Source organism: Euphorbia lathyris, chromosome 5, assembly GCF_963576675.1.
Source record: "Euphorbia lathyris chromosome 5, ddEupLath1.1, whole genome shotgun sequence".
Taxonomy (NCBI): domain Eukaryota; kingdom Viridiplantae; phylum Streptophyta; class Magnoliopsida; order Malpighiales; family Euphorbiaceae; genus Euphorbia; species Euphorbia lathyris.
The window spans coordinates 11,109,226-11,181,314 of NC_088914.1; the positions used below are offsets into that span (position 1 = coordinate 11,109,226).

General features: G+C 37.9%; 2 protein-coding genes across 2 annotated transcripts; both read left to right on the forward strand.

The window, feature by feature from the left end:
- Nucleotides 1-24,732: 24,732 nt before the first annotated feature.
- Nucleotides 24,733-30,584, forward strand: LOC136229667 (stemmadenine O-acetyltransferase-like; the record flags this gene model as incomplete). The annotated part of the gene is made up of 2 exons (XM_066018586.1): nt 24,733-24,855; nt 29,400-30,584. Coding segments are annotated over 2 exons (1,308 nt in total), but the record flags the coding sequence as incomplete, so codon positions are not given.
- Nucleotides 30,585-46,030: 15,446 nt separating this feature from the next.
- Nucleotides 46,031-47,532, forward strand: LOC136229668 (tabersonine-19-hydroxy-O-acetyltransferase-like). Its single transcript, XM_066018587.1, has one exon. It carries the CDS (start codon nt 46,031-46,033, stop codon nt 47,465-47,467), a length of 1,437 nt encoding a protein of 478 aa, XP_065874659.1. The 3' UTR covers nt 47,468-47,532.
- The last annotated feature ends 24,557 nt before the right edge of the window (nt 47,533-72,089 follow it).

Here is a 72,089-nt window from a genome sequence, read left to right on the forward strand (position 1 = left end):
AACGAGGACCCAAAAAGAATTGGGTACCTAAAGATGAATAGTTTAAAATGCAGGTAAGCCTGAGATGCATGGAGAAATCAAAACTATGGTATATTGATAGCGCATGCTCGAGGCACATGACTGGTGATGAAACTCAGTTCATCACACTTGAGCTTAAACGAGGTGGAAACGTAAGCTTTGGAGACAATAAAAAGGGAAAGATAGTAGGATCAGGTACTATCGGAGGTAATCCCACTATTGAGTTAGTCTCCTTAGTTAAGGGTCTCAAATACAATCTATTGAGCGTAGCTCATCTGTGTGACAGCGGTAGACAGGTTGTATTTGATGCTACTCAGTGTCGGATACTCGAGGGAAAAACAAACAATTTGATTTTAACTGCCCCTCGTGTTGACAACGTATATATGTTGAGTTTAGAAAAACAATTTTCAAAAAATATATGCTTAGTATCTAAAGAGGATAACTCCTGGCTATGGCATAGAAGACTTGGTCATGTAAGCATGGACCTCCTTGCCAAATTAGCTAGAAAGCAATTAGTTGAGGGATTGCCCAAACTGAAATTTGAGAAAGATCAATTATGTAATGCTTGTCAGCAAGGTAAACAAACGAAAAAGTCTTTTCAAAGTAAAAATACCGTCTCAACCAAGAGACCATTGGAATTACTACACTTGGATATTTTCGGACCTATCCAGCCACTCAGCATGGGAGGTAAGAAATTTTCCTTAGTCATTGTAGACGATTTTTCTCGGTACACTTGGATCATCTTGTTGAGTAGCAAGGATGAAACTTTTGAGATGTTCACAACATTGATTAAAAAGCTTGAAAATGACAAAGACCTAAGAGTGGCTCATATTAGAAGTGACAATGGCGGAGAATTCAAAAATCAACAGTTTGATGAATTTTGTGAAGTCAGTGGCATTGACCATAACTTCTCTGCTCCTAGGACACCTCAACAAAATGGGGTTGTTGAAAGGAAGAACAGAACAATAGTTGAAATTGCTAGGACAATGCTGAGCGAAAATAGGCTTCCAAAGTATTTCTGGGGTGAAGCTGTCCACACAGCATGCTATATACTCAATAGGGCTTTAGTTAGACCTATTCTTAAGAAAACCCCATATGAACTTTGGAAATGACGAAAGCCCAACATTGGCTACTTTCGTGCCTTTGGGTGTAAATGTTTTATACTCAATACAAAAGATAACTTGAAAATTTTGATGCTAAAGCTGACGTAGCGATCTTTTTAGGGTACTCAACTAACAGTAAAGCATATAGGGTGTATAATAAACGAACTCAAGTTGTAGAAGAGTCTCTCCATATAGAGTTCGATGAAACTGACCCTGCAGGAAAGACAACTCAGTCCGCCGAAGATGAACTGATCTCAGCTTCCGCTCACCAAACAGGAGCCGCTGAGTCATCAGTACAAGGGCTGACCAAAGGTAAAAACGAAACCGAAATTACCTTGCTGACCAATCTACTCCTGCAGACATTGTAGAAACACATATTCCAGACAACTCAACATTACCCAAAGAAATAAAAATTCCAAGAGGACATTCGGAGAAGTCCATTCTTGATGCCGCCGACAACAAGCTGATGACAAGAGATCAGCTTAGAAAGTATCTCAGCAATGTTGCATTCGTCTCAGTGCAGGAGCCAAAGAACTTCTCAGAAGCTGAGCATGACGAACATTGGATAAATGCTATGCAAGAGGAGCTTGATCAATTCAAAAGAAATGAGGTATGGGATCTAGTACCAAAACCTAGGAATCAAAAGACCATAGGAACTAAGTGGGTCTTTAGAAATAAACTAGATGAGCAAGGCAATTTGGTCAGAAACAAAGCCCGACTTGTAGCCCAAGGCTATAGTCAACAAGAAGGCATTGACTACGGTGAGACCTTTGCTCCTGTTGCTAGATTAGAGGCTATACAAATATTGTGTGCATATGCTAGCTATATGAACTTTAAACTATATCAAATGGATGTCAAAAGTGCTTTTCTTAATGGATTTATAAACGAAGAGGTCTATGTTAGTCAGCCTCCAGGGTTTGAAGATCCAAAACTTCCAAACCACGTCTATAAACTCAAGAAGGCCCTATACGGCCTGAAACAAGCACCACGTGCTTGGTATGAGAGGTTGACCAATTTCCTGCTGACCATGAACTATGTCAGAGGCAAATCTGACACAACCTTATTCATTAAGAAAAAGGGTAAAAATACCCTGTTGGCACAAATTTACGTAGATGACATAATCTTTGGTGCTACTGATGAATCTATGTGCAAAGAATTTAGTAAACAGATGCAAACTGAGTTCGAGATGTGTATGATGGGCGAACTCAACTTCTTCCTTGGTTTACAAATCAAGCAAGGGAAGAACGGCATCTTCATTAGTCAGTCCAAGTACGCCAAAGAAATGTTAAAGAAATTTGATATGGAAGAATGTAAGCCCATATCAACCCCAATGGTTACTGACACTGTCCTTTGCGTTGACGAGAAAGGTAAGTCAGTAGATAGCAAGTTATATCGAGGTATGATAGGCTCTCTACTTTATCTTACTGCTAGTAGACCTGACATTCAGTACTCAGTATGTTATTGCACAAGATATCAAGCTGACCCCAGAGAATCTCATCTTATAGCTGTAAAAAGAATTTTCAGATATTTGCAGAGCTCAGTTAATGCAGGTTTATGGTATCCAAATACAAGTGACTTCACACTCATTGGATACACTGACACTGACTATGGACGAGATAAGCTAGAACGTAAAAGCACTTCAGGAGGATGTCACTTCCTAGGAAGCTGTCTAGTATCTTGGTTCAGTAAGAAGCAATCGTCAGTGGCCCTGTCTACAACTGAAGCTAAGTACATTGCTGCTGGAAGCTGTGTGGCTCAGATCCTATGGATTAAGCAACAGCTAGAGGATTTTGGAGTTAAAATAGAAACAATAGAGGTCAAATGTGACAACAAGAGTGCCATTGACCTATCTAAAAATCCAATCCAACACAACAGGATGAAGCACGTTAGCATAAGGCATCACTTCATCAGAGATCATGTACTCAAGGGTGAGATCAAGCTGACCTACATACCAACAGATGAACAGCTTGTGGATATCTTCACTAAGCCTTTGGCTCGTGAGCAATTCAACATACTAAGGGAAGCAATCAGTATTTCTAATCCTCTTCAATAAAATTCTATGTTTAAATTGAATGATGAGTGATTACCATGCTGAGTGAGTTGTGCCAAATTAGTAACTATTGCATGCTAAGTCAAACATAATATAAAATCACTTGATGTTGAGTAGACTTAGATATTGAGTGATTATCTTAAGCTGAGTTACTAAGCACACGAATAATTCTTCAACGTAAAACTGACTACTCAAAATCTCAAACGTTTAAAATTCTTAACGCTGAGTAAAAGATCTGTTGCACAATTAATGCTGGCACGCGTATTAAATAGCTACATAGGATGACGTAATCACGATAATTAGAAGACACATGCGCCGATTGTGTCATAAATGCCAGAATCATTGTCGGTTGATTATCTCGAGGTCAAAACCGCCACCTCAACGTTTCAGATCAATTCGACACCCCTATAAATAGTGGATGAATTCCCACTTCTACCTCTTTACACTTGAAATTTCTGGCAATCAATCTCTCTCTATCTAAAATTCCCAAACCTCTCAAAAATCTCTGAAAATCATGTCGGATTCTCAGAATATCTCCGGAGCCGATTACGACTACAATCACTCCGATGAAAACCCTCCATCTCCTGCTTAGCAAGAATATAGCGAGACTCCCACCAAGTCTCAAGAACACGGTCAACATGACCAAACTCCGAGCAAGAACCCCCAGGCTTACCTTGCAACTTCGTCGAAAAAGAAACAGAAAAAGGATAAGGGGAAGAAATCAATGGAACGTACCTACTCTCTAATCTACAACAGTGTCAGAGGATACAAGGTTGATCATTCCCGATGGTTTTCTAAGAGGTTTGTAGACGCTGAGAAACCTTTCTGCGAATGGATCTCCAAAAAAATGGCTGGGCTATTTTCTATTCGAGAAGCCACCTACCCAGAACTGGTAAAGGAATTCTATGCAAATTTGCGAGCTGCTGATGATGATAGGGACTATATGGTCACCAAGGTCAAGGGAAAGGAAATCTTCGTCAATCCTCCCTATCTCGCTAAATTGCTCAAGCTGACTAATAGTGGAACCAAACTCAGAACAACAAATGACCACACTAAAATTGAATATCCCACTGAGTTTTGCAAACCCGCCGGTCATGTAGGGGAAATCGCTAGCACTTCCATGGGTCAGAATAAGAAGATGGCCCACTACATCCTGACGAACTTTCTTTTCCCCAAAGTCAACTCCACATCCTCAGCGTCAAATTTTGAGCAATGCTTTATCTGGCATATGCTGACCTATAAGCCACTCAACATGCCGGTTTTTCTCATCGGTGCTTTCCAACGAAGCACTGGCACTCTTAGGTTAGGTTCCCTCATCACCAAAATACTCCAAGACTACCGAGTGAGTTTAGTTGAGGAAATCAACGTCTGGGGAACGGAGATCACAGCTGGCATACTGTTCGGTCTGGCCTACGACCAACCCATCGTACCCAAGAAAGGTAAGGGGGCCACAACTAAGGAAACACAGGGCATGCTGACCAGAGAGGGGAAGAAAGTAAAGCAAGCTCGTGCTGATAAGCAAGACATAAAGAGGAAAGCTATTCAAACCTCTTCCAAAGACATTGATGTTGCCCCGAAAAAGATTCGGTTTGTGTCTAAAGGAAAGAAAACTGAAGATGAGCAAGGTCAGGATGGACCCAAGTCAGTAGAAAAACTGACAAGGCAAGTTGAGCCTGAAGAGGAAAAAGAGGACACTCCCGAGTAGCCTTTGAGAAAGAAGAAGAAGATCTCCTCTGGGTTGAACCCTATTGATGCACCGCCTCTAGCCTCTGTAATATCTGAAGACTCACACTTTGTGAGAAGCCAAGAGATTGATCTCAAGAAAACCCCTACTAACCAAGATGGAGAAGAGTTGGGTGATCTCGGAGGTCAGTTTGATATTGAGGAGACAATGGCTGCTGAGCATGTACAGACAGTTAATGCTCAGAAGGTTGAAGAACAAACTGAGCCAACAGCGAAGGATCACGCTGACCTAGGGGTAAACTCATCTTCTGAATCTCTTGACTCTATTCCAGCTGACCCCTCTCCTCCAAAGGCTAAGAAATTCAAACGGCTCAAGAAAATGCCTCATAAATCTCCAGTCATTGACCTTCTAGATGATTCTCCTCCACGGGATCCCATCACTGACCTCACTACAATGCAATTCAAATTCTTCTCCAATGCCACTGAGCCTTCTCCAAGGAAACTCCAGAAAAAGCAAGCCTCTGTTTCTCAAGCTGAGGAACAAGCCGATCCAGAAAATCCAATCTCTACTAAGCAAGTGCTTGAAGTTCCTGCTGGTCAAACCACTGAGTCAGCGCAGGAAAAGTCTGCTCGAGTCAGCTTTGAAATTCCTCAATCTTCAACTCAAATTCCAGTTGACACTGAGCCAGTCAATAACTCTGCCGATCAACCTCCTCCAAATCCTTCAACGCAGACCGCTAACCAGTCAGTTCTTACCGGTAATCTGAATAAAAGTCCAGCCGCTGACCTCGCTGGCACATCTGCTTCTGGACAGCACCAAACACCTCCCCCATCCGGTGCTAATCATATTCCGGCATCTGGGCCACAAAATGATAAATCCTACGCGTACTTGCATGCTACTGAGTCTGGATGCCGAATCATCGACTCAGCTCAAGCCCTACTTCAGGATATTCATCAATCCAATGCCGAAGCCGCTGGGTCTGTTCACGCTGAGCCAACTCAACTTTCTTCTGTCACTCAGCTTTTGACTAAAATCAAGGGTCTTAAGGATCTACTGAGTGTCATGAAATCACTTCAGTCTCAACAACCCAAGCAGGAATCTATAGTAAAGCTGGCTGAACTCCAGCTGACAATGGTAAACCATATGAACTCTCTCCAGGGTCAACTCAACAACTTTTCAGCTGTGAACTCAATGTATGGAACCTCTACTGAGGTTCATCAACTTTTTGCCCGACTACATACTGAGCAGACAAGAACTCGTGAGTCAATCTCCTCTTCTTCCTAGTGTTCCATTGAGCAAATAAGTGAGGCAGTCCGCCTACTCAACTTGAGTAAGGAAGAAATGGAAACTGACCAAGTCAAGACGAATGAACTTTTGCAATACTCCCAAGCCACCTTCAAACATGTGCGCCACACGAATGCTCAACGTCAGTTCTACGATTCAGCTTTGCTCAAGATGTATCATCAAGCTTATGCCATGCTGACTGACACTATCACCTGGGTAGGCAAATCCCAAGAATATATTTTGAGTATGCTCAGTGCCTCTATCAGGAATCCCGGTTCTGTCTTGGACGATGGTGTTCCTGTTTTCGATGGTCTAAGTGAAAGCATGAAAAAGCTTAAGTCGTATTCCGTGAGATTAACTCGTGCTGCTCTCAACGACACTTTCATTCCTCCTCCGCTCGATGCTGGAAAAACGGGGGAGAAAGAACAAGCTGATGGAACTCAGCACAAATCAAGGGAAACAGGAGGAGAAGCATATGGCAGTCAGCAACAAAGAAACGCCAAGGGAAAAGGCAAAGTTAATTCTGCCCAAGTCAACAAGAAGAAATAGTTTGGCTAGATTTGCTAAGTTTAGATCTTGACTTGTAATTTTTTGTTATCTGGCGTATTTTGTCTTGCTGACCATCTATGTATTTATGCATTCCTTATTTAACTTGACTAATCTTATGTGATGCTTACTTACGTAATGTGCTTAATGCTGATCTGCCTTAATTAAACAAACAAACAAAAACAAAAACACAGGAAAATACTCAGTACACATTAGCTTTGATACATTTTTTTTCTCTCCATAACTCTGATACCTAAACTGAGTAAAACATGTACTGAACTCTTCTGAAAGCTGACCTAGGCGCATATAAATTAGATCTTGGAAGGTCTAAGAATTGAACTAAGTCAGTATAGGCATGTCTTAATTTTACTCGATTAAATCTTAGAAGGTTTAGAGTTAAGTTAAGTCAATATATGCACCCCTTACGGGGGAGTAATTTTAGAATCATAAAAAGATTTTCAATCATGGAGAATCTCAACACTGAGTCCCATCAATTAAATATTTTGTCAACATCAAAATGGGGGAGTTTGTTGAAACACCTTTCCACATGATTTTGATTTGACAAAATTATTTAAGTTAATCCATGATTAAGGGACAATTAAATTTAAGTCCTTTGATTTAATTGTACTAATATGTTTGTTCAATATTGAGCATAAATATAAATGAAAATATAAATAAAAAGTAAGACAGGAGGAAGTCAGCATGAGAACACAACATAAGCTGAGTGAAGTGCAACTCAGCGTAATAGAAGATAAGTCATCCTCTGAACAGAAGCTCGAAGATCAAGCTAATCAATGAAGCTGAGTGGAACGCAACTCAATATCAAACGTAGAGAAGTCTTCTTGGGAACTATATCTTGTAGAACGAAGCTGACCATGGAAGCTGAGTAAAAGAGAATTCAGTATTAGAATTGGCAACAATCATAGACAATGACTATCAAAGTCAAGCTGAGTGATCTTCAAGACAGCGCGAATGATCTGTTTGCTAAAAGACAAGATCTGACAACTATCTGTACCAATTCAGAAGCATTGGAATTATGCATGGATACAGTTTCGAGATGCATGGGTCAACTGTTCGTTAGCTAAAAGACGAACTGGCGCAAGAAGATGAAACCTGCGAGAAAAAGACAAACCTGACGACTGTGGAATTCAGACGACAGGATTGGCCTGCAAATCTGAAGCTGACCAGAACATGTCGCCGGAAGGAGCCGTTTGAATCCAACGGATAATTCCGGATTCAAATGATTGAGCTTTCAAGTTTCAACTATAAAAGGACAAGTATACTTCTTGGATCCTTTGCCGATTACCGAAATACAAGAGAACAAAAAGCATACATACAAAGCACACCAAAACAAGAAAAAGATCTTACACCAAACTTCCATATCTGTGTAAATGCTAGAGTGATTTTTGTAATCATCTAAAGTGTTCTTTGTCCGAAAAAGAACAATTTTGTATCAATTGTAGAATTGAGAGAGTTGTGTTGAGTAGTCGATTTTAGGTACTCAGTGGTAGAAAAATCTAAGTGTTCGGTTATAGCACTTAGTAGGAGTTGAGTAGATGAATAGAGGACGGTACTCTTGCATATTCAAATGCCTTGTAAACGGTTTGTGCTCTACCTTTAAAGAGCTCAGTATTGGATTTAAAAAGTCCGGAGGGACTCTGGGGACTGGACGTAGGCGGAGAGGCCGAACCAGGATAAGTCGTGCTGAGTAAATCTCTAACTCTCTTTCAATATATATCTGTATGTGTTGCATGCTATATTTACTCAGTATATAAATTGTTTGAACTGACACCGAGTAAATCAGAGTGCTGAGTTGGAAGCTGACCACAAAAGTGTCATTTCCCAACTCACAAGTAAAACAGTTCTAGTCAGTACCTGACTAAAGCCGTCTTACGCCTCACTCGGCCGCGCTGACCAAAGCTGAGTTGTGAAACTCGAGGAATTAAATTAAGTCAGCGTAATTAAAGTGAAAAAGTTATATTAGTTCCTAACCCCCCCCCCCCCCCTTGGAACTAATCACACGGGACCAACAACAAGGCCAGGAGCTGCGAGGAAGCCTGCCAACTGAACCTCAGGTTGCCGAGCTATGGGCCTAGAAAATTCCAAATGGGCCCGGAGCATGCCAGAATGGGCCAGATTCTGCCGGGACGTGCTAGGACGGGCCAGAATCGTGCGGAAGGTGCCGAAATGTGCCGAAATAATCCGGAATGCACGGGAAGGAGCTAGATGGACCGAGAAACTTCTAGGGACAACTTAGAAATGTCCCAACTCTTCTTATTCTTTCTACCTTATTCTTTTTCTAGATTTTTCTAGGATTTTATTTGTGTAAAGTTTCTAGAACCTTTCTAGGTTGCCTATAAATAGGAGGAAGGGGTTCATTTGTAAACAATCCACACAATCCACACAAATACACAAAAGTGTAAGCAAGTTGAGTGCCTTAGAGAGATTCCTTTATAATTTAAACAATCCACACAATCCTCACTTGACGTTGTGCAAGATCCACACAATCCTCACTTGAAGTTGAGGGGTTCATTTGTAAATAATCCACACAATCCTCACTTGACGTTGTGCAAGATCCTTACTTTCCGCAACAATACTTTGCCTAGCGTTCGAGCTAAGCAAACAACGCTAAGGCTGAACTAGTAATCGGGGAGAAATTACTAGTGTCGCACGGTCGACAGATAGTAAGGAGGCTGTGTCCGGGACACTAATCATAGGAGTATGTGAATTTCATAGTATTAAAGGAAGTTGTTGGTGAAACAGTGTGGATCTTAGGGATAAAATATTTAAGTACAATTGTCTCCTTTGTTTGGGGATGATAATTGTCCTTTTCTTTGTAGATGAAAAATAGTCCCCTAAGAATATGGATAAAACTCGTGTCTTTTGTATGGAGATGACAATTGTCCCTTTTTTTGAAGACAAAAAACCATCCTTTAAAAATAAGGACAAAAGTCATCTTCTTTTTATGGAGACAATAACCGTTCCTATAAATAAAGGCCTAACTTACCCCAAAAGGTAACTCAAAAGGTAAGGATTACCTCACATATTTAAGGAGCCATATAGCTTCTTCATTTAGCAATGTGGGATGTCTAACACGCCCTCTCACGCCCAATTCATTTGGTGCGTGACGCTAATATTAGCGGGAGCCCCAACATTGAACCATGGCTCCATGTGAACAAAAGCTTAACTCACTCCAAAAGGTAACTCAAAGGGTAAGGATTGACTCACATATTTAAGGAGCCATATAGCTTCCTCATTTAGCAATGTGGAATGTCTAACAAAATGAGGAAGCTATATGGCTACTTAAATATGTGAGGCAATTCTTACCATTTGAGGTACCTTTTGGGGTGAGTTAGGCCTTTGTTTACATGGTATCAGAGTCATGGTTCAATGTTGGGGCTCCCGCTGATATTGGCATCACGCACCAAATGAATTGGGCATGAGGGGGGCGTGTTAGACATCCCACATTGCTAAATGAGGAAGCTATATGACTCATTAAATATGTGAGTCAATCCTTACCATTTGAGGTACCTTTTGGGGTGAGTTATGCCTTTGTTTATAGTCCCTCAAACTGAGGACGACATTGTCACTATTCTCAGGGACGACATCATATTTCCATCCCCGCTATACAATTAAAATTGTCCCTAAAAGCATAGGGGAATTTTTTTTCATATTTTTTGGGACAATTTTAACCGTCCCCACTAATCTTTTTTTTTATAGTGCACCTAAATTATCACACCACAAAACTAGTGATTGTGTAAAACAGTAGCTGAGTTCGTGCATAAACATTCGTAACCATAGAACTTCATAAGCAAGGGAAGTAAGAGCACCATATTCCATCGGAGATTAATATAAGATATTTGATTGAGCCTTAACTATCAGCTCAAACTTTTAGTTCAATCGGTTCCATAACATGTATCAGAGCTTCTAGGACCAAACGGTTGAGGGTTCGAGTCAAACAGTTTGTTGCTTTCTTGAGCGCCAAACCTGAATGCACCTTATTGGAAAGCAGTCAAACAGATTCTTTGCTACATTACATCATTGGACTAAACAATAGATGTTCTCAATAAATCTTTGTCCAAAGATCATTTTTTTCAGTCTTCGCCACAAGTTAAAGGTTGATCCACCGTTAACTTGAAAGGACATGTTACCACTACAAGAAAATATGCATTTTGTGGGGAAATTTTTCCCCACAAACATCATATTTTCGCCGCTGAAGGTTTTTATGGCGAAATACCAATTCGCCACAGGTTCGACACAAAAGTTTTTTGTGGCGAATTTTCGTTTCACCACAGAAATATAATCTTTTTGTGGCAAAATATCAATCCCACAGAAATATAATATTTCCCCATAATTATCACTTTCTAACGACTTTAGAATTTATTTTGTGGGGCTTAATATCGCCACAAATGAGCTATATTTTATGGGGATATAATTATCGCCACAAAATAGTTATATTCTATGGGGAATTAATTCGCCAGAAATAAAGATATTTCTGTGGGGATTTTGTATTTTGCCACTAATAGTATTAATTTTGTGGGGGAAAATTTCCCCACAAATGAACTATATTTTGTGGCAATATTAGATTCGCCACAAAAGTTTATATTCTGTGGGGAATTATTTCGCCAGAAATAAAAGTATTTCTATGGGGGATTCTATATTTTTCCACTAATAGTATTAATTTTGTGGGGGGAAATTTCCCCACAAATAAACTATATTCTATGAGAATACTATATTCACCACAAAAAAAGTTTATATTATGTGGTAAAATATTTCGCCACTAAAGATATAATATGTATTTTATTAAATAATTTAATTAGATATTTAAAATAAAATAGTATATTAACAAATATAACACTTTTAAATATAAATGTACAAAAATAAATAATATATTGTAATTATATCATAATTTTGAAATTGTATTAGTAACATAATTAATAGCTTTACATTTTAAAAGATAGAATTGTGTCAAAAAAAAAATACACTATTCTACCAAATTAGCTTCACATTGTACTAGATAGAATCGTGTTAAAAAAATTACATCAACTTCAATCATGTTAACCAAGCTTGGACAGCTACCAAAACATCGCTGTGAACTTGAAACCTATGAGAAAATTAACAATGAACAACTTTAGTAATATCAGGCTAACTATCGATAATGAAGAATGACTATAAAACATTAACTATACCTGTATTCGCAAAAAAAAAGCCCATTCAATTCCTATTGTTAACTTTGATTCATTTCTCTTTCTTGATTTTCCTATTAGATGAGTATACTCAAAGTGTTGCTTTGCAAAATAAGTTACTCAAATTTAAACAAACAATATCTTCACAGTTATATTTCATGTAGAATGTCCAATGAAAACTCATTTTGTTTTGCAATTAGAATTGGGATCTGACAAAATTGAAAAATTATGGCCCAATAATAACAGGCAAGACTGATCATTTTAACATTTACTTAGAAAATGAAGAACTTATATGAATTACGTGAATTAGTTATCAATACAAGCTAGATGATGGAGTTCTCTTCATACTTCACAATGAGAAACTATATTCATACTCACAACTGTATTTATTTATTTATCTATGATAGTCAGAAAGAAATTCTGAAAACATGAATTCAACAACAACTTGAATATACTGGACAGAATCAGAGTAGACCAATATCAATTTATACTTGTCAATACTAGAAAATTTATTTAACATGTCAATAGAATTAATACATAACCTCATTATCCAGTTTAAAAATATAACTAGGCAATATGCACTAAAACTGCACTGAAAACCATATAAGACCACACACATAGTAGTCTTCCATGTATGTCAAACATCTAGGCATAAAAACATTAAAAAAAACAGCAGCAAAGCAAGGAAAGAAAAACCAAAGAACACTCATTCAACTCTAATTGATTGAGAAATCCAAACCTCTTTGTTGATGGAATATTGATTGTAGAAGGAACTCCAGAATTTTTTTTCATATTTGCAGCCCTTCTTTGGTCTGAAACATAAAATTATCAAAAAAAATATTCAAAACAAAAGTAAAAATTAGAACTTACATAATCCAACATAAATTAGATAAACATATAGGAGAAAAAAAAATACTTACGATCATTTGAGCGAAGGTGAACCATATAGGCTTGCGTATCCTTAAATTTAGTTTCAATTCCACATGAGCAATAATAGTCCATCTAAAATCAATATTATAAACATAATGAGCATGTGTATATATCAACAAGCAAAGAAGAAAAAGGGATCATATGTACCCCATCTTGTTATTTTTTATCAGAATTTGCATTCTTTGATTCTATAGGAGGATTGGGAGATTGATTTGTTGGCTGTAAAAATGAAATAGATCAGGTGACATATTGAAGAATTATGGTACTCATAAAATTATATCAAAAGGCTAAACCAAGCATACTAACAGTAGTTTGAGATTCATGAGACGAAGTTAACTTTTCATTCAATAATAATTACATCTCAGCTCTTAATTCATTGCGCAATTTATCTTTTAATTCATCTTGTAGTTGTTTTCGCATTTCTTCTTCTCTTTTTTTAGAAAATTCAGCAAACCGTTGGTTCATCTCCTCTTCTTTTTTCTTAGAGAATTCTGCAAGTTGCAGCTCCACCTCTATTTGAATTCGAGCATTTATACTAGCTTCATTCACAAAATTCTGTGATGAATGTTGTCCAAAGTGGTTGGCCCTTTTTAGTGGAGGAGGCCCCTCCCCCATTCCTCTTACATACCCTGATCTATGGCCAAAAATTTCAGTATAAGCTTCAACAGTTGTGAGATTATCAGCCCCAGACTTTTCAACTTGAGCAATATGTAGTTCCTCCATCTTTTTGTATGCTGCCTCTGCCTCTTTATCAACCCAATTTCCATTTTTTCGTTTCCTTTGCTTAATGAAAAGTTTCATATATTCTGGAAGTTCATCTTCTTCATCATGATCATTAGTATTTCTCTACATAGTTTATTCAAAATTTAGTTTTGAACTTGAAGGATAAAGAACATTGTATAAACTAATGAAGTAAATAAAATTTTACATTATACTTACTAAATCATGCAGCATTCTCACCACAGATTTTGTTCCACAGCATGCCAACATTTTTTGCTTGCTTCGATTCTCCCTGTTTGTTTCATTCAGATGCTAAATATATGCAAAATGATCAGTTATGGATAGATTTATAATAGAGTTTATCACATATGTGTAAAAAAAATAAAAATTAGCATGAACAAATAAAAAAACCTAGTCATGGAGTTTATACTTAATTATATATATATAAGAAAACAAAATTGTGACTCTCTGTTCTATAAATAACATAGCAATAGAAGTTCTAAGTTAGCTTGATATTTCATAACAAAGGTTGGTTATCACTTCACATATAGAAAATATATGGACTTTAATTTAGACCTGCTAATTGAACTTATGACTTATCAATAATATGCACCTGCTAATTCACATAATTTTGGCAATTAATACCACAGAGAGTATGACTGTATATCTCATAACAAATGGCAGCAAATCTCCAAGATAAGTAAAACAAATTTAGGTAAGGTCATTAAAATAATTAGTAGAAGATTTTCTTGAAAATGGCTTTACTTACCCTGAATTTTTGTGTACCCCAATATTGTTCTATTAACCATTTCCAATCATCAGGGTCGACATCAGGAGGACAATTACAAAGACGTTCTTTGTCAGTTTTGAACAATTTATAATGAATCCTCAGCTTATATCGTCAATCTCTGTATCGTTTCATTAGCATGTTCCGCATAACATAATTGACGTAAGCCTCGTCTGGGAGCACATACATTTCCTAACAATAATTGGCAACCAAATTCAAGAGTAATTTTATAATGGGTTTTTATATATCATAGACTTATAAATGATTTTGGAATTCAAAACAAGAAAATAAATTAACCTTGACTTTGTTCATTAACTTTACTTTCACATCTTGATCAATGGCAGCCCATTTTTGAACGTTAAGTGGGCAATATTGTTTGACCAAATAGCTTGTCTCTGTTATAAATTGTTGAGCATTATCTCCAACAACACGGCGTAAACATGATGGTATCTCAACCACCAATCGTCCCCCTTTTTGGTCTCTCAATTTTTTCCATTTAGCACCAACTGTATTACCACGTTTACGTTTTCTCACTGTAAATCACCATAGAAATAAAAACATGCTGAGTAAATATCAACTGAAAATTGAATTAAGAGAATGATTTTGGACATCTATTAATAGTGAGTTTAACATTTGTACCTTGATTTGTCTCTATCGAATCTGGATTAGCACCCTCCATCTGAAATAGTTACTATCAAATGCTAAAGGCACCTGCTATATTGAAGAAATTTCGAATGAGAAATAATAAAACATCCAAAATTATTTTATAAAACCTTAAGCTATCACCAACACATAGCATGACATAATAGCATTTTCAGTATTCTAATTCACATGGAATGAATAAATAAAGCTTTTGAAGGCAGACAACTTAACATATCAATGATAATTATCTCATTTTCTAATCAGAGTAATTGTCTGGCAGCAAAAAATAGTAAATTAAAGTTAGAAAATTACAATGATAATAATGACTATTAAATTAAGGCTAGTAAAAGTTCCAGCTTTCATTGATTCTCCAACTTGAAGCACATCCAAGATATTCTTCAAAAACATCTAGGAATTTGAGAGAAGTCTATGTCAAATTAAAGAAAAAAGCTAGAATTACAATGATAACAACGTCTATTAAAAAAATTCATCATGATTCACTATCAGGGTCATCTTTCATAAATTCTTCATCAATTTCATCTTCAGTTGACTTGATTGATGTCTCATCCTCATCACTCATGTTCTTAATGTTGATATCAGCATCCTCCTCATCAACAAATTCTTCAAAATCATGAGACCTTCTATTTCTTTTGTTATGAACACAAGATTGAGCGATTATTTCTGGAGGCAAGTCATCTCTAACCAAGGATGTTGTGGAATCATCATCCTCAACAATGGAGTATTCCAATTTTTCACCATAATGATGTCTAGTATCCTCATATAATTCAATGGCATCATCTTCATCATCACAATTTGGCACAACATACAAACTTCTTGGTGTTGTTTTCACCACAAGTTGCCAATCCGGGTTCAATTGATCACTTACATAATACACTTGCTCAACTTGGCTTGATAAGACAAATGGCTCGTAGATTTGCAAATATTTTGAGACATTTATGCTGATAATTCCATTTTGATCCCGCTTTATACCCCTTTGAGCATCATAGACATCATACCAATCACAATAAAATAGCACTATTCTATGATCACCATTATATTCTAACTCAATAATTTCTTAGCAACCCAAAGTACTCTTTCTCTCCACTAAGGACATCTCCTTTAACAAATACACCACTATTTTGTGTTTTTCTATTTTCACTTTGTTTCTTTGTGTGAAATCTAAACCCATTCACAATAAATCCATTATAAGAAGTAACTCTTTTGATAGGGCCTTGTGCTAGAATCAAGAGATCTTTGCTTATACTTTCATCACCTCCATTCATTAAGCATGTTACCTATTAACAAACAATATAAAAAAAATCAAAAATTATTTCCAAAATTATGTATTTGTATATAGATGGAGAACCCTTGTTGATTTACTTACAGTTTTTTCGAACCACTTTATGAAATCCACATCTTGATTAGCATTCCCACTTTCATATAATCTATCATTTATTAAGAATATTTGTTAACATATTATTATGTTTATATGTGATGGATAATTGAAATAGACTAAGAGAACTTCTTACTCTACAAATGGTTGTACTTTGTCACAATTCCTCAAAACATACAAATGAGCTCGCTTCCAATCTCCATTACTTAATTCCTTCGTCGTTCCTTTGCTCAATGGTTTTCCATTGCGTGCAAAAACAAATAAGCCTGTGTGCTTCACCTTTACACCATCAGAATTTCATTCTTTCCTATTGAATCTTGTTTCCGCTCGTTCTAAATAACGAGAACAAAAGGTAAGACACTCATCTGCTATGTAACCTTCAGCTATTGATCCTTCAGGGCGTGCCTTATTACAAACATAACGCTTGTACTTCTGAATTTCACTATAAAAATGAACAAAAATAAAATTCACTACATATCATCACTACAAAGATTGATTGAAAAACCTATAATAATTGTAAATCATACCGCTTAGAGGAGAACATCCAACGATAATGAATTGGACCAGCTAGCTTTGCTTCATTAGCTAAATGGATTGTTAAGTGACCATCACATCAAAGAAAGATGGAGGAAAGAGTTTTTCCAGCTTACAAAGAGATTTGCTATGTTGCACTCTAATCTCTCCAAAGTATCCAATCTTAACGCTTTAGAGCATAATTGTTTAAAGAACATCCCCATTTCTACTAACGGCTCATAAACATGCTTTGGTAATATTCCACGAAATGTTGGAGCAATTAAATCTTGAAGGAATACATGAGAATCGTGACTTTTCATACCAGAGATTTTACCATCATTGACATTAACCCATCGTTTAATATTAGAAGAATATCCATCTGGAACTTTCACACTAGCTAGAAACTTGCAAACATTTCTTCTTTCTTTTAATGTCAAAGCATATGTAGCACGTGGCATCTCATACTGCCCACCAAGTTTGGAGACCAAATGCAAGTCTTTACGAATACCAAGCTCCTCGAGGTCTAACCGAGCATTCCTGCTATCTTTATTTTTTCCAACAATAACCATCACTGTTCCTAAGATGCTGTCACAAATATTTTTTTCGATATGCATAACATCTAAGTTATGCCGGATCAACAACTTGCTCCAATAAGGCAATTGAAAAAAAATGCTTTTCTTTTTCCAATTATATTTCAATGCGGATTCAGATCTCTTTCTTTTCTTGTCATATTTTCCAAACACAATATTTGAGCAGCCGCTAAATTGGTCAAGAATATCATCACCTGAAAGATGTTTAGGAGCTGGACGATGTTCTATAGTACCATCAAAAGATTTTTTTGTCTACCCTCCATTTATGATCAGGTTCCAAGAATCTTTGATGCCCCATATAGCAAAATTTATGCCCATGTTTCAATCTACGTGAACATGTTTCAGCGTTACAGGAAGGACAAGTAAGAGCCCCTTTAGTACTCCAACCCGACAAATTTGCATAGGCTGGAAAATCATTAATGGTCCATAGTAATGTTGCATGCAATTTGAAATTAGATAAACTGAAAGCATCATATGTTTCAACTCCATTTTCCCACAGCTCTTTTAGTTCTTCTATTAAAGGCTCTAAGAAAACATCCATGTCATTTCCGGAGGTCTTAGGACCTGGTATCAATAAAGACAACATAAAAAATTCCTTTTTTCATACACATCGTGGGTGGCAACTTATATGGAATTAATATCACAGGCCATATGCTATATGTTGAGCTTAAGTTTCCATATGGATTAAATCCATCAGAAGATAAACCAAGTCTTACATTACGTGACTCTTTTGCAAAGTCCGGATACAACTCATCTAAAGATTTCCAAGCCGTTGAATCAGCTGGATGCCTAAAAACTCCATCATCTAAACGTTCTTCCTTATGCCACCGCATATGAGATGCTATTTTTGAAGACATGTATAACCTTTGAAGTCCTGGAATTAAGGGAAAATGTCTTAAGATTTTATGAGGAACTTTTTTCCTTTTACCCAAACACGAAGTATTATTTGATGTATCACCTTCCTCACTAGTATTTTTCCACCGCGAACAATTACAAACCGGACAACATTGATAATTAGAGTACTCTTTCCCATACAAGATACAATCATTCTTACAAGCATGAATCTTAACATAATTAAGACCCAAGTCTTGTGAGTACTTCTTTGCCTCATAAGCGTTACTTGGAAAATTCTCATCATGTAAGAATACTTGCTTCAACAGTTTCAGTAACATGGTGAAAGAAGCATTGCTCCAATTGTTGATGCATTTTAAATGCAAAAGATGCAGAATGAATTCCAACTTTGAATAATTTTTACAACCAGGAAACAGTTCTTTATTAGCATCATTCATCAACGTGACAAATTTCTCACGTACACCATCACTTTCCAAAGTTTCAAAACCTTTTTCATCTCGATTTTCAGTGGATTCAACATTTCTAATATTTGTAACATCACGAATCAAAGAGATTGTCTCATCAACACCAATTACATCTTCAATATCTTCTATCTCCTCACTTTCTTCGCCATCACTATCTTCTCCATGGAATTCCCACTTCTTATAACTTTTTAACATTCCATGCAGTATCAAATGGTTGAAAACATCTTCTCTTTTACGAAAAATACAATTATTACAATTGTTGCATGACACCTTATTTTACCATAACCCCCCGACCCTAGTAAATGCAAAATCCAAAAAGTTGACAGCTCCACTACGATATTCTTCTTTAGTTCTGTCTCCGACAGTCTTGTAATGCATCCATTGTTTATCCATCTTGCAAGTTTTCAATAATTTAATCTAAATTTAAAATGTAAACATCTATCATTAAATAAGAAAATTATTTAAAGACATGCACGAACACAAAATGAAAAACTTTTATCACTCAACTAGTGTAGTTGTTACTAGTTTGTATAAACCAGTATCACTGTTATTGGTATAAACCATTATCACTACTACTGGTTTGTAGAAACCAGTAACGTTTATTGTAACTTAATACCTTAAGCAAACATGGGTAGAAATTTGATAAAACGATAAAGAAAAAAATGATATAGATGAAAGTGCATGTCCATTTTGTATCATATGTAATTTTGAATTTGTAATTACTAATTCTAGCATTTAAAATAAAATAAACTTTTAGTGTTTTTATTGAGTGGTAAAAAGGACCCAGAAAATAAAACAAATGAATTTTAATAAGAGTTTAAGAAAAAGATAAAAATTGAAAAAGCAAATATTTGGTTACAATTTATCATCTTATAGAGATAAGGTACCAAAATAGGTGTACGGATTTTGGAAAAGTATCAATTTAAGATGCACGTACAAAATAGAACCAATATAGGCTCAAGGTTTAGAAAAAAGTAACAATTTAGGCCTCGATAACGGAACCGGACACGCCATTCATATTAAATAATATGAATGGCGTGTCCCGTTCCGTTATCGATGCCTAAATTGGTACTCTTTTCTAAACCTTGAGCCTATATTGGTGCTATTTTGTAAGTGGAATCTAAATTGATACTTTTCTGAAACCATAGGCCTATTTTGATACCTTATCCTATATATATATATATTGAGATATCATTTTCTTAAATTTTCTTCAACATATTTTAAATTTATTTTTATATGATTTTAATTTTATAATGCAAAGCAAACAACATGTAACTTGCACAGTTCATGGAAAATGAAAAGTTTGGAAATGGGAATGTAAATTCAAGAGTTATTTATGTGACATTCAGGGAGCATAAATGCAATTAAGTCTATATTTGAACCATTTGAAAAAATATCTCATAACGTTAAAAGGGTATTGAAAGACCTTTGCTAATTTATGTAGTCAAATTGCCATGTAATTAGCAGTATGTGCTGCCATTTATAATACATGTCTTCAAAGTACAGGATAACTCTAATCATAGGAACTATGAATTTCAGCAAGCAATGAACATTTTAGAAATTCAGCGGATGTAATCTTAAGTGAATATTTTTGAAAGCTTGGTGAGAAGAAATATGCACCAACTTTAATTAGTATTTAACATATCAGCTTATCTTCCATTCACCCCCCAAATGTTTGTTCTTGCTTCACCATTCTCTTAATCAATTTGCTATTTGATGTTATTTTCTTTTGTATTTGTATTCAGTGTGATGACTTTGATTCAAATATCTCTATTCTAATTTGCAGATCCAAGCCATCTAACAAATGGATATCTAGAAACAACTAGAGATTAGATTCCAATAATGAAAAACATTAAATTAAAGGATCTCCCAACCTTCTACAGGACAATAGACCAAGACATCATGTTCAACTTCCTTATTATAAGAGAAATCCCCAGACCTACAAAAACTTTTGCTATTATTTTCAACACATTCAACTCATTAAAACAACAAGTTCTAAATGCTCTATCTCTCACATTTACTCCAATTTACACTATCGGTCCTCTTCAATCACAAACTTACAAAATCTGGGATCAAATCTATGGGAAGAACAACCAGAATACATCAAATGGCTCGATTCAAAACAAGAAAGCTCAGTAGTTTATGTAAATTTCAGAAGTATAACAGTAATAACACCACAATGCATCAACAGACATTATCTAACTGAAAATATGTAAATTTTGTCGCTTTCTGGAAATAGGTTTTCAGGCCATATTCCACAGACATTATCCAAGCTCTCTCTTCTTCAGGGACTTGCTTTGTTAAGCAATGAGCTAGAAGGTTCAATACCTAAAAATATTTTTGATTTGAAATATCTAACTGTTCTCTCTTTGGGGCTCAATAGGCTCACGGGTTTAATTCCAGCTGCTTTCTCAAAACTTGAAATGCTTTCAGAATTAGACTTGAATAGCAACATGCTAAAGGGTCTATTCCTACAAGTATGGGCAGTCTCCGATGACTCATGTCTCTCGATCTCTCCCACAATCAACTTTCAGGATCAATTCCTGGATCTGTAATTGAAGGCCTGAGAGATATGCAAATATTTCTCAACTTGTCACATAACTCGTTAAGGGGAAATATTCCAGTTCAAATGGGAATGTTGCAAGCAGTACAAGGCATTGATCTCTCATACAACAACCTTTCATGAATCATTCCTGAAACATTAGGAGGCTGCACAAATTTGTTCTCTCTTGATCTGTCAAGAAACAATCTCTCAGTTCCGATTCCATTAGAAGCTTTCAGTAAGATGGCTGAGCTTACTAGCATGAACCTTTCTAGGAATGGTTTAGGTGGTCATATTCCAGAAAACTTGGCAAAACTGAAGCGTCTCACTCACCACCCTCGATTTTTCTCAGAACCAGCTGATTAGCACCATACCTGAGAGCTATGCCAATATTTCCACTCTAGAAGTTCTTAATCTGAGTTTTAACAAACTTGAAGGCCAAGTTCCAGATACTGGAATATTCAAGAACATAACTTCTTCAATTTGACTGGAAATCCTGGTCTATGTGGAACCAAATCTCTAGGTTCATGCAGCAAGAAGAGTTCAAATTCCATATCCAAGAAAATAGTATGGATACTAATATCACTTAGAGTGGTGTTTGTAACTTCAGCAGAGAAACTCATAAGGTTCGAGCCATGTGTATTAGAAAAAGCTACGGGTTTTTTAGCCAAGATAATATAATTGGTGCTAGTAGCTTGAGCACAATTTACAAGGGTCACTTAGAAGATGGACAGACTATAGCTGTAAAGAAACTGAATTTGCAGCAGTTCCCAATAGAATCTGATAAAAGCTTCTACAGAGAAGCCAAAACATTGAGCCAGTTAAGACACAAGAATCTGGTGAAGGTACTTGGCTATGCCTGGTGAAGACGCAACAAATGACAAAATTTGCTTGGGGACTAGCTAACAGCAACAAATTATTCTTATGGATAATAAGGCCAGACCTTATGGCAGGAGAAAAATCAATGTTGCCTCCATATTCATTGCGAAAATGAAGGATATAGGAATGCTAGCAAGCTGGTGTAAGCAAGAAAAAATTCTGAAACATGGTACTATCAGAGGATTTTTAATTTGACGTTTAAGAGTATGTGTGGCAGAATTTCGATGGTTTGTTGGCCGTTTTTTATGGAGCAACAGATGAATTTCTGGTTTGCTTGTGGAGAATGTGTTGACTTCTGAATTTGATTACTTAATTTTGAAAAAAAGAGGAGGTTCACACACATCCAAACTTGATATACTGCTGCAACCCTTGACCACAGAGTTAAGTCGAGTCTTATATCGATCATATAGAATACTAACAAATAGAAAAAGAACTGGAGAAACCGGTCCATGATTTCACATCAGTAGAATGCTACCTACAATTCTTTGTATGCAACCCTTGACCAAAGAGTTAAGTCGAGTCTTATATCGATCATATAGAATACTAACAAATAGAAAAAGGACTGGAGAAACCAGTCCATGATTTCACATCAGTAGAATGCTACCTCCAATTCTTTGTATGTTCAATAGAGCCAAAGATCCCCCCCCCCCCCAACTAAACACCTAAACCATCACTAACTGATTACACCAAACAGAGGGTTCCTTATAGGATTTGGAACAGTAGGATAGCACTGTAACCTTCCTCAACCTCTTACACCAGAAGAAGAACCAGTGGGGTACTATAGGGCTTACACAGACCCAACATCTAGCTAAAAGATATAACAGTAGTTTAACCAAAATGCCAAATTATAACAATGATCCTTGAAAATCATTTGAGTTTGCAATTTAAGTGATTTACATATTTAGGAATTTGGTCTTTAGATTAATAGTTCTCCAACTTTTGCAAGCCAAATTACAACTTAGTAATTTCATTTCCTTTAACCACTTCTCCACACTGTAATTGAGAACTCAATCATACACCTTAATTACAACTACAACCTAATGAACATTACTCAATGATGAACATTAGAGTAAAAACATATTGCAGAGAAAAACACAATGACGGACTTTATTTCACATTTTCTTAATGCTTTTCAACCTACCTGCTTCTACACTTACTTTGTACGGTGTACTGAGGTTACAATTTTTGGGGAAAATGGAAAGCTGAAAATCTATTGCTCCAATCTGGGTAACTCTACATCAGTTATACCTAAATGAGAGTTAATTTCAACCATCATCTCTTAAATTAGCTATTAAAAGTCCTCATAATATGGATTAGCTTTTTATGTTTACCAGGTATACTAATCTGTCTGAATAGGAAACGAAGTTAAGATTTTAGGTTAATATGGATTATCTCTTAATACATCAATTGTTACGTAATGAAACTAGAAATTCATCCAAAACCCATTTCAAACATTCACCCAAAACTTATTTCAAACATTCACCCAAAACCCATTCAAAAGAAATCTCAGTTGCAAAGCGATAAAGAGAGTACCTTTGGTATCGATTGCAGATGACTTCAGATTGATGAGAATTTGTACAGCTACAGTTCCTTAACCCATTGAAATCTGATCTAGGTTTCACATAAAAAAAATCAGAATAGCTTTAGAGGGGAGAGAAAGGAGAATCGATGTTGTTTTAAGAAGATTTAGGGCTTCTATCATGAAATTCCTAAGATAAAAGGGGTTTTAGATGTGTGTACTTTTTTTTAAGTGAGCGCCAAAACTTCGCGCTTCTTTTTTTGGGCTTTTAGTGGAGATATGTAGAAATTCCCCATTAGTTATAAAATTATTAGTGGGGATAAAAGCAATCCCCACAAAATTTTTATGGCGAATTATATGATCCCCACACTAGATAATATCGTATGTGGCGAATTTAAATTTTTCCCACAAATTAAAATATTATTTGTGGCGATTTTAAATGTTCTCCATTAATATAATAATTTATATGGGGAATATACGAATTCCCCATTAAAAAGTATTCATTTGTGGCGATTTTTTATTCACCACAAAATAGAAAATTTTAGTGGCGAAAATTTTTCCCCCACAAATTTTTCCCAATAAAAAGTTCAATTTCTTGTAGTGTACAGATATTATTGTTATTTAGGATATTTATTTGTTAATATGTTCTTATATCTTGTAAGTTACAATTTGTTCATATCTTTCTATTTCAAATTGTTTCTCTTGTATCCCTATCTTGCAATTAAAGATAGTATTATCAATATACAGAACTCATGGGAGATAAAAAAAAAATAACTATTTCAAATATTAGATGCTTTTACATTTCATATAATAAACACAAAAAATGCAATGTCTTCGAGTAAGATAATACTGGCCGGTGAGGAAAACTTATATATACTTGCACGAAATCCTTAGTAGCGTCATTTCTCTGGCAGAAAATGTCAAACTGAGTATATTAATTAGTTCTTCACACTCCTCAAATCCAGAAGAATGTTTTCTTCACATATATATATATATACTGATTGCATAATCCACAAGATCCAACTGAATTTTGAAAATGAAGCTTGAAATTGAAGTACTATCCAAAGAAATAATCAAACCATCTTCTCCAACCCCAAATCATCTCCGCCATTACAAACTTTCATTCCTTGATCAGATATCTCCTCCAGTCTATAACCCTTTCTTGAACAAATTGGAAATGAAAATATCTTGTTTATTGAAGTTAGGAAAACAATGATTACAAGAGGTAGATATTTATACAAAATATCTAATTTGTGTAACTAACCTTCCCTCTAGAATGTTCTTCTTCTAACAAACCCAAAACAGAAAATAACAAAAGAGAGAAAGATATAATCTTCTAAACTTGAGTGTATAGTTGCTTCTGTGAGCCTGCACTTTATTCTTCTTTATTTAATCCAACACCCCCTCCTCAAGATGAAGTAGTAGGAATCGAAATTAACTTCATCTTGGATAAAGCATATACCATTTGGTTGGCAGTTAATGGCTTTGTGAACAGGTCTGCTAATTGATGAGCCGAATCCACATAAGGTGTAGTAAGAAAACCAGATGAAAGATGATCCCTGATAATGTGACAATCAATGTCGATATGTTTTGTCTTTTCATGAAAGACAGGATTGGCAGCAATATGGATTGCAGCCTGGTTGTCACAGAATAAAGGTATAGGCATTAATGGCACAACCTTGAATTCATTCAGAACATAAGTGAGCCATTTTAGTTCACAGGAAGTAGTTCCCATAGCTCGATATTCAGCTTCAGCAGATGATTTGCTGACTGTTCCTTGCTTTTTAGACTTCCATGACACTAATGCATCTCCCAAGAACACACAATAACCTGTCACTGATTTCCTGGAATCTTTGCACTTAGCCCAATCCGAATCACAGTATGCCACTAAGTTAAAATCATTAGCTGCTCCATAGAAAAGCCCCTTATCCTTAGTACCTTGCAAGTATCTAAGAACATGGATAGTAGCATCCATATGCAACTGAGTTGGATTTGACATGAATTGACTCAATTGTTGTGTAACATAGGAAAGGTCTGGTCTTGTGAAGCCTAAGTACAACAACTTTCCAATGATCTTTCTGTACCTTGCCCCATCTCCATATAATTGAGATTCTGTATCCAGTTTCAACCCAGCAGGAAAAGGACTGGATGTTACAGAAACATTGGTTAAACCTGCTTCTAATAACAGATCGTGAATGTACTTTTGTTGAGATATAAAAATTCCTGCCTTGGACCTGGCAAAATCAACTCCAAGAAAATATTTAGCCAATCCCATATCATTCAATTCTAGGGCTTCAATTTCCTGCTTCATAGCTGTAATCCAGTGGGGATTGAGTTTGGCTTCTTTATAGGTTTCTGGTTCATGAATCTTTTGTATGTTAGCTAGGAAACCTGTGTATGCTGGGGCAAATGATATATTTGCAGGATCCATGACATTAGTATAGTTGACTATGAAGTCATCCATCCACACTGGTTTTCTACTGCTTCTACTTGACACCCTGGTAGGAATCAATGGAGATGCAGCAATAGTAGTAGTGATTGGTAACTGAGAAGAACCAGACAATGATGGAGATATATCTGTTGTAGTTGGCATATGGAGGTTCGAACTGTCAACTTCAGTTGATTCAAGTATTTCATGATGTGAATAGGATGAACTCCCTGAGGCATTTGAATCATCAAAATCCTTTTGAGAAGATGAATGTTCCTGCATATCTGGATGAGGTTGATAACTCAAAGGCAATGAAATATTCTCTGGTGTGATAGACACGGGCAAGACTGGTATGCAGCAATCATTAGAGGAGATATCTGTTGATGCCAGCTGTGGGTTTTGGTATGGAAAAACATGCTCCTGAAAAACAATATCTCTAGTAACATGTAGTTTGTGATCCTGTAGATCATAAACCCTGAAGCCTTTTTGCCCCATAGAACCTCCAAGGTAGATACCTGCAATTGCTCTATCTGCAAATTTGTCTTTGTGAGGAACATTGTTAGTAAAATAGCAAGCACAACCAAAGATTCTTAATTGACCATAATCAGGTTTTAAACCATGAAGTAATTCATATGGACACTTCCAATGCAGAATCTTTGTGGGCGTCATGTTCATCAAAGTAGTAGCATGACTGAGAGCTTCGCCCCAAAATTTTGTGTTTAAGCCTGCCTGATGCAGTAATGCTCTTGCCACAGACACTAAACTTCTATGCCTCCTCTCAACCACTCCATTTTGTTGAGGTGTATACACACATGTTTTCTGATGAATTATCCCATAAGATGCAAACACTATTTGAGTATTAGCTCCTGTGAATTCTAGGCCATTATCAGTTCTTATCTTTTTAACTTTAATGTCAAATTGAGTGTGAACCATCTTGATAAATTGATCTAGCAGCATATGAACCTGATCCTTAGATTTAAAAAGGACAGTCCAAGTAGTTCTTGTAAAATCATCCACAAGTGTTAACATATATCTTTCACCACTTAGTGACTTCTTCTTGTAAGGACCCCAACAATCAACATGAAGTAATTCAAACTTTTCCATTGAAGAAATTGAACTACTACAGAAGGACTTTCTTGACATTTTCGTTTGTAAACAAATTGAACAATCTTTCACCGATGTAGAATCGCATAAAGGAAAAGTATGCTTGAGTTTAATATGAGACATATGACCCATTCTATTATGCCAAAGCACAACATCAGATGGTTTATTTATAACTACAGAACAAGCTATATGATCTTTATTGACTTGAGTGTTGGCACTGAAATTCTTCAAGATATCCTGCTTGAATGACTCTGCTGTAAGTCTGTATAAGCCATTTTGCATCTCTGCTACTGCTATTAATCTCTTAGAAACCAGGTCCTGCAATAAGCAGTGCTTAGCAAGAAACCAAATCTTCACTACCGAATCTGATAGCAATTTGCTAACAGACAAGAGATTGTAGGTAAATTGAGGCATGTACATAACCTCTTTTATGCACAACTTATCATTGAATACGACATCTCCAACATGAGTTACCTTTTGGTATGAACCATCAGGTAAATAGACTTTCCTGGTATCTGTCACCAGTTTTACATTTTGCATAATTTGTTTAGATTTGCATATGTGTGCAGAGGCACCTGTATCAATGATCCAAACAAAAATCAAGACCAAATGTATCAGTGATAGAACTACCTGTACAGGTGCCAGTAAAAGCATTGCCTGCAAAAGCATTGAAAGCTTGTTCCTGTACCATCTTCCCTTTGAGATACTTCTGGACTTCTTTTTGAACCATCATCTGCATCATTCTTTCTTTCTCATTCTCTGAGTCAGAATCAGAACCATCCAGAGGAGTATGTGTCTCCTTAGCCGCATAAGCATGAGCACTGGATGATGATTTACCACCTGAGCCACTAGATCCAGATCTGATCCCCTTGAACCAATCTGGATAGCCTTTCAATTTGAAGCAAGTCTCCTTCTCATGTCCATCTTTGTTGCAATGGCTACAATGCTTATCATTTTTGGCCTTATTCTTGCCAAATTTCTTCTTGCCTTCACTAGTGCCTGCAAAATCTATAGAAGTAGTGACAGCATTATGAACAAAAGAGGACTGATTATCTACAGCATTTTCCCTTTTTCTTTCGATGTTCAACAACATTGAAAAAGCTTTGTTGACATTAGGTAAAGGTTCTGAGATCAAGATTTGATCTCTAATATGATCATACTCGGGATTCAATCCACTCAAAAACTGCATTAACTGTTCTTCATCACTATTCTTCTGTGCTTCTTTCCTGGCCTCACCACATTTGCAACTAAGACCTGGCTTTAAAACAGTTAATTCATCCCACAACCTCTTAGCTTTGCTAAAAAACTCAACTAAAGTTTGATTTCCTTGTTTGAGAAGACTAATCTCTCTCCTGAGATAGAATATAATCGGTCCATTACTAGCTCCATATCTTAGTTCAATTTCTTCCTATAGATGCTTAGCAGTAGAAGCAAACATAAGATTCTCAGCTAGATCTTTAGTTAATGAATTTATCAGCCATGAAAATACTAATGCATCAGTTTCTTTCCACTTCATATATTCAACAGATTCAATATCATCAGTAGCACTTTCTTTTATAACAAAATTGAATTTCCTTTTAGCATTCAAAGCAATGATCATAGATCTTTTCCAGGTTATGTAGTTTTTGCCATTAAGTGGATTATGAACAAGAATTAATCCAGGATTATCAGCATTACCAGATGCGTTCTGGCCTGAGGATCCAGAATTTCCAGAATTTAGGGATCCGCCACCGACACCTCCTCCGCTGCCGGAATTAGTCTGTCGTGTCTCCTCTGTTTGTAGAACCTCAACAAAACTCCTTTGATCTCTCATCTTCCTCAGAATCAGAAATCACTCACACATACAGAGATGATCGGAAGAAAAATTAAGAAGGAGAAAAATGGAGTTTCAACAAGAAATTTTCTCAACCTAAAAGCTCTGATACCATCTTGAACAAATTGGAAATGAAAATATCTTGTTTATTGAAGTTAGGAAAACAATGATTACAAGAGGTAGATATTTATACAAAATATCTAATTTGTGTAACTAACCTTCCCTCTAGAATGTTCTTCTTCTAACAAACCCAAAACAGAAAATAACAAAAGAGAGAAAGATATAATCTTCTAAACTTGAGTGTATAGTTGCTTCTGTGAGCCTGCACTTCATTCTTCTTTATTTAATCCAGCACCCTTTTATCTTGTTCTATCCAACAGACTTTGAATCCAAATTAAGTAATCTCGAAAAATACAATCTGCTGAAGCAATCTTTATCTGAGGTCTTGGAATACTACTACCCTTTAGCCGGACGGATCAAAGATAATCGTTTTGTCGACTGCAATGATGAGGGAATTCTTTACTTTCAGGCAAAAGTCTCGTGCAAACTCTCACTCGTTCTTGAAAATCCGGTGCCTACTGAAATGAAGAAGTTGCTCCCATTCGAACTAGATGAAGCTCAAGAATTGCCATTAGGTGTCCAATTCAATGTTTTTGAATGCGGTGGAATATGCATTGGTTTATGCATATCACACAAGATTGCAGATGCATTGTCATGCTTAACATTTATGAAAAATTGGGCTAAAATTACTTGCGGAGATGAAGATATAGTCCGCCAGGAATTCATATCAGACACCGTTTTCCCTCAGAAGGACATTTCAGGCTATAATCCAGCCAACGGTATCAGTAAGGAAACCGTGGCAACAAAGAAATTTCTTTTCAGCGCAAATTCAGTTCAGTCTTTAAGGGAAAACTATGCTGCAAGAACAAGCTCGGACAATCAGAAACCGCCATCGAGGATCGAAGCATTATCCGTGTTCATATGGAGCAGATTCATGGCTGCCAAATCTGAGAAAGACTTAAGAAATCCAAACTTATGCTTAATGCTTCATGCAGTAAACCTGCGTCCGAGAATGGATCCTCCATTCCCCGAGAACTCGTTCGGAAACTATAGTGGATTCGCAATAACAATTCCACCCGTTGATTATGATGAAGAAAGGTATGGTTTTATCAGGCAGATGAGAGATTCAATAAGAAAGATTGATAAGGAACATGTGAAGAAACTTCAAGATGGGAATGAACACTTGGATTTCATCAAAGGGAAAGCTGAAATGTTCATGAAAGGTGAGATGTCTACACTTAGTTTTACAAGTCTGTGCAGGTTTCCTTTACATGAAGCAAATTTTGGGTGGGGAAAACCTGTATGGGTAGGAGCACCTAGTCTTACTTTCAACAATCTAGTTCTTTTGGTTGATGCTGCATTTGGAGATGGAATAGAGGCAGTTATACATCTCAAGGAGGAAGATATGGTCAGATTGCAAGAGGATCGAGAGCTTCTTCAATATGTTACATGTTATTCTCTCCGTTCCAAAATATAAGTCATTCTACATTGTAATGGTTAACTAAAATTTTTTATCTCTCATGTAATGATCGGTGAATAAGTCTTGTAATTTTGAAAAACACATGGATCAAGACAAAAAAATTTAATACTTGACCAGAGAAGGAGGCTTGAACCTGGGCCATCATGGTAACCAGTAGATTATTAGATAGCTCCTAAACCAACAGTGCAAACCCAATTTTAAATTATATGATTACAGCCTAATATAAGTACTAATTAAATTATTTTGGGGCTACCCAAAACTAAACCACTATTTCTTAAGGGTGGTGCCGGAGTCTGGGGGGCTGGAGCCCCCGGGCTCCGGGCTGTCTCCACCCCTGCATCAAATTGAGTTTGTAACTTGTGGATTTAAATGTGACAGAGATTGCTTTATGGTTTGAATTGATATTTAGCTCTATAAATATACATGGAGCCATTTTATTGTCATGTTTCTAATAAAGTGTGGAGAAAATAAGTTTGTATTCTTCTATACAAAATATATTTTAATATGTATTTTTATATTTTTGTAACCTCTTATATCCCCAATATTGTGTTTGGGATATCCTAGCAAAAAGAAGAGTTTACTTCGATGCACAAGATATTTGGAAAGATTGTTAAACGATACAAAAGTTCTAGTATACGAGTCCTTACCAGGGCCGGCCCAACCTTGATTTTTGGGGCGCAGGCTCAGGGCCCATAGATATAGGGCCCCAAAAATATTTTTTTTCATTTAGTATATATAAAAAAAAATTAAAAACCTACCGTTAACATGAGATCTCTCTGAGTCTCTTGCGTCTCCTTCCCTTTCGGCGTGCGTCTTCCGTTCCTCTTGTGCGCTGCGTCTTCCGTTCCCGATCTCCTCTTGTGCGTTGCGTTTGGTCTTCTTCCAGGCTTGGTTGCTGCTCCCTCCTTCATGGCCACCTGCGTTGCTCCCTCCTCCTTCCTGGTAAGTAAATCATATGTAGAATGAATTTATTTTGCTGCTGTTTATATTTTTTTTTATTTTGCTGTTTGATTTTTTTATATAAGTTTGATTTATATTTTGCTTTTGCTGTTTATATTTTGCTGTTTATATTTTTTAATTTTGCTGTTGATATTTTTTTTATTTTGCTGTTTGATTTTTTTAGATAAGTTTGATTTTGATTTTTTGTAGGCAATTAAAGATGATATTCAAGGTTGGAAAAGAGTTAGAAATTGAAGAATATCAACATAGAGACCGTTCTTTAGTGGTTTAAAACAATTTTGATTATGTTTAGTATATTTTGAAGTTGTATTCTAAACAATATTGATTTTGTTTAGCACATTTTAAAATTACAACAGGTGTTTGGGGGTTGTTAGGGGGGTGCCAACCTAGTTGAGATGTCCGACAACCTCTATTTCAACTTCTAAAGAAATTTTACTTTTAGAAATTTGGTATTAAAGTGCCCAATTGTATTCTCTCGCCCCGGGTCTAAAGAATGTCAGGAACGGCCCTGGTCGTTACTATCTCCAATCCAAAAAAGAAGATTGCAAAAGCTATCACTTCCAAATAAGTATGAGAAATTTCACGAGTTTCTATTCGAGTTGAAGAAAAAGCAACAAAAGTCTGACATCAAATTCTATGAGGAGAGTTCAAGTCAATGAGTATGAAAGAGATGCACACAATTACTTTTTTTTTGGTAGAAACATGAAAGAAGAAAACAAACAAACACCGAAACAAAAAGCTAACCTGGGATCAGCCTAGGAAAGCTAACCCCAACTCTGTCCTCTAAAAGGAGAGAAGAAAGATAGATAGGAGGATCAGAAAGGGTGGTAACACCTATCATCCCCTCGTGCCCAGCCGCCGCCAAGCGATCCACAATCCGATTTTGTTCCCTGTAGATGTGGCTGAACTCTAAGGACTCAAAGGAGGAGCCAAGACTTCTTATTGCTTTGATAAGGTTCTGGTTACTAAGACAAATAGCATGATTATTAGAGATCATACTAATAGCAGACTCCACAGCAAGCCTTTTAATGCCCAGATTTCTGGCAAGCTTGACTCCAGAAAGAATACCCCAAAGCTCCGCTGAAAAGGATGAGCCCAAACCCAGGTTATGGGTGAATCCAGACAACCAGACACCTCCCGCGTCCCTGAGCACACCTCCAGCCATGATTTTTCCATTGTTGAGACAGGAGCCATCCGTGTTCAACTTTACCAACCCATCCTTCGGCCTACACCAACCAACAAGGTGAACCTCTTTTTTCTGGGTAGAATTGGCAAGGGGTTCCCCTTTGAAGCTCCCCATAATGGTAAGGAGCTTTTTAGAGAAGAACTCGGGTAAGTTCTGAATAAAAACAGTCTTCTCACCAAAGATCTCCTCGTTCCTCCACTTCCAAAGGTGGTGGCAGATAATAGCAAATAAAATGTCTCTCTGCTCCATGCTAGCCAGTAACCTACCTTTAACCCCACAATTACTAATTACTCATCTCTAAGTAAAATCAGTTTTGAATCACATGACACTATACCAAAAATAATAATTAAAGAGTTCAAAATTGTTGAAAGATTTTAAGATCACTACAAATTGATATTGTCAACTAAACAACTAGCAAGCAATTTCTTTTTCTCGTAACAAACTAACATCATTTTCCTCCATTTCTTCCTTCACGATTGAGTTGTTTTGATCAGCTGCAACTCAGCCTTCCATAGGGTTTTTATAAATATTTTATTAGATACATATGTAAAATATACGGACCACCTCTATATGAGTTCCTTCCATGCCTGGTTTGTGTGGATTATTAAGATAGGATCTCCTACAATTCGAGACGAGGAAAAGGGTTACGTCAACAAGTTATTTATCCAAAACTTGTCCTTCCTATATGTATGAGTTATTGTTTAACGGATTTAACGTGATTCTTGAAGAGAATGTTGGTAAATTAAATTAACTTCTAACTATTAGAGTTACATGAGCTACATAATAGTTATGAGAAGTTATGAGAGTTAAGTTTTTTAGAATTACTTTCTTAATTAACTATTAAGCATTATGTATGTTTTATTCATTAGTTTGTAACAGTTACAATTTCATGTAGTATAAATAGTTATCTTGTATAAGTTAAAAAACCTAAAGTAAGAAAAAAATATAATTTAGAAAAGCTTCCTCCTTTCTTTCCTTCTATTTTTATATTTTTCTTTTCTCTCCAAAAAAATTAGTATCAAAGACGTGAAAATTAAAAAATTATAAATATATATATATATCCATATAAAAGCTTCTAGGCCTTTTCTTGAACTTTCATGTCAGGTTTTATTCAATCAAAATGAACAGTTTTATTCCTCTCGCTTATGTCACTCAATTAACCAAAGAAAATTATGCTAAATGGAGAATTCAAATGAAGGCTCTTCTTTGATCTCAAGAAGAATGAGAAATAGTTGAAAAATGATATATTGAAGTTGATGGAAATAAAAATGAGGAAAGATAAACACAAGTTCAAAAGGAGAGTCTATGAAAATTAATGAAGAAAAATCAGCAAGCTTTGTTTTGGATATACAATGAGTACAATAATATAGAACATGTACTCATGGTTATTGTTCGCGGATATTGTCTATAGTCGACCAATTAAAAAGAAATGGTGAAACTATGGATAATATTCATGTCATTGAAAAAATCCTCTGATCTTTGGGTTCTAGATTTGACTACATTATTAGCCATTCAAGAATTTAAGGATTTGAATGCTATGACCATTGATGAACTCACGAGATCATTGCAAGATCATGAAGAAAGATTAAACAATGAGAAGAAGGAATGAGTTTGGGATCAAGCGCTCTAGTCAAAGTTATCTTTAAATGAGAAGAATGAAGATTTTAAAAACCAAAGAGGTAGACATTGTGGTCGTGGAAGAGGAGGAAATTTTGGAGGAAGATGCATAAATTCTCATAGAATAGGTTATCATGCAAGTAAGGACAATAGATAGAATGAAGTAAATAAAAGTCAATTTCAGACGTTCATAAAGAGGACGTGGATATGGAAATCAAAGAGGAAGGGGTTCGTGACTATTTTGAATGCTATAATTGCTACAAACCCGGTCATTTGGAGAATGAATGCTGGCACAAGGAAGAAGAAAAACATGAAGCAAATATGGTGCAGAAAAATCAAGAGCAGAGTCAATACACTTTATTGCTCGTATCTCATTATGGAGATTGTGAATATCCTTAGTATATAAATAGTGGTGCTAGAAAACACATGATAGGTAACAAAAAATTTGTTTCGAAGTTATTTGAGTCTAATTATGAAGAAGTAAAAGTATTAGATGGAAAAACATACAAACATAGTGGGGTTGGTTAGTTGGAGTTCAAAACAAATCAAGGAAGAAACGAAAGAATGTCAAGTCTATTTTGTTCATGGTCTAAAAAGATAATTTACTTAGTGTCGGTCATCTTTTCAATGAGGGGTTTGATATTCATTTCTGTGACAATGCTTTGTTATTTATCAAAAGAAAAATCAGATTATTGCTAGAGTTGGAGTTGCTTCAAATTATCTCTTCTCACTTACTCTCCAAAATTAAAATCTCTCTTGTTGGTGTTGATAAAGGAGTTTCAAAATCATGGCATGATAAGCATGGCCACTTGGACTATGAAAAATTTGGAGATGCTTTCAACAAAAATGATTGTAAGAGGTTTCCCTAAAATTGATAATCTTGGTGATTTTTATGAAGCCTGTCAACTTGGAAAGCAACACAAAATTCATTTTCCTTCTCAATCTTTATAGAAAGCAAAAAGACTACTATAACCTATTCTCTCATATCTTTATGGTCTGATGGCATTTTCATCTCTAGGAGGTAATCGTTATTTTATTTCTTTCATTAATGATTACTCACGAAAATTTTGGATGTATGACGTCAAAAAAAAAAAAACTAGAAAGCTTTCTAGAAATTCAAAGTTTTCAAGGCAGAAGTGGAGAATTTTACTGGTAAAAAAATCAACACATTGAGAACTGATCGTGGAGGTGAATATGTCACAAATGAATTTGAGAAATATTGCAGAGACAATGGTATTCGGCATGAAATGACAGTCCGACATACACCACAATAAAATGGTGTGAGATAAAGAATAGAAAAATTATGGAGATGGCTAGATGTATCTTAAAAGGAAAAGATTGTCAAGAAAAATTTAGTCTAAAGTTGTTTCTTGTGCAACTTATCTTATAAACCGGTCACCAATAAGGAGTTTGGAAAATTGTACACCATATGAAGTGTGGTATGGTGCAAAACCTAGTGTTCATCATCTAAAAGTAATTGGGAGTGTTGCTTGCTATCATATTCCTTATGCAATGAGAAGAAAGTTCGATGACAAGTCAGAGAAATTTATTTTCATGGGCTATAGTGAAAGACGCAATGCACACAAGTTGTATAATCCGATGACAAAAAAGATTGTGATAAGTCGAGACGTTTGATTTGATGAAAATTCCTTGTTTGAGGAGAAAGAAGTTCATAAATTTTTTTGCCAATTTTTGCATTTGAGGAGAAGAATAATTGTTTGATAATGTTGAGAGTAATGCTGAAACAGGAAGTCCTCCTACTTCACTAAGTTCTTCTTCATCCATATCGATAACTACTTCCCCAAGTTCTTCATCAAGTTTATTTTAATCCAGTATGATAAAGAAAATGAGAAGTCTCCGGGAAATATATGATGAAAGTAAGTAAGATTGAGCAAAATGGTGCTGTATTTTTTGCTTTCTTTGAGGAGAAGATCCAATTTCTTTTGATGATGCTTATAAAAAAGAAACATGGAGGCGAGCTATGAACGAATAAATTGACTTGATTGAAAAGAATGAACGTGGGATCTTATAGATTTGCCACCACATAAAAACTCTCTTGGAGTAAAATGGGTGTACAAGACAAAGATGAATCCAAATGACCCTATCAACAAGCAAAAGGCAAGGTTGGTTGCAAAAGTGTACAATCAAAAGGAATGAGACAATTTTAGAGAGGTATTTTCTCTCATTTCAAGACTTGAGACGGTTAGATTACTTATTTCTCTTGTTACTCAAATTAATTTGAAGTTGTTCTAAATGGACGTAATATTTGGGTTCTTAAATGTTGTCTAAAAGAAGAAGTCTATTAATATATGAAAATATGTTTATAATCTTTTGATAAAAAATTTAGTTGATTCATTAAAAATATTTTGTAATTATATACTTTATTATAAAAAGTATTGAAATTTTTATATAAAATAAAATAATTAAAAAAAATGGTCTAAAGGAGGTTTAAAAGTCTCTAGCTGCAAAACTGTCGGTAAAACGCTGCAAAACCGTCGGTAAAAAATTCAAAACTGTCGTAAAACCGTCAAAAAACCATCGCAAAACCGTCAGAAAACCGCTACAACCAAACCGTTCCTATAGAACCTTACCCTGACGCCTCATAAAAACCGTCGCAAGAGTAGCAACGCCTATTGTAGCAATGGTTCTGCGACGGTTTTGAAAACCGTCGTTAAAGTCTATAGCGACAGAAAAAACCGTCACTAGAGAAACTAAATTCCATCGGTAAAGACTCTTTTTTTTGTAGTGATATGATCAATACCTGGTTTTGTCAGGAAAGGAGTAAGAAAATAAAGTGTACAAGTTGAAGAAAGCTATGTACAAATTGAATCAATCATGGAGAGCTTGGTATATCCGCGTGAATTCTTACTTTGAGAAATATGGATTTCAAAATCCATATGAGCATACTCTCTACGTCAAAGGCGATTCTCAAGATTCATGGTTGTTAGTCTCTATGTCGATGATCTTATTTTCACTCGAAACGATGAAAAGATGTTGAATGAATTTAAGCACTCGATGATAGCAGAATTTGAGATGACAGATTTGGGAGACCTTCCTCATGTTCTTGGCCTTGAAGTTCATCAATTAAAAAAAGGGATATTTATTTCACAAGAGAGCTATGCAAAAGAATTTTTAAAGAAGTTGAAAATGGAGATTGCTAATCGAGTTTCTACTCCATGCATCATGGGATTGAAGCTATCTAAGAAAGGTGAAGGAATGATTGTTAATTCTACCATGTTCAGGAGTCTTGTTGGAAACTTATGTATCTAACTTCCACAGGGCCTAACATCGTGTATGTTGTTAGCCTGACGAATATATTCATAGAGAAACCTTATTCCAATCACTGGGAGGCTGCCAAAAGAAGTTTAAGATATGTTAAAGCAACCATTAATCATGGTATCTTTTAGCTAATGCACCGATTGATCTCATTAGTTATACTGATAGCAAACCACTTCTACATATGTATTCATCTTATTATTAGTGCAATTTCATGGAGCTCGAAGAACAACCAATTGTGGCTCTTTCCACTACAGAAGCTGAATATATCGTTGCATCCTATGCAAGATTTCAATTGATTTTGTTAGGTGGAATTTTGGAAAGTTTTAAGCAGAAGCGGAACAAGTCAACAACTTTGTTTTATGACAATATTTCTACTTTTTTTGTCACAAGGGATCCGGTTCTTCATGGAAGGACAAAGCATGTCCGTATTCGGTGCCATTTCCTGAGGGAACTTGTGAATGAAGGCTGATAACATTGTGATATTATCCCAAGGATCAAAAGAGATATTCACCAAAGAACGCCACGTGTTGATCAACTGATACGGGAATACCGCGGCGTATTGACACAAAGAGATCTGACGGGCGGATCACCAAGGTCTCACCAAAAAAGACCCGCGAGCGAACCTGTGAGGCGAATCTCCATAAACACTCAATCCGCCATTAGAACGGCTGGGCCGATTCGGCCATAAAGACCATTAATGAGCTATCAATTAGCTAACAGCCAACTTAAAGGAAACCAGTAACCGCCATTAATGGAACATTAATGGAGACTTTCTAGTTACTGAAAGTTACGGCTTCACAACTATATATAGCCTATGTCTCAGGCTATCAAAGGTACACATTCACTTACCCTTTGTCAATTCAGTTTGCTCTCTTGTTCTTCTATACTGACTTTGGCATCGGAGCTTCCCCCCGTCGAACCCAACGACGCCCCCACAGAGACGGAAATTTATCGGAAATTCTCCACTAGTAATCAATTGGTGCGGTGAGCGTGGAACTCTTAATGAAATAAAGGGTTTTCGTTCACATTAGAAAAGATATGAAAAATGGAGAATAGAACCCCTCCTCAGGGGTTGAAATGCCCTTGGTAACACCCTCAAGCCAACCTGAATCAAGCGCTGGACGCGTTGATGTGAGCACTCCAGCAACTCAGGACGGAAGGAGTCTGTCGCCAGATGCATTCGTTGAAACATGTGCGGGAGCCATAGGAAGAGCGTTTGGTCCTGATATGGAGAGACGCCTAAGGTTGTTCATGATAGTACCAGAGCTTCGGCGCACCAACCCTACGTCATCTCAATGGCAACAAGCCATTGTAGGATCTGGCGCCCATGATTCCTCATTCTTCCAAACTCAGCCCACGGATTCCATGGTGACTACTACCGTAGCTGGTAATAACCCGCCACTCAATCGGCAATTATTTTCTGATGAAGCAGGTGGAAGTCAAAGGATAAATCTGGGCGGATCAGGTAATCCAACCCGCCCTTGGTCAAGTCTTCCTGAGGGTGGATCGGAAGGTCGAATGCACAAAAAGCGTAGAAAAGAGAAAAGTAGGTGGTCGAAATCACCTTCGCCCTGTAGGAGACCCAGATCCTCCCGTAGGGGTAGATCACCCCCATCTACTGGTCGTAGACAAAGCAAGAGGTCAGTAGAGACGCCACGTTCAGATAGGCCACCGCCACCGCCACACCAAGGAGAGGATAGACACCTTCCTTCAGAAGACCATGGAGGCAATAATGGCCAAGGTGGTGGCGGACAAGGTGGTGGAGGCCAAGGTGGCGGCGGACAAGGTGGTGGAGGACAAGGTGGAGGCGGAAACGGTGGTGGAGGTGGATATTTTCACAAAGCCACTTAGTAGACAATTGTTCGAGAAAAATGTAGAAAGCTTGAGAGTAAGAAGCAAGTTTAATTTAAGGAATGCATTGTTTGTAGACTAAATTAACTTGTAACTATTAGAGTTTTTTATATTTACTTTCTTAATTAGCTATTAAGAGTTATGTACGTTTTATTTATTAGTTTTGTAACACGTACAATTTCTATATAATATAAATAGTTATCATATAATATAAATAGTTATCATGTATAAATTAAAAAACCTCAAGTAAAAGAAATATAATTCAATACGAATGTCTCTCCGCTAGGGCGCGATATCACCGTGAGAGTTTTCTTGTCCCTCCAAATCGAGAGTGAGGGTAGTCGTCGTCGCTGGTAAACTTCAGGGCTGGCCGGGGAGGAAGGTAATTTGTGAGATTTGTATTCAAGAAACTAAGATTCACAGGCACAAAGGAAAAGCTGGGACTGCAATGACAAAACCTAAATCGTGCAACTCTGCAACAGGAGACTTGAACGAATGGGTGGCTGGTGAACCGAGTGAGGAAAAACGGAACTGAGTTACATATGGAAAAAGACATGGCTAATCTGAACATGGGGGAAGAAGAGCTTACAGGGATGGAATTAAACTTAATTCACGATGCTGGGGAGAGGGAAGTAAGAGGATTAAGGTTTCTAGGAACCTTTGTGGCAGATCGAATTGTCAATTTGCAAGCTATGAAATTGAAACTAGCAGGGCTATGGAGACCAGGAAGAAGCGTAACAATACAGGAAATTATGCCTAACCTGTATTCCTTCGAATTCTACCATGTGGTAGATAGTAATAGAATCCTGGCAGGAGGACCGTGGACGTTCGACAACTATGTCCTGGTGATGAACGAATGGCCGGACAAGGTTAAACCGGAAGTAGTGCAACTACACATGATGCCGATTTGGGTTCAGGTACACCATCTACCGTTCAGAGCCCGAAATGAGATAGCAGGCAAACAGATAGCAAACTTTTTAGGGGAGTTTATGGAGTATGATGCGAAGAATGGAAGTGGGAGCTTAAACTCGTATATGAGGATTCGAGTAAAGATAGATGTCAGAAAACCGCTGAAACGCTTCAAAAAAATTTGTAAGGCAGAAGCTGAACCAATGTTCATCCAATTCAAATATGAACGGATTGGAACTTTCTGTTACCTGTGTGGCATGCTAGGACACGCTGAAAGATACTGTGAAAGGCAATCTGAGGAAAATAGCAAAGAGATAAAAAGAGATTGGGGACCGTGGCTGAAAGCACCAGTTAGAAGAGGGGGTGATCAGAGTGGAGCAAGATGGTTGAAGGGGACAGGAGAGCAGAATGAAAATCCGAATATGCCAGGAGGAAGAAGGTTCATGCCTTTCAACCAGATTTTTAGACAGAGGCAGGGGGTCCCGTTTACTACAGGGGCGTTTGGAAGTGGACCAGGGAGGTAACCAGGGGGCCAGGGAATGACATTGATGAATCAGAATGGGATGAATGATAATGGAGATGAAAATATGATCATGGATAGTGCTGAGGAGATCGCATTGAGAATATTAGAAGATAGAAAACGCAGAAGAGGGGAGGAAGAGGGCAGAGGAAAGAATATCCAGGGAACAGACACACTAGTTGGGTACACATTCAAGGAATCCCTTTCCACATTGGATAAGGATTGCTTAGGTGAAAATGAAGCGGCGAGGCCTGGGGTACAGGTCTGCTGAGAGGAATGATGTGCGTTAGTTGGAACTGCCGAGGATTGGGGAACTCTAGTGCAGTTCGGGCATTGGGGGAGATGATCAGATCATGCCAACCTAACATTGTGTTCCTTATGGAGACTTTGGTTAAAAGTCGAATGGTTACAATAAGTAAGAAGCTGAAATTTGATGGTTGCTTTGTAGTGGAAAGCAGGGGCCATAGTGGAGGTTTATCGATGATGTGGAAAGCAGAGGTGAATCTGGATATTACAAAGTTTTCAGACAGACACATCGAAGCAATAATTAGGAATGGGGAGGAGGGGGATTGGAAGTGTGTACGATTTTATGGATACGCATACAGACAATTACAGGCGGAATCTTGGGAGATCCTTAAAATCGTAGCACATGATGCATCACTACCCGGATGGTGATGGGAGACTTTAACTGTATTCGGGATCAATCTGAAAAGGAAGGAGGAGCATAATACCCGGAAAACCTAATTAGAAGATTTAATTCAGCACTGCAGGAGTGTGGACTTCATGAAATTAGACAAGGAGGTAGCCCGTTCATATGGGAGAGAAGTAGAGGTACACCACGATGGGTCAGGGAAAAACTTGACAGAGTATTTGGGAATGAGGAGTGGATCAGTCAATTTCCAAGACACAATCTAAATAATATCATCACAAGTTATTCTGATCACTACCCTCTAATTCTAGCTCTCACTGAACCAAAACCAAGAGGTAAACGTGGAAGGTTCCGCTTCGAGCAAGTGTGGCTGCAAGAGCCTGATTTCGCAGAGGTGGTGAAGAAGCAGTGGAGGTTTAGTGCTAGTAGAAATATGCAGAAGAGATTTGAGAGGTGTACAAAGGTGATGGAAGAGTTTGGGAAGGGGTGCAGAAATCAATTTCTGAAGGAAATTGAGGGCCTAAAAAGACAACTTGTGAAATACACAGATAGAAGAGATGAATGGGCTATTAGAAGGATGAAGGAAGTTGAGCAACAACTCAATCAGGCTCTTGAGAAAGAAGACACCTTCTGGAGACAAAGGGCAAAACAGTTCTGGCTGACGGGAGGAGATATGAATACTAAATTCTTTCATGCGTGTGTCAGAGCCAGGAAGAAGCAAAACCAGATTTTATCACTCCAGGAGGAAGATGGGCAGATTGTAAAAGAGCATGAGGGGTTGAAGGAGCATGTTAAAAAGTACTTTCAGCAAGCTTACCAACAAACGGAAGACTGCAATCTGGAAACGGTTAGTGTTCTTACCCCTATTGTCTCGGATAGAGATAACATACAGTTAACTAAACCGTTTACCTTGGAGGAGTTCAAAGTGGCTATTTTCCAAATGCACCCTGATAAATCGTCGGGTCCAGATGGGCTTAATTCGGGATTTTATCAGTATTTTTGGCCAGAGATTGGGAAGGAAATTTTCGAAGCTTGTAAGGGATGGCTAGAACGCCGGGAATTCCCGGCAAATTTGAATGATACAATTATAGTGCTGATTCCAAAGGTTGACTCTCCTAGAACAATGACAGATTATAGGCCTATTGCACTGTGCAATGTTTTGTATAAAATAATCTCAAAAGTCCTTGCTAATAGGTTAAAGTTAATTCTACCTAACCTTATTGGTGAGACCCAAGCAGCTTTTTCCCCTGGAAGGTCAATTATTGATAGTGTACAAATAGCTTTTGAAGCTATACACCATATGAAAAGAAATAACATGGGAGTACAGGGAGATGTAGCTCTAAAGATTGACATTAGCAAGGCATATGATAGAGTGGACTAGAGATTTTTGGAGGCAGTATTGAAAGGTATGGGTTTTGATGAGGTATGGATCCAGTGGTTAATGCTATGTGTGACGACGGTTTCATACTCGGTATCAGTCAATAATGAACTTGCAGGGGCCAATGAATCCAGGGAGAGGAATCCGGCAAGGAGATCTATTATCACCATATTTATTCATTCTGTGTGAAGAAGTGTTATCCCAACTAATCTACAAAGCTGAAAGAGACGAATTGATTAGAGGCTGTAAGGTGTGTCTCGGAGCCCCTGTGATATCACACTTATTCTTTGCAGATGATAGCTTCTTGTTCTTTGGGGCAACAGTTGAGGAAGCAGAAAACGTGCTGAGAATCCTGAAAGACTATGAAAAGGCATCAGGGCAAGCTGTGAATGTCAACAAATCAGGTATCTTCTTTAGCACAAATGTTAAGAGAGAGGTAAGGGAGGGAATAAGCGATGTGTTGGGAGTGTGGTCCCCTTTAAATACAGGCAAATACTTAGGACTACCTTCCTTGATTGGTAGATCAAAAAGAAGTTTATTTTCGTTCCTTGTTGATAGATTAAGGAAACGGGTCAATGGTTGGAGTTTTAGATTCCTATCAAGTGCGGGTAAGGATGTATTTATTAAAACGGTAGCCTAGGCGCTGCCTACTTTTTGTATGAGCACCTTTCTCATCCCTAAATCTATTTGTGAGGAATTACAACGAATAATGAATTCTTTCTGGTGGGGTAAAAAGGAGAATGGGACAGATAGGATACACTGGTTTGAGTGGGAGAAAATGTGTAGTCCAAAAGAGAATGGGGGCCTAGGGTTTAGGGACCTTCAAATGTTTAATCTTGCCCTAATCGGCAAACAGGGATGGAAATTCATATCTAATCCAAATGTTCTTGGCAGTAGATTGTTCAAAGCTAAATACTTCCCAACTGACAATTTTCTAAACTCAAAGTTAGGCAGAAACCCTAGTTTTATTTGGAGGGGTGTTTGGAAATCGATTGAAGTGTTAAACCTGGGTCTGAAGTGGGAAGTGGGGAATGGGGAATTAATTAGAATTTGGAAAGACCCATGGGTGGAGAGGGAGGGGTCGTATTTATTGGAGAATAGAGGGCCGGAAGGGTTGGGGGATATGAGAGTGGCGAATCTTTTTGAGGGAGAAACCAAGGTCTGGGATAGGGGGAAGTTAAACGAACTATTCTCAAGAGAGGAGATTGAGGCGATAGACAAGTTGGTAATACCTAAGAGAAATAGACCTGATAGACTGGCATGGCAGTTTACAAAAAATGGGTGCTATTCATCTAAATCGGGTTACAGGGCTATAGAAGAAGGGAGGTGGGAAAGGTCACAGAGAGTGGAATGGAGTAGAATATGGAATGTTCCAATACCGCCTAAAATAAAGTTGTTTATATGGAAAATGTGCTCAAGATGTCTACCGATGAGATCGACATTACGGGCCAGACACATGGCGATACCAAGTCATTGTCTAATCTATGAAGTGGACCTAGAGTATAGCTGGCACTTGTTTTGTGCATGTCCGTATGCGTTAAATTGTTGGCAGAGTATGGGGGTTGATCCACCAGATGGAGATTTTGATGATGCTGTTGATTGGTTCAGTGAAAAGTGTATTAACGGAAACGAAGACTACCTAACAAGGGTTATCAGTGTGCTGTATGCAATATGGCAGCATAGAAATGCTGTTTTATGGAAGGAAAAACTGATACCGGCGGATATAAGGGTACAACAGATCAAACAACACATACACGAGTGGAGAAAAGCAAAGGAAATTGGGAAAAATGTGAGGGCAGGAGGGGGACAGCAGGTCGAGATTGAAGTTGAGGAAAATGGGAGAGGGGAAAGGAGATGGAATGGAACAGAAATCGGGAATGAAAGAGGAGTTGAAGGTATGGCGGAGAGCAGGGAAGTAAGAAGGCAGGGGGGAAGAGATGTAACGGTTGAAAACCGAGAGGGGAGGCGGGATTGTCTAATTAACAGTAGAACTGAGCCGTTGCAGCAGCGTGTTCATGTAGATTTGCAAGAACAGCAGCAGCGCCCTCCTAGTTCTGCAGAAAACCGAGTAGTACAGCAGAGGCGGGGTAGAGCGGACGTAGGGGAGAGATCGCAGCAGGCAACTAGACAGGAAAGGCCGAGGCCGAGCGCACATAACTCACGAGTACAGCACTGGGAAAGACCAAACATGGGCAGACTAAAGTGTAATGTGGATGGTGCTGTGTTTCAAGAATCGGAGTGCTGCGGGTGGGGGCAGTGGTGAGGGCGGAAGATGGTTCATTCATGGCAGGGGCAAGCGGGATAATACGAGGGATTTTTTCGTCTCGGGTTGTGGAGGCAATGGCATTAAGAGCGGGATTAGAATGGGCATTAGAAGTAGAGCTCGATAATGTCCAATTTGAGACTGATGCCCAGATAGTAGCGAAGGGAATAAATACAGATGAATTAGACCTATCTACCTTTGGAGATTTACTAGAAGATTGCAAGGAGCTAATGAGAAATAAGACGTTTTCTGTGTCTTTTGTTCTGAGACTAGCGAATAGAGCTGCACATCAGATTGCTAGGCAGGCTCTTTCCAATGCTAGTCCTTATTCGTTTTTTGATTTGCCGGATTGGCTAAGAAGTGTAATTAATGAGGATATTAATGCCTCCATTATTTAATTAAAGAAGTTTCATTTCAAAAAAAATAAAAAATTATATAATTCAGAAAAGCTTCGTTGTCTTTGCTTATATTTTTATATATTTTTTTTCTATCCGACATAGAATAGAAAAAATTAATTGTTTATAGTTTATGTACAGATGAAATAGAGGGAGGGGAAACATTTTAGATTGTGATATGTGGATTTATTAGGTGTTTTGTTTGTTGGTTTCCTTTTGTTGCTGGGCTTTTCTTTGGTCTGTTTCGTTTATTGTTTTGCTGGTCTTAATGATAGATATATATTCTTCATAAAATAGTGTTAGAATTAAAAATTCCTGTCAGATTGTGACAATAATAAAATTTCTAAAATTGTCTAAGATCAAATTTGTTCTGAATTTTTCAGATAAGTAGAATTTCCCAATAAATTGATGAAGTACTGATCCATTAGCTAAACAAATGGAGATTATGAAAACAGAAGCCATAAAACCATCTTCTCCAACACCAATTCACCTTACCAATGTCAATCTTTCCCTTATGGATCAATTTTCACCTGCAGAAGCCTATATTTCCAGGGTCCTTTTCTTTTTCATCAATGGAACCAAACACCAGGACATATCTCACCTGCTCAAAACTTCACTTTCTGAAACCCTCAAAACATTTTACCCATTTGCTGGCAGAGTCAAGAACAACAAAGTAATCGAATGCAACGATGCGGGAGCTATTTTTGTCGAAGCAATATCTGATTCTGATCTTCACAGGTTTCTCCAAAACCCGGAAATTAATGATCAGCTGACACTAAAGAAGTTAATACCATTACAAGATCAATATAGAGGCACTTTACTGCTTGTTCAAGCTACCAATTTTGCCTGTGGTGGATTAGCACTTGGGGTTTGCATCTCTCATAAGATAGCAGATGCTAGCTCCCTTTGCACATTCCTCCAATTCTGGAGTAGAGCAACAACTGCAGCTCTTGGGTCTAACCCCCTTGTCGAAGAAGATCCCGAAAAACGTCCTCTATTTAACGCGGGAACCATCTTTCCTCCGCGGGATAACCTCCCTTTTTCAACCTCAGGTATCAAGCTGAAGATGGAGAAATGTGTTACAAAGAGATTTGTGTTTAGTGCATCAAATATTAATCTCCTGAAAGCTAAATCAGCAGGCAAAACTATCGAAAATCGGACTGGAGTCGAAGCTGTTACGGCCTTGATATGGAGGTGTGGAGTGAAAGCATCAAGATCAACAAGATGGAAGGAAGTAAATCGAACTGCTTTAGTCCAAGCTGTGAATATACGGAAAAGAATGGTTCCTGTCATGCCTGAAAACACCATTGGAAACGTGCTAGGGCATTGTCTTTCCATGGGGGAAGAAGGTGGGATAGAATTGGATAGCTTGGTGATTCAGATGAGGAAAGGAATGAAAGAATTTAATGAAAATTATTTGAAGAAAGTTCAAACAGGAGATGTTTTCTTGGCAGTTTGTGAATCTTTTAAAGAAATGGGAAGCTTATTAAAGGGTGAGCTATGTTGCACGGACACGGACGTAGATGTAAAAACGAAAATGGAAACGGAAATTGAAACGGATAGAGACACTTCCACGAAATGCAGAAACACTGCTAAAAAGGAGTGTCTGTGCAACATAGAGGGTGGAAATTTGGATGTCTATATAGTATCAAGTTGGTGTAGATTTCCATTCTATGAGTTAGATTTTGGTTGGGGAAAGCCTACTTGGTTTGCTGCTATAGAAGCTCCTTTCAAGAATGTTATTTCATTGATGGATACAAGAAATGGTGATGGAATTGAGGCTTGGATTACTTTGACGGAAGAAGAGATGACATTTTTCCAACAAGATCAAGAATTGCTTGCTTTTGCTTCTTTCAATCCTAGTATCTATTAAATCTAATTCCATTTTCTCATCAATATCATAGTTGATACTGTTCATGTATTAGAAAATAGGGCAACTCGAACATTTGTAATGGTATTTATATAGAACACTGATAGTAAACCTTAAATGTGTATTTACATAATTAACCTCTATTACCCTCTATTACCCTCCTACAGGTTAAGCGTGGAATTTACAAATGCTTAACTTCAAACAAAGTGCTCGAAGATAACGGTTTAATGAAGATGTCGGCCACTTGATCTAACGTGTTGATGTACTTGACGTGAAGAAGTCCTTTGGAGACATGATATTGGACAAAGAAAAAGTCAACTTCAATGTGCCTGCTACGATTGTAAAAGATTGGATTGACAGTAACATAAGTGACAGACAGATTATTATGACATAGTAAATGCGGAGGGCCAGAAGGGAAAACCTAATAAGTTCCTTGATAACAATATGGAGCCAACCAATTTATGAGGCACCAGTAGCTAGAGCTCGATATTCAGCTTCACTAAAAGAACGAGCAACAGAACGTTGCTTTTTGGAGCACCAAGAACAAAGGAACACAACTGAGATAAATGGAATATCCAGTAGTACGACGTGCGATCATCAGCATTACCAGCCCAGTCAGCATCAGTAAAACCATGAAGAAATAATAAAGATGGTCGATGAAAGAAAATTCCATAATTATGAGTTAGGTGGAGGTATTGGAGTAAACATTTCACTCCTTGCCAATGGTGTACAGTAGGAGCATGCATAAACGGAGCCTTTTTTTGTTAACAGTAAAGGAAATGTCTGGTCGAATGAAGGAGAGATACTGTAAACTGCCTAAGATACCCTGATACAATGGGTATCTGTGAATAGTTCTTTTTCCGTAAGCATAACACACGTAGAAGTGGAAAGACCTTTGCATGTTGACATATTGTCTTTTTATAACAGTACTCCAATGTATTGGGACTGATGAAGTAATAAGCCAGAATCAGACCATTGAGATTCAACTCCCCAAAAAAACTTAGGCAACCAAGGTTACGAATGGAAAAAAAATTCAGTAACCTTAGAATGACTTCTTGAAACAAGTGAGACTATGAACCCATCAATAAGATGTCATCAACATAAATCAAACAGAAAATGATAACCTGAGGTGATTTGGACAAGTAGAGAGAGGTGTCAGCCTTTGAACAGTTGATAGAGCGTATGCATCTGTGAATCGTTGATAGCGTAAAGTCTAGCGGTCGTATTTCTCTACGACGGATATATGGATATTATGATGAGTGTTTTAAGGCTATGGATGTGGTCTTTCTAAATGCTCTAAATTCACTAGACGTCACTACTTAGGGGCAAGTGTACCCCGTCGTATCAAGTAATAATCTGGTTAAGACCGGGTATCGAATCCGCGGGATTTATAACTGCAAGTATTAAACGACTCGGTTTTATACGTTATTTAAGCTGTGAATACTTTGAGGTTGATGTGGGAACCAACTACAAACTACTCCTAACTAGAGGCAAATTTATATAACAAAACTCTACGAAATGATATGGATGACGATAAGTTATAAATATGACAAATAATGACTCCTAAAGTATATACGATTAACGATTTGCTCTTGCAATGACGACTACGTGTAGTGTGACTGACCCGTGAAGTACTTAGACTACGTGGTTCCTAGTCAAGGCGTGTCTAATTCTTGGGACCAAAAATTAGGGCCCGTAAGTTCCGTGGCTTGTCAATTCCTACGATTTCCGGAGCGTCACTTCCGGTAAGGCAACACCTATATAAATCCCTAAAGATAGCCCGAATGGCTTCAGAAATCGCGTTTTCCTACACTATTACGAGTATCAAAACAAGTAACAAACATCAACACATATATAGAGAAGAAGATTATGAATCATAAATTATAAATATGGAGAATGTAAAATATGAAATACAGCAAGCCTAGTACATAGGAAGAGTACAAGCTAATTAGCAAGTGAAAAGGGGAGAATCCACCCTCGGAACTAGCTAACCGGACTCAAGGCCGTCTCTTAGGACTTGGAGGTGGAGCTTTCGAGCTTGGTGAACGGAGAAGGAACGAAACTTTGACGGAATGCCAGAATCAACGAACAAGCCCGAAAGGTGATAGAGTTTTGCTAAAATAAAGCCTAAAAACAAAATCTAAAACTATAATAACAAGATCTTAATATATAACACGAGTTTGTATATCAAAAGGGGTGTGTGAAATGAGTGCTAGTCACTCCTATTTATACACATCAAGCTAGGGTAGATTTGTAATTTTACAAAGTACAAGCATGGAGCAAAGCACGGAGCAACATGATTTTGTGCATATTTCCCATTCCTACAAGCATGGAGCAAAGCATGGAGCAACATGATCATAATGACCCATTCCTTCAATAATTTCCTGCATGTGGACTTAATTCGGGTCTTGTTGTCTCGACCACGCCCCGCGTATAGTGATATACGCCGCGCGTGTTTGAGCTCCTAGCATTTTATTGCTTGAAATACACCATTTACGCCTTGCGTATCCTAAAACACGCCTCGCGTACCGATGGTTGACTTAAGAGACAATACAGTTTGACGTTTATGATTGGGCTCATCATTGCATCTACGCCCCGTGTAGATTAGGGTACGCCCCGCGTATCAGTGGTTGGATCCCACGTGGAGTCTGCGGAAAGGGCAATTATTTCTGACTTAATGTTTCACGCCCCGCGTAAGGGATGAGGCGCCCCGCGTATGGAGTGGATTTTCACTCCTTGCTCGTACCTGAAATACAAATCTCGAGAGCCGAGTTGGCTTGATGTTTTTATTTCCTAAATCAATAAAAAACAAGGAAAATTAACCAAAAGCACGGAATTTATTTTTATTTCGTTATTTTATTAAAACACTCTATTTTTGTAATTAGACTTATTTATTTCATCCAAAATTAACCCGTAAATCACACTAAACGATAGGGGTAAAATACCCCTATCAATCGTCTGTGCCACATTCGAGGAGCTTGTTTGAGAACATACAAGGATTTGTTCAGCTTATAGACATAGTGGGTTACTACGAATCAGTAAAGCTGGGGTGATGCGGACATCCTAACTGGGATCACTAATCACGCGCGCCCTGGCGGATCCTCAGACATCAGATCCACGGAGGTTGTACCTGGGAGGGCAGATCTCCTCGACATACGAGCGGGGCGAATCTAAGAGTACACAAGGAGGCGTATCAACATCTCCCCCTCGGCGGATCTCTATGTTACTTCCTCCCGAAGGAATTCACCAACAACCCTGACACGCCGTACCTGTACCTTTGTACTGCCTGTCGGGGCGTATTACCTATTTTACCCTTCTGTTGTTAACCTTATTGTAACCCTAGTAGGGGTAGTCCTTGTCCTTTCTCGTATCTTTAGGGGAAGTATTTAAACCCCCATTTTTGTAAGGATGAGGCAACTTTTAATCAATCAAAATCATTCTCTTTGAGAACTTAAGGTTTATACCTTGTTATTGGGATTCACTCCTTCTAGTTTAGCTAGAGAAGAAACTCTTTATTGGTTTATGATTAAAACCTCCATTTATCGCTTTCAATCTGTATCAGTTGGTATCAGAGCCGATCGTTTCCTGACCCGAAACTTCTTTTGGCAATGGTTCAACCCTGACAACCGCAAGACTCCATGGAAACCAGTGACCGGAGATATGAGGAGCTGAGGGAGCACCTCGCGGAGCAGATCCAAGCCAGCCATTAGCGGCAGAAACAAACCGACCAACGGTTCCTGGAGCTAGCCACCTACCTAGAAAACTTCAAACTGGAGGTTCTGGCTCTAATCCGACCAACCGCGGGAGGCTCAACCCAGAGAAAGGAAGGAGTCCCTGAACCGCAGCTTCCACAAATGGGTCCTAGGGATCCTGAGGTAAGAAGACCCAACTATGTCTTTGTGCATAACGCGGATAGTGATGGTGATGACTTTGAGGGTATTGGGGATGATAATACCGTTAGAACTATAAGGGATGTTGGGCCTGTTGACAACAGACGTGTGGATGTTGCTAGAGTATACCCAGGTCTAGGAAACTTTGATAGAGATGATGCCTTTAAGCTAAAAATAGACTTACCGTCTTTTGGAGGCGAACTGGATATAGAAGGATTCTTAGACTGGTTATCGAAAGTGGAACGTTTCTTTGAATATGCTGGGATTCCCGATGAGAGGAAAGTGAGGCTGGTGGCGTATCGCCTGAAGGGTGGCGCATCAGTTTGGTGGGATCAGATGAGGGAAGAGAGAAGAAGAGGGGGCAGAGATCCGATTAGATCTTGGCTACGGATGAAGGCGATGTTGAGGGAGCGGTTCTTACCGCCGGATTATGAGCAGTATATTTACAGCTCCTACAGGGGATGCTCTCAAGGGACCCGAAGTGTCCATGAGTATACATCAGAGTTCTTGAGGCTTTCGGCGAGAGCCAACTTGTCTGAAACTGAAAGCCAAAAGACCTCTAGGTATCTAGAAGGGTTGAGATACAACATCCAGGATCGTATTGGCACACAGATGGTGGTTCGGGTACAAGATGCCAGGAATTTAGCCCTCAAGGCTGAGTCTCAACTAACTGGGAGATCCAGGAGATCCGCCACTACTGAGTATACGCCTAGAGGAAGAGATAACGTGAAGTCTTATGACAAAGGCAAGCAGGTGGCGAGTGCCAGTGGGGCCAAGGTTAACAGTGTGGGAAGAGGATCTGTTGGAGTTACTAGGCCATACAAGGAAGCACCTATACCGCCTAAGAGCAACAATCCGTATGCGAGGCCAGCACCTTTCAAATGTTTTCGGTGCAATGAGCCATGCCATAGATCCAACGAATGTCCTAGGAGGAGAAGCGCCAACATGGTGGAGAGGTATGAAGATGACTATGACAAAGGGGATGAAGTATTTTGTGAACCCTTGGGAGAAGATGATGATGAGGCGGATGAAGAGAGATACGCCATTCATGTGGTACGGCGTTTTTTAGTCTCCAGCCGGATAGAGGGAGATCAGAGGCACCGACTATTCAGGACCCGCTGTCTCGTGAGAGGTGGGCAATGCAATGTGATAATAGATAGTGGGAGCCAAGAGAACATTGTGAGCAGCAGCGCCGTTCGGAAATTCGGGTTGTTGGCGGAGGCGCATCCCGACCCCTATAGGGTGGGATGGATCAAAAACGTGGGTGAACTTAGGGTGACCCAGAGATGCAGGGTACCTATTGCGATTGGTGATTACAGTGATGAAGTCTGTTGTGATGTGGTCGATATGGATGCCTGCCACCTATTGTTGGGCCGACCCTGGTAGTTTGATAACGATGCCACCCACGCAGGAAGAGAGAACACTTACAGATTTGTGAAGAATGGGGTGAAGTTCGTACTTATGCCAATGATGAGAGAGCCAAAGGCCGACGAGAAGTCTACCTTGGTAGTCTGTCCTACACACTTAAGGCGAATCACGAACCCTCCCAAAGGGGCGAAAGGGAGATGCCAACTGAGGTGACCCGCCTACTTGGCGAATATCAAGATCTGTTCCCTGAGGAATTGCCACCTAGGTTACCACCTTTGAGGGACATCTAACATCATATCGATCTTGTGCCCGGGGCTAGTTTACCAAGCGTTCCCCATTATCGAATGAGTCCAAAGGAAAATGACATCATGAGGCAGAAGGTGGAAGAGCTCATTAAGATGGGATACGTTAGGGAAAGTATGAGTCCATGCGCCATCCCAGCCCTACTTACGCCTAAGAAGGATGGATCTTGGCGGATGTGTGTGGACAGCAGGGCTATTAATAAGATCACTATCAAGTATAAATTCCCTATTCCAAGGTTGGATGATATGCTAGACCAACTTGGTGGATCCCGAGTTTTCTCCAAGATTGATCTCAGGAGTGGTTATCATCAGATACGAATTCGATCTGGGGATGAGTGGAAGACGGCTTTCAAGACCAGAGATGGATTGTATGAGTGGTTAGTAATGCCATTCGGGATGACTAATGCCCCCAGTACATTCATGAGTCTGATGAATCAAGTGCTTCGCCCAGTGATTGGAAAATTTGTAGTTGTGTATTTTGATGACATCCTGATTCATAGCGAGACCTTGGTGGAACATGTGGAGCATTTACAGATAGTGTTTGACCTGTTAAGGAAACACCAGTTATACGCCAACACTAAGAAGTGTGACTTCATCATGGAGAGCCTGGTTTTCCTTGGGTTCGTGATTAGTGGCGATGGGGTCCAAGTTGATGGGGAGAAGGTAAGAGCCATCTGGGAATGGCCCACTCCGAGAAATGTGGGGGATATCAGAAGTTTTCATGGGCTAGGAACATTCTATCGCCGATTCATCAAGAACTTCAGTGCTATAGTGGCCCCGTTGATAGAATGTTTGAAGAAGGGAAGGGGGTTCGAGTGGGCGGATGCCCAAGAGAAGAGCTTCGCCCTAATCAAGGAAAAGCTGAGTACAGCGCCAGTGCTGGCGTATCCCAATTTTGATAAACTGTTCGAAGTTGAGTGTGATGCCAGTGGAGTTGGGATTGGTGGTGTCTTGATGCAAGAAAAGAGGCCCATTGCCTATTTCAGTGAGAAGCTCTGTGAAGCACGGCAAAAGTGGGCAACGTATGATCAAGAATTTTATGCTGTAGTAAGGGCGTTGAAAGTGTGGGAGCATTACTTGGTGGGAAAACAATTCATCCTCTACACTGACCATCAAGCTCTCAAGTACCTGGGAAGTCAGAAGCAACTTCGAAGCTCCATGCATGCCCGGTGGTCCGCCTTCATAGATAAGTTCCCCTATAAGCTTATCCATAAGGCTGGAAAACAGAACAAGGTGGCGGACGCCTTGAGTCGAAGGGTGTCACTAATCAAGACAGTAAACCTGGAGACCGATTGTTTTGAACACATCCGAGGAGAATACTTGGCGGATCCTGATTTTGGCAGTATCTGGGAAAAGTGTCAGCACCAGCATGGGGATGGGGCGTATCACCTGATGGATGAGTATCTCATGAGGGGCAACCAACTTTGCTTACCCTGCACTTCCATCCACGAAAAGGCTATTCGTGATCTACATGGCGGATCCCTTGGAGGACATTTTGGGCGAGACAAGACATATGAAGCAGTGAGTTCCCGTTATTTCTGGCCTAAGATGAGGAGAGATGTTGCCTACTTAGTAGAATGATGCTATATTTGCCAGACCGCCAAGGGACGCACTACAAATACTGGATTGCAGTTGCCTTTGCCTGCGCCAGAGACCATATGGGAGGATCTGTCCATGGACTTTGTCCTAGGGTTACCCAGAACTCAGAGGGGCATGGATTCCATCTTTGTCGTGGTTGATCGGTTTTCAAAGATGGCTCACTTCATACCTTGTCGTAAAACCAATGATGCCTCAGCGACTGCTAAGCTATTCTTCAAAGAGATTGTCAGGCTACATGGCGTACCTAAGAGCATTGTCTCAGATCGTGATACGAAGTTCCTCAGTCACTTCTGGCGAACGTTGTGGGCTCTGTTTGATACGTCTCTGAAGTTTAGTACCACCGCCCACCCTCAAACAGACGGACAGACTGAGGTGGTCAATAGAACTTTGGGAAACTTACTGCGCAGCAAATGTAAGGATAAACCCAGGATGTGGGATGTGGTTTTAGCCCAAGCTGAGTTCGCCTACAACGGCTCTGTACATTCGGGAACCGGGTGATCCCCATTTGAAGTAGTATACACGAAGACCCCGAATCACGTCCTCGATATAGCCCATCTTCCTAAAGGAAACGTGACTTCCAACCAGCTGGCCAAGGATTATGTACAGATGCACCAAGAAGTGAGGGAGACCCTTGAGGAGAGAAATCAGAAATTAAAGGCTAAGGCGGATGAGCACCGCAGGGACCTACAGTTTGAAGTTGGGGATGAGGTTAAGGTATATTTGGGCAAAGAAAGACTCGCCAATGCCCCAAGCAGCAAACTTCGGCCTAGGAAATACGGTCCATATAAGTTCACCAGGAAGGTCAATGCCAATGCCTAACATATAGCATTGCCGAATTGGCTTGATAAAATCTCACCAGCGTTCAACATCCGTGACCTTAGTCCGTGGAAGCCGGATGGTCCTTTGGAGTTCAACAAAGACGAATCAGTGTCGAGCTCTTTTAAAGAAGGAGAGAATGATGCGGACATCCTAACTGGGATCACTGATCACGCGCGCCCTGGCGGATCCTCAGACATCAGATCCACGGAGGTTGTACCTGGGAGGGCGGATCTCCTGGACATACGAGCGGGGCGGATCTAAGAGTACACAAGGAGGCGTATCAACATCTCCCCCTGGGCGGATATCTATGTTACTTCCTCCCGAAGGAATTCACCAACAACCCTGACACGCCGTACCTGTACCTTTGTACTGCCTGTCGGGGTGTATTACCTATTTTACCCTTCTGTTGTTAACCTTATTGTAACCCTAGTAGGGGTAGTCCTTGTCCTTTCTCTTATCTTTAGGGGAAGTATTTAAACCCCCATTTTTGTAAGGATGAGGCAACTTTTAATCAATCAAAATCATTCTCTTTGAGAACTTAAGGTTTATACCTTGTTATTGGGATTCACTCCTTCTAGTTTAGCTAGAGAAGAAACTCTTTGTTGATTTACGATTAAAACCTCCATTTATCGCTTTCAAGCTGTATCATGGGGGATGATCCATGTACACAGTTTCTTCTAAGTTACCATGAATAAATGTGTTAGATACGTCAAGCTGAACAATGCACCAATTTAGTGGAAACTCTTATGCCAAAGGTAGTGGGTGTTGGGGGAGTAATGTGGGAGAGGGCTTGAGGAAGTTTCGGTTTCAGGGGACCTATCTTAGAGTGAGTGGTCATAGGATGTGTGGGAATCAAACAGGAAAGACTATCAAGATACTTCGATCTGATCGAGGTGGAGAATATCTTTCTGAAGAATTTATGAGTTATCTAAATGAATGTGGAATATGCTCACAATGGACACCTCCTTATACACCACAACACAATGGTGTATCAGAAATGAGAAATCGCACCTTACTAGATATGGTACGATCCATGATGAGCACCACTTCTCTTCCAAAATCATTCTGGGGCTATGCCCTAGAAACTGCCCTATTTACCTTAAATCGAGTTCCAGCCAAATCCGCCAGTTCCACACCATTCGAACTGTTCGTTGGTAGAAAACCCATCTTCTCTTTCATGAGAATATGGGGATGTTCAGCATACGTCAAACGTATTGTGTCAGATAAATTAGATCCCAAATCTGACAAGTGTTTTTTCATTTGATACCCAAAGGAAACTATGGGATATTACTTTTATCATCTAGATGACCAAAAGGTAATAGTATCCAAACACACGGTGTTTCTAGAGAAAGAGTTTATGGAAGAAACACAGAATGGAAGCGTGATTGAACTTGAGGAAGTTCAAGAGGAATCACATGTTGAAAACGCGGAAGAAGTTGAACCCGAACCCGTTTCACTAGATGAAACACAAGTGTCATATCCCACTCGTAGGTCTCAAAGAATTCGTGAACTCCCAGTTAGATATGGTTTTCTAGTGGGAGATGACGAACTGGTTCCCATATTAGACGATGAACCCGAAACCTACGAAAAAGCTCTTACTAGTCCAGAATCTAAAGCATGGCTTGAAGCCATGAATTCTTAAATGGACTCCATGTATACTAACCAAGTGTGGACTTTGGTTGATCCACCCGAAGGGATAAAACCCATTGGGTGCAGGTGGATCTTCAAGAAGAAGGCAGACATGGAAGGAAAGGTTAGTACCTACAAAGCTAGGTTAGTAGCGAAAGGATATCGTCAAAGGCAAGGTGTTGACTATGACGAGACTTTCTCTCCAGTAGCCATGTTCAAATCCATCAGAATATTGCTTGCAATTGCCGCTCATTTTGATTATGAGATTTGGCAAATGGATGTGAAAACAGCCTTCCTAAATGGAAACCTACTTGAGGATGTATACATGATGCAACCTGAAGGTTTCACGTCGAAGAATGCAACCAAGGTTTGCAAACTTCAAAGGTCCATTTATGGACTCAAGCAAGCATCTAGAAGCTGGAACAAACGTTTTAATGAAACCATAAAACAATTTGGTTTCGAACAAAACTCAGAAGAGGCTTGTGTTTACAAGAAGACAAGTGGGAGCTCAGTCGTTTTCTTAGTACTATATGTTGATGATATACTACTTATGGGAAACGATGTTGCAATGTTGCAAACAGTGAAAGTTTGGTTATCGAGTAATTTCTCCATGAAAGATTTGGGAGAAGCAGCCTACATCTTAGGGATTAAGATCTATGGGGATAGATCAAAGAGACTGCTCGGACTATCCCAGTCTACATATATTTACAAAGTCCTAAAGCGTTTTGACATGCATGAATCGAAAAGAGGTAACTTACCAATGGTCCATGGTGTCAAGTTATCAAATGGTCAATGTCCTAAAACGGACAGTGACAAGAATCGCATGGCTGTAATTCCTTACTCCAGCGTGGTTGGCTCGATCATGTATGCTATGCTTTGCACTAGACCTGATGTGGCGTTCGCATTGAGTATGACGAGCCGATATCAAAGGAATCCGGGATTTGATCACTGGATTGCTGTCAAGAACATTCTTAAGTATCTTAGAAGAACTAAAGACATGTTCCTCGTATATGGACAACGAGAATTGAAAATTGAAGGATATTCAGATGCTAGTCATCTGACTGATGAAAATGATTATAGATCCCAATCAGGATACCCGTTTATCCTGAATGGAGGTTCAGTTAGTTGGAAGAGTTCCAAGCAAGGAAGTGTTGCTTTCTCGTCAACTGAATCAGAGTACATCGCAGCTGCAGAAGCGGCAAAGGAGGCTGTTTGGATTAGGAAGTTCATAACAGAACTAGGAGTGGTACCTGACATTGTGAATCGTATTACTCTGTACTATGATAACAATAGAGCCATTGCACAAGCAAAGGAACCACGGTCTCATAATGCATCCAAACATTATCTCAAGCGATATCATCTCATTAGGGAGATCATAATCAGGGGAGATGTGAGAATAGAAAAGGTGCCCACTGAGGACAATGTTGCAGATCCGTTGACCAAGCCATTACCACAAAGAGCTCACAATAGACATCTTAGTTCTTCTGGTATTAGTTTCAGGAACAATTGGCTTTAGTCCAAGTGGGAGAATGTGTTGGAGTTTAGTGTCCTAAAGACAATTATTTTAGGATATTAATATTAATGAATAAATTGTTTATTTGATCATTTGATTAATCAGATATATAGCATTAAAATGAAACTATATATAAAGGCAAGAATCTTTCATAAAGAAAGTAACCCTAAGTTTATTTAAGTAGTTATAAAGTGTTCATACAAGCATGAAGTGAGACTGTACTTTATAATAGACCAATAGACTTAAAGTAAACCCAAGTCAAGTGATATGTTATAGGGGTTGGCATATTGCTGTTGAGACTTGCATGTAACAGTGTTTTCTGTCGAGACAAAAAGCTAATCTCACAAGCTTTAGATATTCGGATATCTAGACAGTTACATGGATCCGGTGAAGGAGTTCATTAGGATTGGGACCCGACTTGAGATAACAGAATGGATTGATTTATCTAATGTGTCAACTGTTCATCTCATTGGTATTAGTAGGTATAACTAATCCTCAGACTCAAACATTCGTTAATTAGTGATTCTGGATTATGGAGTCTGATACTTTGATTCTGTGCGAGCACGATCCAATAGGTGAGAGCCTAGGGTGTTTGAGATCAGGGTTGGGTATCACACAAAGTAATTGCAGAATAGTTAATGTCAGATTGAGCATTCGTCACTCCCGATAAGTGGGAGATATATCCAAATGGCCGCTTGTGGTGAATTGACTGAAATCCTTGCAAGGTGATACAGTTAAGAGTAGAAATGAACATTTCACTTAACTTATCTTTTCAGAGTGAATTCAACCTGTACAAGTAAAACCGGACTCTTCGTTATATGTAACCTTGACACATTCCATGGTTATAAGGAATTGACCGACAGGATATAGTTGATGAAGGATCGTATTATACTGTACCTAATACAGAAAGGTTAACGTCAGTTATCAACCTGACTTCTTAATTGCTCTGGGAGAATATCATAGGTTCTGCTAGTAACAACTCGCGACGGTATTCCGTAATATATATGTTGGAATTAATCGTGATGAATAATTTCAAAGGATATATACGGCTAGTGGCAATAAAGAACCTAATGGGTCGCATATGGGACTTGGAATCGGAGGACGAAAACGTAATTAGCGGGACACAGACACATGGGCCGAAATTTACATATTAGTTAGGGATATTAATTTAGTTTAATAATTATAATTAGATTATGATTATGAATTAAACTAAAGAATTATCTGATAATATTAATTGGATGTTTTATGCAATTAAAACTCTAATTAATTATCCCTAACATTAATTAATTATTAATTTGATTAATAATAATTATTCTAAATATAATTAGTTATTGTTTAGATAATATTAAAGTGTTTATTTAATTATCTAATTAGGAATCCTATTCAGAATAAGATTCCAATTAATTAAATTCCTAACACAACTAGAATTAGGGTTTCGGAAGTCTATAAATAGACCCCCTAACCTCAGTATTTCGGCTAACACATAGAAACAAGAGGAGGAGGAATTGTTCCGTCGTCGTCTCGGCTAACTTACTTTATTTCTTACTTCATCTTTGATCTCGTATCGATTTCTGTTAGAGGCAATCATTGCGATTGCTATTTATTAAAGGTTGAATACTGATTAGTTTTGTTTTTGTGTTGAATCAAACGTTCGTGGTTCACGAGTTGATAATAACAAGTTGTTCGATAAAGGTATTACTTTCTATCCCTCTTTATATGAAATAACAATTAACAGATCTTGGAAAAGGGAAATAGATAAAATAGATAAAATTTTATTATTCCGCTATGCCTAGGCTTGTCTATTTTCCTACAGAATGGACTTCCTCAGTGACTTGAAACTTACTTTTATTGGATGAACTTTTATATAAACAACAATAACAATTACAACAGAAAATACAAGTGATTCTTGAAGAGAAGAATCAACAAACTAACATTAAAAGGTGGAAGAATTAAGCTTAAGTTTGGTGTATCTTTAAATGGCTCCCAACGTCTCATTTTATAGTAAAAAGTCACATATGCTCCCAAAAACCAATTCTTCTTATGTCCCCCAACCCCCTAATCTTCCAAATTAAGCCTTAAAGAGGGTGGTACCAGACTTTGACAACTTAGGAATTGAAAATATGTGAAGGTGGCAAAGCAATCTTAGGCTTGAACAAATACATCAACTTGTGATAATATTTTGAGCCTGTTATACTTCGAATTTGGAAATGATTATCATTAGTAATTTGTTCGTATGAGAGAGCGACGATTAACATACGAAAATGTGTCAAATCTGCCAACAATGTGAACAATGGACTTTGCACTTACAGCACCCACCTAGATGAGGTGCTTTTACACCTCGACGAGGTGCAGGGACTAAACTGAATAATTTTCATTTATGGCTCCGTTTCACTTCTGAGTGCTCGTCGTAACCCCCGACTGTGATTATTTGTGATGAAACCTTGTGAAAATACCTGAAAACACATGAAAATGGCTTAGATACATAAAATGATGAAAGTATATGAAAACTATCATTAAAACTTATTAAAATAGTACGAAATAAATAGTAATTAAGTACGAAAAAAGCTATAAATTACGACGATAACAATGCTCAATAAGCTTCCTCTCTCTAACCGTAATTCTATAGTGAGAGGTAGTGAGAGGAATAGTCAAATGAGGGAGATAATAGAAGAAGCAAACTTAGAAATGGAGAACAATTTGAAGAAATGACCTTATTAAGCTGTTGGAAAAAAAAAAGAATTCACATTCAAAGATGGACCGCGGAACTCATTAGTTTACCTCCATCTATCTGAATGATCGGTCTCAACTCGGGAGGAAGAACTGGTAATCAAAGGGCTAATCAGACAGGGCTAAAATAGTCGTTCGGACAAAGGCTGGTAGAAAAGCCGAGAGCCAGAAGTATTAAAAGAATGGCCATAGGAATGGACGCATCATGACATTTTACGATGTCTCGAAAGTGGAGACTAAAGTGAATTAATTTGTTTTTAATTATTAAAATATTTTTTTTTATTAATTGAATAAATTTAGTGACCTAAATTGTGGTTTATAAAGATGGAATTTAGTGGCTAGAGTGAGTATTAAAGTTGGGCATGTTATCATAGAGTTACCTATCACTAATATGGTTAGGGACTATTTTGACTCACTTCATTCAGTCCTTAAAATTAATTCTTAACTCGTGTTTTTTTAGTATACCCCTAAATTTATTAAGCAATATCATTTTACTCATCATTATTATCAAACAATGTCAATTTTATCACTATTGAACAAAAAAAAATTGAACGGGTTGATTTATCAGTTATTCAATTGTTACGTCGGATCTTCTAAACAAGTTTATCAATAAACTGAAACACTTTCATGCATTTTAACAGATTGTTTATAACTGTTTTTAATAACATAGTTATCCTTTTCAAAAAAAAAAAAAAAAAATAACATAGTTATCATTTTACGCAGTGTTTCGGGATTAACTTATACTTGACAGACTTAAATTATTGCAAGTTATTTGTTGTGATAGTAACAAAACTAATATTTTAGATATAATTAAAGTTTGAATATCTGATGTGATAACTAATTAAAGAGTCCATTAACAGTATATGAGTTTATTATAAAATTGATTTGGTTTCAAAACGGGATAAAATTGTATTATTACGTATGTTAAGAGTAAATTTGCACTTTTTCTAAAACGAAATAGGTAAATTAGGACTTTATTCCTAAAAAATATATGTTGTTTTTGAGTAATTAATATCGATTTTCATGTAACTTTGGACAATATCCTAATAAGGTCAAAAAATGTTTATTTTATCTCTAATAAAATCAAATCTTTTCTTTAATCTCATAGACATGTGAGTAGTATATTAGTATTTTAGGTAAGAGGATGACGAAAAACATTTATTTTAGTGGGTTGGCTAAATACCGTTTCCATTTGAATTTTTTTTGCCTTCTTATAATTTTGATCAAAAACTGAAAATTTTCTCTCCAAAATTATAAACTCGAACAACAATAATTGAAATTATGAAAATAATTGATGTGTGACAACCCAAACCCCGAAAATGGATGATTACAAGTCAGAAACATTAAAATTTGCATTTTTTTTATCAAAGAACTCATGAAAATAATATATATTTTTTATGACGATTTTACGTTTTTCGTCATAAAAAATTGGAGAATTTTGCATTTTTCGTCACAAAAATTGCACGATTTAGTATTTTTTGTCGCTAAAATTTTTACGATTTTGCACCGGTCAAAATTTGGCCTAAACGGATGCCGCATCTGCCCCAACCATGGCAGGGGCGGATGCGGCACCGTTTAGGTCAAATTTTGGCAGATTCTCTAAAAAAAATCAATTTTGAAATTTTTTTTATAAAAAGGGTAAAATTGTCTAAATGGAGACGGTGATAAGTAATTTGGGGCGGTAAATAGCAATACCGTTATTTTATTTTAAGAAAAGGGTAAGTTTATTGAAGGAAAAAAAGTAATTTTATTGAGAAAACATAAATACTAATTAATAATCTTATTAGAATAGCTATTTTTTTTATTGTTAGCTAGCCTAATTTAGTATCTTGATTTATGGAATTGTGATAAGTAGGGTCAACAGATTTCCTCTAAAATTTATAATTGTTTTTTTTGTTGTTTTTAGTATAAGATCACAAGAAAGAAATGATGACTTAAAACACAAAAACAAATTAAAAACTTAAATAATCAACATCAAATGACCTCATATTATAATAAAGTTATAATTTTTTACAATAGATGAAAAGACATAAATAAAGTGATGGTTATTTGTCAAAAATAAATAATGGGTAAATTACACCCATGGCCACTGAACTTTACTCATTTTCACATTATGGCCACTCAACTTCATTTCTTTCCAGTATGGTCATTAAACTATATACTTTTTAACACTGGTGGCCACTCAATTTTAACTAAGTTCTTAAAATGACCGTTAACGATCGTTAACGACCTCAAAATGAAAATATTCAAGAATTAAAGTTGTTCAGAACGACATTTACCATGAAACCACATTTTTTATTTTCGAAAATCACATTTTTTATAGCTTTCTCTCTCTAAAATTTCATTTTCTCTCTCCTAACCAAACAACACCTAAATGACCTCAAAACGAAAATTTTTAAGAATTAAAGTTCCTTAGAATATTATTAACGCTTTGGATTTTTTATTTTTAGCCGTCAACGGTCGTTTTGAGGCGTTGAGTGGCCACCGGTGTTAAAAAGTGTAAAGTTCAGTGGCCATACCGGGAAGAAATGAAGTTTAGTGGCCATAATGTTAGAATGGGCAAAGTTCAGTGGCCATGGGTGTAATATACTCAATAAATAATCATAGAGGTAAGATTCGTTCAAACTATATCTTAAAAAAAAAAAAACAAATCTTATCTATTGACCATAAAATTAAAATAATACCAAAACAAATTTCTCCAAATAAAAATAGTAAAAAATAAACATGCCATGATAGTATGATGAGGCACACAGATGGAAATTAAATAATACACATTAAAAGGAAGATGACCTAAAAGTGGTAATTAAGAAAGCAAACATGCCACAAAAAATAGAGCTAAGATAGGGGAATACTTTTTTTTTAGAGCTTAAAAAAGTTTCGACTGGCGAAATCAGAACTCAATATGATGTAGAAATTTTTTTTTTGGAATAAGGCTTAATATATCATTTGCTCTATGAATTTATTCAAAAAGTTTGATTGGCCCTTTGAATTTTTAAAGTGTCTCGATAGCCTTCTGAACTTGTATAAAAAGTCCAATTAGCCCTCTGAACTTGCGTAAAATGTAATCAATTGATCACTCGATTGTAAAAAAGTAAGTTAAATTCACGCATCTTAGAATGTTATTACATAATTAAAAAATAAATTAAAAATGAAGTTATTATTTACTCAAGTATACAACTTGTCTTCTCTAATATTAGAACTACATACCCCGATTTTGGTCGTTTTACTTTTTTTAAGACTCGTACAATACATTTTCTACATTTAACTTATTTTTTTACGACCGAGTGATTAATTGATTACATTTTACGCAAGTTCATGGGCTATCGAGATATTTTGAAAGTTCGGGGGTCAATCAAGCTTTTTGGACAAGTTCAGAAAACAAATGATGTATGATTCAAAAATTTCATTCTTATTTAAACGTATAATTTAAATAACTAATTTAATATTTAAATTAATCTATAATAATTAAAAAGACAAATTACATATCCAAAATCAGAATACCAAAAAAATATTAACTTGGCTACAAATAATATAATCAACAAAATTAAAAAAAAAACACCCTAACCCTCGTCCGTAATCAAAACCCCTAACCCGTGACTTCGTTCTGTACCGCTTCTAACGGTGTGTATCAGTACCATCTCACTTTTGGGTATTAATAAACGGGTTTGTGACTACTGGTCTGAGTCGGGAGGATGGAAATGGATTGAATTCCAACATTGTTCACCTTTTGATACCCTATTCAGCCTGGCTCTATCGTGCGCAGGTGGTAGAGATTACTTGGGCATTTATCGGGGAAACCCTGGGGCGAGAGCGGAAGACAAGAGAAATTCTTGTGAGTTGGCGACCTCCGGATGAGGGATGGATAAAGGTTACCAGTGATGGAGCTTGTAATGGAGAGAGTGGGTTTGCTTCGACGGTAGGCGTCGCTCAGGATGGAGTGGGTCTCTAGCTCGGGGGATTTGCTGATAAAGTAGAGAACTTGGGAGAAAATATGTATTTGATTAATTCATCATGATATACAAATTCTAGTTTTGGTATTGCTTGGGCAAGCAACAAAGGTAAAGACAGCTATACAAAATAATAGGACAAAATGATTATACAGTTTGTTATTCTTTAGGGCAGTATAGTCATTTCCTCATAAGGAGGAAAGTAATTGATGGATTGATCTTGTGGCTCTGCATTCTTCTCCCTTGGATTGATCACCTGGCATAGTATATTAATTTCCTTGGGATTCTTATGTGTAACACCCCGTCTCAAACTTGGGATGTATGGGTTCAACAGTCCAAGTTTGGATTTGAACATCTGGAAGGCTGGAAGATGTTGCGCTTTCGTAAAGAGGTAGGCCAACTAATTTGCAAATCGAATGGGGAGAAGATGTACAGTTTTTCACTGAAGCTGCTCGCGTACCAAGTGACAATCGATATCGATGTGCTTGGTGTGCTCATGGAAGACTGGGTTGTATGCGATGTGGATGGCTGATTGGTTGTCACAGTAGATGATTGCTGGTGAAGGATGATGGATATGGAAATCACGAAGCAAGTACAGGAGCCACTGAATCTCGCATACGGTGGTGGCTAGGGCTCAATACTCTGCTTCGAAGGAGCTATGAGAGACAGTGGTTTGCTTCTTAGTTCGCCAAGAGATGAGGGAGTTCCCTAAGAAGATGCAGTAGCCGGTGAGGGATTTTCTGGTGGTCTCACAAGATGCCCAATCTGCATTAGTGAACCCTTTGATTTCTACAGTGTTTTTAGAGGGGAAGAAAAGCCCTTGACCGGGGGAACCTTTGAGATATCGAAGGACTCGATGAGCCCGTTGAAGATCATCAGTTGTCGGAGCATTGAGTTGTTGTGACAATTATTGAACTATGTAACTAATTTCCGGATGAGTATGTGTGAGGTAAAGTAGTTTGCCCACTAGTTGTCTGTAACCAGGGATGTTGGTGAGGAAGGTTGCATTTTGTGATGGTTTGAAATTCGGTGTTGCAGGCGTGCCTACTGGTTTGGAGTCTAAGAAGTCTTGGTCTTGTAAAAGCTCGAGGTAGTACTTTCGTCGTCAAATATAAATTCCTTGTGGGGCCCTGGCGATCTCGAATCCCAGAAAATATTTGAGAGCACCCATGTCTTTGATTTTGAATAGGCCATGGAGGTAATTCTTGATTTCTACTACAGCTTGTTTGGAATTGCTGGTAACGAGCATGTCGTCTACGTACACAAGCACTGCCAGAAAGATGTCTCTTGTGATCTTAATGAAGAGAGAGGGGTCAGATGCTGTTTGTTGAAATCCAAAATTGAGCAAAGCCGCGGTTAACCGGACATTCCACTGTCTCCCTGCCTGTCGTAGACCATATAGCGATTTGTGTAATTTGCAAACTAGTTTGCCCGGCATTTGAGGGATTGCACAACCCTGAGGTATGTTCATGTAAACTTCCTCACTTATTTCCCCATGTAAATACGCGTTATTGATGTCCAGTTGATCCAATATCCACCCATTCATGCTTGCTAGAGCAATTAATAACCGAATTGTTGTTATTTTTGCAACAGGTGCAAAGGTTTCTTTAAAGTCTATCCCTGCCTTCTGAGTGAAGCCTTTGGCAACAAGCCTGGCCTTATATCGGTCAACAGTGCCATCAAACTTGCGCTTTATCTTGAATATCCAGCGGCATCCAATCGGAGTCATACCCCGTGGAATGGCAGTGATTGTCCAGGTACCATTTTGATGCAATGCTTGTAATTCTGTCTGTATGGCATCTCTCCAGTGTTCAATTTTTATTGCCTCCTCATAGCTTGCAGGTTCTGTTTGGCATGATATGTTAATTGAAAAGGCTTTCTTGCTGGATGATAAATTGTCATATGACAGGTATTTGTGGAGAGGATGAAGTGCTTGTGGTTTTTGGGGTGGTTGTGTCATGGAAGTGGTGATGATTGAGCTGGCAAGGTGGTGATGGTAATCTTGAAAATATGTGGGTGGATGTCTGAGCCTGGTTGATCTTCTTAGAGGTTCTGGTGATGGTTGTGGCACGGTATCTGTAGGTTGGTCTAAAAATTCTGGCGAATTTGCAATTTGTTCTGGTTGTATATGAGTGCTTGGTGAATTCGGTGAATTTGGTGTATCAGCATGGGTGTCATCAGTGTCAATTTCCTCTAATGTATCTGAATCCAATTGCTCAATTGATCTATGAGTTGGAGATGGGGTTGTAGTAGGAGAAACTGGTTCATAAGGGAAAATGCTCTCATAGAAATAAACATTTCTAGAGATTGATATGTTATGTGTCTCTAGGTTCATCACCTTGTATCCCTTAACCCTAGTTTTGTATCCCAGAAAAATGCACTTTGTAGCCCTTGGAGTGAGTTTATTTTTGTCTCTGTCAAATGTCGAAGTGAAACACAGACTTCCAAAAACCTTTAGGTCCTGCCAGTTTGGGTTAATTTTGTGAAGGAGAGTGAAAGGTATAGAGTTTTTGGTGGCATTTATGGGTAACCTATTTATAAGGTAAACAGCATGAGAGACTGCCTCAGGCCAATAGGTGTTAGGCAGTTTGCTCTGGTATATGAGTGCTCTTGCAACGTTTAGGATGTCTTGATGCTTTCTTTCGACGATCCCATTTTGCTGCGGGGTTTCAACACAGCTAGTTTGATGGATGATGCCATTTTGTGCATAAAAATGTGGCATGTTAAATTCTGGCCCGTTGTCTGTTCTTATAGCTTTGATTTTGCTATTGAACTGTGTCTGCACATATGTATTAAATGTCTGTATTGCTTCTCTGGTTTCAGACTTATATTGCATGAGATATAACCAAATAAAACGACTATAATCATCAACCACAGTTAGAAAATAGTGCTTGCCATTAAAAGAATTAGAGATAGGTCCCCAAATATCCATAAGGATTAAATCAAAAGGAGATACAACCCTATTCAAGCTAATAGAATAACTTTTCTTTCTTTGTTTGGATAAATGACATACATCACAAACGGAATGTTGCCTGATAACTGGGATATTTGGTTGAATTTGATGCAGGATATTGCTTCTAAGGTAGGATGGGTGACCTAGACGTCTGTGCCACAAGGTTATGTTGGTGTTGATGGAAGCTTGGTTTGATAGATGGTCTGTGTATGAGCTATCCAAGTGGTACAGTCCTCCAATCATCCTAGCAGATCCAATCTTCTGGTATGTCTGCAGGTCCTGGATTAGGCAAGTATGGGAGGTAAAGTATAAGCATGAATTTGACTATGATGCTAGTTTGCTGCTAGATATGAGGTTGTAGCGAAATTTTGGAACGTATAAGGCATTATATAGGACTAGCTTATCACTTAATTTGACTGTTCCTATATGTGTAATAGGGACTACTTGATTATTTGGCAATTGCACTGAAACTGTGTTTGTTGTTTTATAGTCATCAAAATGGTTTAAATTGCATATGATGTGATCAGTGGCACCAGTATCAATGATCCAACAATCATTAGCAATATTATCTCTAGAATAGGATGAGACTTTACCAGTATATGATGTGTTCACCCTGCGATGACTATTGGCCGAGGCAATCTGCTTCCCTTTTGAGCTTTCCCCTGCTAGCTTTGGTGGAAGAAGTGTCATGAGTTCACTATATTGTGCCCTGGTTAGTGTGACTGAATCCATGTTGCTCTGGTGATCCTCCCCTGAGTGTGAATCATTTTCTTCATTGTCTGTGGCTTGTATGTTCACTTGATTGGCTCTGTATATCTCTGCCTATTGTTTCTGTTCCCATATCCTGGTGGGAAACCATGTTTGCGATAGCATATGTCGTCCGAATGACCTTATTTTCCACAGTATGTGCAAGTTGGCAGTTTTCCCAATCTTTTGGTGTTCTGGTTGTTGCTATGATTGGTGTATGTGTTAGGTTTGGATGAATGATGTTGTGTATTTGGGGCTTTGTGTTGAGTGTTGCTATATGCAGCAAAAGAGGTTGGTTCAAGGGTGTTTAATACTGAGTTGGCTTGGCGTTCATGTTGGGTGGTGAGGTTGAAAACCTTGTTTAGATTTGGCATTGGTTCCATCAATAGGATCTGGGAGCATACATGAGTGAAGGTATAGTATTCAAGCCTCTCAAAAAGGTAATAATTTGATCTGATTCCTAATAGGTTCTGATGGTTGCAATAGCATTGCAAACACATCTGGGAATACATGTGCATTTTGGAAGAGGTCGAAAATGTTGTAGCTCATCCCATAGTATTTTCATTTGGGTATAGTAATCAGAAACAGATAAGTTACCTTGTTTGAATGATTGGATTTCTCTTTGCAATTCTGAAATTCTAATGTTATCTCCCTAGGAAAACCGCTCCTTCAAATCATCCCATACTAATTTTGCATTGTCAATCCAGGCGATGCTATTTCCAATCTGAGGTGAAACAGCATGCTGCATCCAGGACAGAACTATGGTGTTGCAACGCTGCCAGTTTGCCAAATGTGGGCTTCCTGGTGCGGGTTCCTCAAGCGATCCATCAACGAATACGTATTTGTGCTTGGACATCAAAGCTATCCGCATCATTCTAGCCCATTGATGATAGTTTGGCCCTGTTAGAATGGCAGTAACAAGGGTCAGAGAAGGACTCTCATTTGAAGCAAGAAAGTAAGGGCTAGTGGATTTTACTGCTGTTTGTGCCATTTTTGAAAGAAATGAAAAACAGTGAAGCAAAAAAAAAAAACTGGAAAGGAAAGGCTGGTTGATGATGATGATGAAACAGGGAAGAAAAAGCCTGTCTTTTTCTTTATACGGAATGAATGATATGCTCTGATACCATGATAAAGTAGAGAACTTGGGAGAAAATATGTATTTGATTAATTCATCATGCTTTACATTCTATCTCCAGGAATATATATACAAAGTCTAGTTTTGGTATTGCTTGGGCAAGCAGCAAAGGTAAAGACAGCTGTACAAAATAATAGGACAAAATGATTGTACAGTTTGTTATTCTTTAGGGCAGTATAGTCATTTCCCCATAAGGAGGAAAGTAATTGATGGATTGATCTTGTGGCTCTGCATTCTTCTCTCTTGGATTGATGACCTGGCATGGTATATTAATTTCTTTGGGATTCTTATGTGTAACATTTGCCATAAACCTGGGTATTTGTAATGTTGTCCTTGCGGAGATGTGGGGTCTTACTTCGGTCTGGATTTAGCTTGGAATTTGGGGCGTCAGCGGGTAGTCATCGAACTTGATTCCTTGCTTGTGGTGAATTTCTTCGATGAAACTCCTTTGCGGCCTTGCAGACATTTTTGGCTGTTAGAAGAATGCAGAAATTTTAAGAATGGACAGTGGGAACTAGTCGTCACTCATTCATATCGGGAAAAAAATAGAATGGTGGATTGGATAGCGAATTTCGCAGGAACTTTATTTTTGGGTTATCACGTATGTAAGGTGCCGTCTGCCGACATCCATAACATTTTATTTGATGATCCGTGTCTAATTCATTAGTTGTTTTTATTTTCTTTTCTTTTTGCTGGGCTTCTGCCTTGGTCTATTACCAAAAAAAAAAACTCTTAATAATTATAAATCAAATGTCAATTCAGAAAACCCAATTAAAACAATTCAAATATCAATTTCAATTCAAAAACCCTAAAATAAAATTAATAATTGAAAAAAAAAAACACCACGTAATTACCTACCTCAGCAACAGCAGTGTGTCTTTTTCTCTCCAGCAGTCTGATGGCGGCGTCTCTCCTCAGTTCAGCTAGCGTTGACGGCTTGGTTGGTGGCCGGAAAAATTGAAAACCTAATTTGAGAATTTTATTATTATTATTATTATTATTCACAGATAGAGTATTATGCATTTGGTTTATGAGTTAGAAACTCTTCCTTTACTTAAAAAAAAAAAAGAAAAAAAAAATCATTTTCGTATATATTAAACGGGGCGTTTGGTATTCTATTGGGATATGGATAAGCATAAGGTTGAGATATGGATAAAGATAAATGGTTGGGATAAAGATAAAAATATGATAGTCGAGAATTATTATTCAATTATTATTCAATGTTTGGTATGTGGGATATGGATATGGATAAAATAATAGATTTTACTATTTTAATCTTATTTAAACTATATAAGGTTAATTTGAAGCATAAGACGGACTTTTCCATCCTATTAAAATCGCAAGAGCTTATCCCACCTCGTTATACCACCCCCCTCCTAGGTATAGGATTTGAGGGATAAGAAACTTATCCCTCATCTGTCTCACTTTTCTATTTTCCAAACAAACACGAGATAACTTATCTCGTGTTTTTTATCCCTATCCCACCTCATGTATCCCTCCTAACAAACACCCCGAAAAAGGAAAGACAAGAATGCCTTCCTAATTTCTTTTTTAGTGGGACCCGCACAGAACGTAGTGGTTTTTAGCCGTGGCGGGGAGGGTCCTAGGTCATGGCGAACTAAGATGGAGCTAGTGTTGAAGAATCGTTCCATAGGATTTTTCGATGAGTCAGAGGGTCAGCCGACCCTCCATGATACTCCCTAACTACGTTCCTACTCACATATAATACCTGTTATCGTTAAAGTTGTATCTCAAATTTGAATCTTCTACTAAGCATGAACTTTTTACTAGATAAGAAACTTTATCACGTATAGATAGCGCCTCCTAATTAAGAAGGTTGACAATATGGATTGAATTTCTTAATTAAACACAGAATCAGTTATATCCTAATTAGAGCACCTTTTCTGGTCATAGCAAATAGGAATCGGATCCTCTCCTGTTTTAGTTCAACAGGAGAGGGTCCTGTTACTGAAATCTCAGCCCTTGATTCACTTTA

Bases quoted from the DNA above. Each gene is read 5' to 3' on its own strand.
- LOC136229668 (XM_066018587.1), top strand. From the start codon at position 46,031: ATGGAGATTATGAAAACAGAAGCCATAAAACCATCTTCTCCAACACCA.